The 72,089-nt window shown below is 36.0% G+C and overlaps 4 protein-coding genes and 1 pseudogene across 6 annotated transcripts in view; 4 read left to right on the top strand and 1 right to left on the bottom strand.

The window, feature by feature from the left end:
• The window catches only part of LOC104592518 (putative sucrose-phosphate synthase 1), a 16,978-nt gene extending 1,884 nt beyond the window's left edge, over positions 1–15,094 (top strand). Inside the window, exons 3-13 of the mRNA XM_010251934.3 lie at positions 747–988; positions 5,334–5,397; positions 5,516–6,214; positions 6,340–6,456; positions 6,667–6,798; positions 7,307–7,483; positions 10,579–10,632; positions 10,724–10,786; positions 10,900–11,856; positions 12,108–12,235; positions 14,281–15,094. Of these exons, the coding sequence (XP_010250236.1) occupies positions 747–988; positions 5,334–5,397; positions 5,516–6,214; positions 6,340–6,456; positions 6,667–6,798; positions 7,307–7,483; positions 10,579–10,632; positions 10,724–10,786; positions 10,900–11,856; positions 12,108–12,235; positions 14,281–14,560 (2,913 nt within the window). The 3' untranslated portion in view covers positions 14,561–15,094. The remainder of the gene's footprint in view (positions 1–746; positions 989–5,333; positions 5,398–5,515; positions 6,215–6,339; positions 6,457–6,666; positions 6,799–7,306; positions 7,484–10,578; positions 10,633–10,723; positions 10,787–10,899; positions 11,857–12,107; positions 12,236–14,280) is intronic.
• A 19,044-nt stretch (positions 15,095–34,138) lies between these two features.
• Positions 34,139–39,129, top strand: LOC104592638 (heptahelical transmembrane protein 1-like). Its single transcript, XM_010252075.3, has 4 exons — positions 34,139–34,700; positions 34,825–34,917; positions 37,439–37,496; positions 38,167–39,129. The coding sequence occupies exons 1-4, from the start codon at positions 34,399–34,401 to the stop codon at positions 38,884–38,886; spliced, it is 1,173 nt and encodes a 390-aa protein (XP_010250377.1). The 5' UTR covers positions 34,139–34,398; the 3' UTR covers positions 38,887–39,129.
• A 7,217-nt stretch (positions 39,130–46,346) lies between these two features.
• LOC104592517 (putative glycosyltransferase At5g20260) lies at positions 46,347–50,246 on the top strand. Of its 2 annotated transcripts, none has more exons than XM_010251931.2 (4): positions 46,347–46,872; positions 46,983–47,134; positions 47,901–48,255; positions 49,416–50,246. In XM_010251931.2, the coding sequence occupies exons 1-4, from the start codon at positions 46,597–46,599 to the stop codon at positions 50,085–50,087; spliced, it is 1,455 nt and encodes a 484-aa protein (XP_010250233.1). In that variant the 5' UTR covers positions 46,347–46,596; the 3' UTR covers positions 50,088–50,246. The 2 variants fall into 2 exon arrangements, with proteins under 2 accessions (XP_010250233.1, XP_010250234.1); XM_010251932.2 differs by having other exon boundaries at positions 46,475–46,872; positions 46,986–47,134.
• An 8,104-nt stretch (positions 50,247–58,350) lies between these two features.
• LOC104592516 (putative glycosyltransferase At5g25310) lies at positions 58,351–60,875 on the top strand. The gene is made up of 4 exons (XM_010251929.3): positions 58,351–59,047; positions 59,124–59,287; positions 59,591–59,942; positions 60,026–60,875. The coding sequence occupies exons 1-4, from the start codon at positions 58,802–58,804 to the stop codon at positions 60,710–60,712; spliced, it is 1,449 nt and encodes a 482-aa protein (XP_010250231.1). The 5' UTR covers positions 58,351–58,801; the 3' UTR covers positions 60,713–60,875.
• A 5,110-nt stretch (positions 60,876–65,985) lies between these two features.
• On the bottom strand, positions 65,986–67,960 carry LOC104592637 (peroxidase N1-like; annotated as a pseudogene). The gene is made up of 3 exons (XR_016079657.1): positions 66,935–67,960; positions 66,689–66,851; positions 65,986–66,591 (listed from the first exon to the last, which is right to left on the bottom strand). The product of XR_016079657.1 is annotated as a peroxidase N1-like (transcript).
• Positions 67,961–72,089: the final 4,129 nt, after the last annotated feature.

The following is a 72,089-nucleotide window of genomic DNA, read 5'->3' as shown; positions in this document are numbered from 1 at the left end:
ACTAAAGCGCTCTTCTTATAGATTGGCATCTTTCTTGCTAATATCTTGTAATAATTTAGGATGACTTAAAAGAATTCAACTATGAAAAACCATTTAATAGGATCTATCTGTAAAAGGCATAATAATCTTCTGATCACATTTGGAACTTTGTTTGACATTAGTAACAATGTTTTGTGATCCTATTCATCATTGCAGTGGGGGGGGGGGGGGAGATTCATTGAAGATCTAGATTATGTGAGGAATGCTTGCAGAAAAACAGAGAGCGTAGGGAAATGTATGAAGACAATAGAATGCAGACTTGCAGAGGGATCCTTATAAATTCTTCAAAACAGAAACCACTTAAAGAGAACAAGACAAAATTCCTCTAGCAAAACTAAGCACAGATATACCCATCCTGCAGTAGATGTATGACATGTATGATTTACCCATGACAACTATATATTTCTATGTTGTAACCTTTTTGCTCCTATTTAATTTTTTGCCAATTATAATGTGTTCTTCAAAATTTCTTCTTTGGAGATCTAAATATAGTCTTCTTCTTCAGAAATCAGCTATGGTTTACTTCTGATGTCCTAAATGAAAGTTAAATGCTGTGGGACCTTTTATTTACATTTACAACTTCATTAGTGTCTGCAAAGGACTAGTGCATGACATAGTACAACCCTGTTTTCTGGTTCATATTCCAGAATAGAAAACTAGTTCTATTATTATCTTTCAGTGGCAAACAATTCCATTGCCCACTGCAGATTGAAGGAGAGGAGGCTCAACGTATGGCTAAACGTCGTCTTGAGCGGGAAAGAGGACGCAGAGAAGCAACTGCAGATATGTCAGAGGATTTATCAGAAGGAGAGAAAGGAGATGTTGTTGGTGACATTTCAGCTCATGGTGATAGTAACAGAGGCAGACTGCCTAGAATCAGTTCTGTTGATGCAATGGAGAGCTGGGTTAGTCAGCAAAAGGATAAAAAGCTGTATATTGTGTTAATAAGGTATTACCTTAACTTTTTGCTCTAAACTTTTCAATGTGTTTAGGTACGGGCGTATAAGGTGTTCTTGATGTCATATGTTAGGCAGTAAAGAATGTGATGGAAATATAACACCTATTTTAAACTTTCATGTAGTATTGTCAAAATCTTACGAGATACGATTCACGATTTGAATCATGAATCCCAAGGGTTTCGATTTGAATCTTATGTCTTTTTTTTTTTTTGCAAAAATATTATGTTTTTTGTTTGAATCCTACAATTTGATTCATACATCTTACAATTTATACGATTCTTGCAATTTACTATGATTCAAATAAATTCAATTAAGAATTTTTGTCTTTTTTGCTTATATTCAATTTTGTCAAGAGAAACTCATTTTAAAGCCCTTACTAGAAAATGATTTATTTATGTCAAGAGAAACTCGTTTTAAGGAAAGAGGAGATCAACTGGAGACAAAAATCTAGATGCAAGTGGCTCAAGGAAGGGGATAGCAACACCAATTTCTTTCATTTGTTGGCCAATGGTGGAAGAAGGAAGAATGCTGTCTTGAAGTTGGAATGGAATGGGCAGATTTTAACAAGGTATGAGGAGATAGCACAAGCTTTTGTAAACCACATTAAGACACTTTATGATTGTCCAAGAAGTTCAAGAGAAAGTTTAGAGGACTTGGAGTGGAGGTTAGGAAATGGAGAGTTGTTGGACAATTTGGAAAGAAATTTTGAGGAAGTAGAAGTGAAACATGCAATTTTCTCAATGGGTCAATCTAAAGCCCTAGGGCCTGATGGTTGTACGATGACATTCTATCAAGATTGTTGGGAGATTATAAGAGTTGATTTAATGGAGGTTTTGGAAGAATTCTTTGAGAGTGGCAAATTCAATTCGAGAGCAAATGCAACTTTCATTGCCTTAATACCAAAAAAAGTGGTAGTACAACCAAAGGATTTCAGACCTATAAGCTTGGTGGGTAGCATGTACAAGATTATCTCCAAGGTATTGGCCTTAAGAATAAAAAACATCCTTCACTAGTTTTTCCAAATCAAGGGGCTTTTATATTTGGGAGACAAATAATGGATCAAATTCTCATTGCAAACGAATGTGTGGAGTTTAGGAAAAGGAAGAAGGAAAAGGGGTTGGTGTGCAAGTTGGACTTAGAAAAGGCTTATGATCTGGTTGATTGGGATTTCCTCCTAGAGGTCCTCACTTGTAGGGGTTTTGGCGAAAGATGGTGTAGATGGGTAAAGGGATGTATTTCTTCATGTCCCTTCTTCATTTTGGTGAATGGAGTAGCTAGGGATTTTTTCCAGCTAAAAGGGGTCTTAAACAAGGAGATCCTTTCTCCCCTTTCCTCTTTACTTTAGTGGCTGATGTACCAAGTGAGATGATTTTAAGGGCAGATGCTAACTTGATTAAAGGTTGGAGAATTGGGAAGGAGGAAGTGCTGGTTACACATCTACAGTTTGCAAATGATATCATATTGTTTTGTGAAGGGGAAGAAGAAGAGCTTTTGAACCTAAAGAGGCTAGTGAACCGGTTCGAAAGAGTTTTTAATCTCTTAAAGTAAATTGGGGAAGAAGCTGTGTTGCAGGAGTACATGTAGAGAGAGAAGAGATGGAATTGTTAGCTAGGCTCTTGGGGTGAGAAGTAGGAGAGTGGCCGCTACACTATTTGGGAGTATTGTTGAGAGGAAACCCAAACACAAAGTTTTTAGTACCCAATGATTGAAAGATTCACTAAGAGAGTTGCAAATCGGAAGAGAAATTACATTTCATTGGGCGGTAGGATAACCCTAATTAAGTCAACTTTGGTCAACCTACCAGTGTACTTTATGTCCACCTTCAAAGTACCAGGAGATACCAAGAAGTGAATGAGAGATAGGAGATACCAAGAAGGATCACGTAGAGAAGTGGGAGGTGGTTTCTAGAAGTAAGGATGATGGCGGCCTAGGAATAGGAAACATTAGATTTAAGGAATAAAGTGCTATTGGGGAAATGGGTGTGGAGGTTGCTGCTGGAACAAGATAGACTTTGGCATAGAGTGGTTGTCAGCATACATGGAATGGCAAACAATGGTTAGGATGCAGTACCCTAGGGCCTCTCGATGTTCTCCTTGGAAAGCTGTTCATGAACTCCTGCCTTCTATCCTTCCTTTCTTCAAATTTGATGCTTGTGCAAGGAATAAAGTGCTGTTTTGGGAAGACACTTGGGTCAATGAGTTTTCACTTAGAGATAGGTTCCCTACCCTTTACTCCCTTTTAGGCAACAAAGAAAAAGTAATCTCTTCCATTTTCATTAATAATTTGTGGGATTTGGGATTGAGGAGAGGGTTAGCATAGTTGTCAAGGCGACACCTAGGCGACAAGGCGCCCTTTGAAGCTCACCAAGCATTTTTCTACTTCCTACTATAAAATATTTTTTTATTCATTCTTTTTTGAGATTATAATTATAAAATACTTCCTACTACTACTACTACTACTACTTCTACTACCAATACTTTTTATTTTCTTCTTTTCCTATAACAAAAATAAGGGTTCAGCCCCTATATTTTTTGAATTTTATTTTTCTTCTTCCTTTTCTTCTCATGAATATGTTGATTTTCTATACTTTAATATGAAATTTATACTTTTCTTATGAAAATCATGAATAATTATTAAAGAAATATGGTTATGGTACCTAGGGAACTACCCTAGGATCTATGTTTTTAACATAAAAAAAAACCATCGCCTAAGCGATTAGGCAACAAGGCGCCCCCTAGATGCCTAGTCTCGCCTTGGCGCCTTGAAAACTATGGAGAGTCAGAAATGGAGATGGTGGATGGACTTGTTGCTCTCAAACCCTCCTCCTCTGGTGTCTTCACTTGTGCTTCGTTTTATAATGTCCTTCTTTAGTCCTCTAACCTTGCTGGGAATTTTCCAACAAAGGAAGTTTGGTGTAGTCCTGTACCTCCAAAAATCCGGGCTTTTTGTTGGGAGGTTGCACTCCAAAAAATCAATACACTGGAGTTGTTGCAAAGAAGAGGCCATACTTTTGCCTTTCACCCCATGTTTGTATCCTCTGCTTGGGTTTTGGTGAGACAACCACTCACCTTTTAATATCTTGTCCATTTATGTCTTTTATTTGGTCTTGCTTCTCTTCTCTCTTTGGTTGCAGGTAGAGCCCTCCCCCAGATGTGGTAAGCCTTTTTGACCCAAACTTTTATAGGCAACCAAAGAAGAGGGGTAGAATCATGTGGAGAGCTACAAGAACAGCTGTTCTTTGGTCATTTTGGGAAGAAGAAGTAATAGGATCCTTAAGAATACTAAAAGACACAAGGAGGAAATTGTAGAGGGAATAACTATTAAGGTTATTCACTGGTTGAAAACAAGTGAGCTGTTTAAGGAATTTTCAGCTGATGACATTTACAAAAGATGGGGTGAGGTGGCAGGTACTAAATCCCTAAAGCCTATGGTACAAGAAATGTGGGCCCCACCAACTTCCCAAAGCACAAAGTTGAATTGGGGAAGGCAGAATTATTGCCATGTATTTGGGGCCAATAGGAGGAGATTCGTTAAGAGCAAAGGTGATGGCTTTACTTCAAGGTGTAAGATATGCCAAACATTTGGGACTACATCAAATGGAGATTGAAGGGGACTCTAAGCTCTTAATGTGGTGGATGCAGTCAGGTTGTCTGGGAGCATGGAAATATAGACATATGATAAGGGAAATAATGAATATAACGAGGGAGATAGGTGTGTGCTTTAAGTGGACAAGAAGGTTAGCTAACGGACTAGCAAACACCTTAGAAAAACAAGGGACTGTAAGAGAGAATGTGTTTTGGGCAGTTCTGTAATGAGTATGTAACTTGGGTCAACTTCTTCTTAGGAGTTGACAGATGTACCTTGTCATGGTTTTAAATTTTAATGAAATTACCGTTTCCAATAAAAAATAAATAAATAAATAAAAATAATTTTATGATTTACAATGTGATTCACGATTCGGTTCTATTCAACCTTCTCTACGATTTATGATATGATTACGATTTTCAAAACATTGCTTTCATGGACATTTGACATTATTTTTCAATTCCAATGATTCTAAAATTAATGGTTTTCCAAGACTGGATCAATTTGAACTGTATATTATACAATACAAGATCTATTGGTCTAGTCTAAACAAAGTTCTGAAACTCAGGAATTTAGTTTCAATTTTAACCAGGACAAAAAATTGATGTTGAAATTGGGATTTAAAATAATCTTTATTTACATTGAATTCAATGGTTACCCGATATACTCCAAGGGAACTATATTTTTTCCTGTTATACGTTCTAGTAGTTTTTTATGTTCTAATTTCACTAATAATAAATTGTCGTGCAGCCTTCATGGCCTGATACGGGGTGAAAATATGGAGCTTGGGCGTGATTCTGATACTGGTGGTCAGGTGGCTTTTGGTCATAAAATGCATTCTTCTTTTAAGTCCTCTATGTGTTTTTCTATGAGTAATTCTTCTATACTTCCATTGCTTAGTGGGATGGCTAAATACTCTTCTACTTTATTAGGTTAAATATGTTGTGGAACTTGCAAGGGCCTTAGGCTCAATGCCAGGAGTGTACCGGGTTGATTTGCTGACCAGACAAGTGTCAGCACCAGAAGTAGATTGGAGTTATGGTGAACCAACTGAAATGCTGACTCCAACAAACTCTGATAGTTTCATGAATGAGATGGGAGAAAGCAGCGGTGCTTATATTATTCGCATACCATTTGGGCCAAGAAATAAGTATATCTCAAAGGAACTCCTGTGGCCTCACATACCTGAATTTGTTGACGGTGCACTAAACCATATAATACAGATGTCCAAAGTTCTTGGGGAGCAAATTGGTGGTGGACAGCCAGTATGGCCAGTTTCCATCCATGGACATTATGCAGATGCAGGTGATTCTGCTGCTTTACTATCTGGGGCTTTGAATGTACCAATGCTTTTTACTGGCCATTCACTTGGGCGAGATAAGTTAGAGCAACTTTTGAAACAAGGGCGCCAATCAAGAGAAGAAATAAACGCAACTTATAAAATAATGCGTCGTATAGAGGCTGAAGAGCTATCACTCGATGCCTCTGAAATAGTTATCACTAGCACTAGACAGGAGATAGAGGAGCAATGGCGTTTGTATGATGGTTTTGATCCAGTACTTGAGCGCAAATTGCGAGCAAGGATCAAGCGAAATGTGAGCTGTTATGGCAGGTTCATGCCTCGCATGGTTGTAAGTAATCAGACCCATGTCCTCTTAAATTCTTTATGTTCAGAGGCTGCTTATACAGTCTCATGAACTTCTTGTTAATTTAAGATATTTTTTTTTCATTTAAGCATTTTTAATATTATTTACAGATAATTCCTCCTGGGATGGAGTTCCATCACATTATTCCACATGATGGTGAAATAGATGGTGAAGTGGAAGGAAATGAAGACAATCCAGCTTCTCCAGATCCGCCAATTTGGTCTGAGGTTCAATTATTCCTTATTAAACTTATATTCCATTACTTATGACCTGTAATAATTTTTGGACTAAAATTAATATGTGAAGCTGCTGCTTCAGAATAGCTGTTCCAATTTGTTTTCTGCTGTAGAATGTGCCTGAAAAACTTCATTTTCCATTTAATTTTGCTGGTGTGCTTTTGCTGTTATTTGTGACTTCCATGTTCTTATATTTGGCAGATAATGCGCTTCTTTACCAACCCACGCAAACCTATGATACTTGCCCTTGCTAGGCCAGATCCCAAGAAGAACATTACAACTTTGGTCAAAGCATTTGGAGAATGTCGCCCATTAAGGGAGCTTGCTAACCTTGTATGTTTTAATTTTTTTTTTGGTAGAAAGTATGTCTTTAATCTTTCCCCATTCTTTTAACTTTGTTAGTAGGTCATATTCCACTTCCTTAAAGCTGTTTGAACTTTGAAGGCTGTATGAGATGAAATAGTTTCATTTCACATTTTCTTTTGTATTTCAGAGAAATCATCTAAAATGGAGAAATTCTTGGATTTTAAATAAAATATTAGAACGGGAATGTTTCAGGTTTCCTGAAAACGAACTCATTTCTCAAATTTTCCTAATAAGTAGATGTGGATTAATTTTAAGTGATGAGGGATGTAAGTTCAAATTGATATTGCTATAGCATCCAAAACAGAGTACTTGTGAATGGATCTTGATGACTTACAATGAGCTAAAATGTCAGGCACAAATGCATCTGTTCTTTCGATACTTAAACTGATTGACTTAAAATGGATCTTGATGACTTCAATTCATCTCAGTTCCTTATCTTGCTTGTAAAATGTTCTCATATTTTCTGTTTTTGCAGACACTGATAATGGGTAATAGAGATGCAATTGATGAAATGTCAGGCACAAATGCATCTGTTCTTCTTTCGATACTTAAACTGATTGACAAATACGATCTCTATGGTCAAGTGGCATATCCTAAACACCACAAACAATCTGATGTTCCTGACATTTACCGTTTGGCAGCAAAGACAAAGGTATTCCATATGGTTTCTACAATAGTTGAAGTTACACTTGACCAGGATTTATCTTTGTAGTTGAAGTAGGAAAAGGAGTAAATTTTGCCACATTTTTTGATACATTGCAATGTTGCATATGAAGTTTGGACATATTTTATCTGCAGCTTAGTTTGTCTTGGGCCACACCAGGAAGCATTTATTACTTAACTAAAGCCTGGCCATGATGTGCAAAATTGATTTGGACACAGACTTTTTACTATCAATTATTTTTATAGCTTACATACAGTCAATACTCTCTCAAAGCTTATATTTATCAATACCTTATATTTCTTTGGCTTTCATATATATATATATATATATATATTGCTTCAACAAGGTAGGAAAAAGAATTAAGGCATAGCCATATAATTTGTTGGTTCATTTTCATCATTTCTACTTATTATATTGATTGAGCCTTTCAGGTAAATATTTTGCACAAAGCTCGTGCAAATGTGGTCTGTGTAGAATACTTCTGATCCCATTCTGTGCCACATTTTATATTATGTACAGAGATCATGTATTTCCAGTGTCATAGTCAAACTCTTAATTTATATATTTCCTTTTTATCACATAATTTTTAATATGAATCTTATGTTTTGAAAATTTGTTTTATATTTATTTTATGTTTATAACTTTTTCTACCCAAATGAAATTATCTGTTCACTTAACTTACATATATCTTAGTTTATTTATACATGCATAAACTAATTTATTTGTAATTTCTCTATGTATTTTTTGATATATATATATGTATATATATAAGCATATTCTTTTTTAATATGATTCCCATGTTTTTGAAGATTTATTTAGTATTCTTTTACATTTATAACCTTCTCTACCTAAATCAAACAGGTTGTTTATTTAATTTATATATTCTAGTTTGTTATTAATATAAACTAACTTAAAATATTTTTAAATTAATTTTTCATTGTATGCAAATTCTTTGTTGATGCAAATGTCTTGCGAGTGTGGTAAGAAAGTGATTGTTAAATTTGTCTAATTCTTAATTGTATTGATAATTTCTATTTATTTATTTATTTTTTTATTGATACAAGAATAAATTATCATTTTTTTTATTTTAAGATTGGTGGTTTCTATTACCATGTCTTATGGTTGAATATACGAGTAGAGATGCCATCATTACACGTGGTAGAGTGAGATGTGGAGTAGCACATCAAAACTCTTTTATTTGGTAATTACCAATTAGGAAAGAAGTAAAGAGATATTTTTGGATTAAAAAAAGATATTAAGAGAGATTCTTAGGTGTACATTGCTTATTTTATTGGTGACTAACTTAATAATCAAATATCTTTCAGTTTGAAACTTATTATATAATTTATTCTTTTCTTTTTTCATTTTAATAGACTAGTTACATGAGTTTGTGCCTCACCAATTTTGAGGAATAAGGCAGTGAGGCACATAGCTCACTAAACTTGAGGCTCAAGCCTTCGACTTACTATACAAGGTGGTTGAGGCTAGGCATTTTGTGTCAGGGCCTTTTGAAATCATGCTTGAAACAATTTTCCTGCCAGGTGGTTATCAAGTGATTTCATCTCTCTCTCTCTCTCTTTCTCTCTCTTATATATGTGTGCAAAATAATTTTCTTTTTCATGAGGATCCAAATACTCTATTCATTTATCTTACGCTCATATGTTTACCAATCTGTTACTTGTATATTAGTAGTTCTGTTCAAATTTTTTCTCAAAAATAAGTTTTCTATTAGGTCCATATTGTTTTGTTCATCAGCATCAAATCCTTGTTTCCATCATCAGAAAGTTATTCAGAAGTTTTAATAATACTAATATAGAGAGGATCTTATTCATGAGGGTGGGCCTTGGTGCAACAGTTGTGTTGCTCCATTGTGAGCTGGGTGACTAGGGTTCAAATCAATGTTTCGAACTACCGTTGACCTGGACGGACCGTTAGGCTCAGGAACTGTCCAGGCAACCAGTTCCGTTTTACCCCAAAACCGGTCCCTGGCCAAAAACCGTTGAATTGGTCAATGACCCATTGACCCGGGTGGTCGAACCATTGACCCATTCAAGGGTTTTTGGCCTTTTTTATTTAAATTATTTTATTTTTTGTCAGAACAGGCCGTCCATTTGAACTGTCGACCCAGAAACCAGTGCCCAGAACGGTTCCGGTTCCAGGTCGGTTTTTAAAACCTTGGTTCAAATCTTGGAAATGGTCTCTCTGCATGTCCAGGGGTAAAGCTGTGTAAATCTGTCCCTCCCTAGACCCTGCATTAGCAGGAGCCTCATGCACTGGGCTGCCCTTTTACTACCTTATTCATAAAATATTTTTGAATGATTTATATCTTCAATTTTTAGTGGCTATAATAGAGAAGGAAATAGTCTACTAAAAAATTGAGCTTGGGTTTGGTTCAAAGCTTCTTTCTTATCCATGCTTGTTTTTTTCTAGGAAGTCAACAGCATGAATGAGCTGGCCTAGCTCATTTTTTTCCCCTTTTTGCCCAGTCTGTTAGAATTTATCTTTTTTGCCACATTAAAGAGAAGACTTTGCAACGAGTAATGAGCTATATGATTTCTATACCAAATATTTCAGTGGCAGAGAACAACTAATATTGACAACAAATATTAAGCTAGGACAACATAGTAGCTTAATGGCTATATTATCTTATTATCTGAGAAAATAAAGTTTAATGAGCTGAAAAAGGTAATGAAACTGCGAGTAGACTAAACTCTGGAAAATGAAAGAGTTAAGAGAAACATTTGCAAAAAAAAAGACCTTTCTGGGAATTGGTAATTGTTTTCTCTCACTGTAGAACTTTTTGCGAACTTCCAAGAATTTTGTCAATGCAAAGAGGCCTGAGATCATGGTTTACCTTTTATGCTTCAATTCTTGTCATGCTTTGTTATTTGCCAAAAAAATTTACCAAAAAAAATTACAGTTGGTTATTTGCCAAAAAAGTTTACCTTCCAAGCATTTTGTCAATCCAAGGTAACCTATGTTATTTGCCAAAAAAATTTACAGTTGGATGTGGTATTCCCTTTTGCATCTTGTTCCTTTTCCCATTATTGTTAGAGCTTGAACTATGACTTGTACTTCTGCAGGGTGTTTTCATCAATCCAGCATTTATTGAGCCCTTTGGTCTAACTTTAATAGAGGTACTGGGCTTTGAATTTCCCACAAAGAACTGAACTTTCACAAATTAGTTACTATAGAAACTAATATATGCTCTACTTCGTCACTGAGCAGGCTGCAGCTCATGGTTTGCCCATTGTAGCCACAAAAAATGGAGGTCCTGTTGATATACATCGTGTATGGTTTGCCATTGTTTCTGTCCTATTATTTTAGAAGATCTTTTTTGCCCATTTGTTATACCCAGATTGAGATATTATAGTTTCTCAAAACTAATAATTAAATTGTTGCAGGTTCTTGACAATGGCCTCCTTGTTGATCCCCATGATCAGCAGTCTATTGCTAGTGCTCTTCTGAAGCTTGTAGCAGATAAACAGCTTTGGGCAAGATGTCGACAGAATGGTTTAAAAAATATTCACCTTTTCTCATGGCCAGAGCATTGTAAGACTTACTTAACTAGGATAGCTGGTTGCAGGCCAAGGCATCCACAATTTCAAAGAAGTGATGGTTGGTTGGAAGAATCAGAATCAGATTCACCTAGTGACTCCTTGAAGGATATACAGGATATATCTTTAAATTTAAAGCTATCTCTGGATGGTGAAAAAAACGAAGAGAGTGGTACCGTTGATAATGCTTTAGATTCTGAAGAAAATGCTGCTGATAGAAAGAGTAAGTTAGAGAATGCTTTGTTGGCATGGTCAAAGGGTGTTCTAAGAGACACACACAAAGGGACCGCTGAGAAAGCAGACCAGCATACAGGTGCTGGTAAATTTCCAGCATTGAGGAGGAGGAAACATGTTTTTGTCATTGCTGTGGATGTTGCTACATCTGAAAATCTTCATGAAAGCATTCAGATGGTTTTTGAGGCTGCAGGAAAAGAAAAGAGTTCAGGGTCTATAGGGTTTATATTGTCAACAGCATTAACCATATCTGAGATACACTCCCTTCTGGTTAATGGAGGCCTAAATACTTCTGATTTTGATGCTTTTATATGTAATAGCGGTAGTGACATCTACTATCCATCTTTGAACACTGAGGATAGTTATTCAGAGCTACCCTTTTTGAGTGACTCAGATTATCATTCACACATTGAATACCGTTGGGGAGGAGAAGGATTGAGAAAAACTTTGGTTCGTTGGGCTGCTTCCATTGTTGATAAAAAGGGAGGAAGTGAAGAACAAATAGTTATTCAAGATGAAGAACGTTCAACTGCATACTGCTATGCATTTAAAGTGAAAAACCCTGCACTGGTAGATTTACTTTACCTTCTAACATGAAATTTCTTTTTTCTATGAAGAAATTGTGAAATTTTTGTCAATTTTCAAAAATATGGTCATTTTATAAAAATATTTGGAGTAGTTTTCGAAATGTTTTCTTCACATATATTTACTGTATATTCTAGTGTACAACCCTCTAAAACCACCAAAAAGTTTTCATCAAGAGGATGATATTCATTAATGAAAAACAATAAATTACTTAATGTTTTAACTTGTCTTTACAGGTTCCTCCTGTTAAGGAGCTAAGGAAGTTTATGAGAATTCAGGCTCTCCGTTGTCATGTCATATATTGCCAAAATGGTAATAACCTGCATGTAATTCCTCTACTGGCCTCTCGGGCCCAAGCCCTTAGGTATATATATTTTTTATCCTTATTTCCAGTCATAAAATTCTTTTTTTTTTCTTTTTGCATCTTCCTTTTGTGTTAAGGATAAAAATTTGTTGATAAATGTAACTATATAAACTTCAGTTATTTTTGTGCCTTGTGGGTCCCTAGATTGGAAGAAACTCCACCTAATCACTTTGACTTGTGCAAAGGCTGAGAATCCTTGTTCAATCTTGAATTTGGTGGATAGAAACTACAATTTTGTGCTGGTCCATCACCTTAGATAATTCTGGTTTGTTAAACCTTTTATAGAGATCCTTGTGTTCCCATTGTTTTTGGTAGGTGCATGGCCAAATACTATTTAATTTTGTCTTCAGATGGATATGGTTACTTGACCATAAGAAATCTCAACTTTCAGTTGTTGAATGTGGTTTTGGCCCCATAGAGGCAAGGTGCCACTTGCTAGACCTGAAGTTAGCAGGTTAGTGGGGTTAGAGTATCAGGGATGCACGTGGGGTCCACTGTCTTGCACAGAGAGCCTGCCTTTCTGTGGGTTTTAAAATGCCTTCTCCAACAGAGGGATGCCAACTTACCGTGTAAGAGTGAGATGGAAATTACTACCCGACTCAAGATTGGGTCAGAGTAAAAGGTTTATATCATGAACAAGCTCCATCCAAGCCTGACTGAACCATAAAGAAGTTGAACCTGGCTTTCTGTTAAGTAATTTGGGTATGGGTTGAGTATTTATTAATTGGTTTTTCAATGTTAAGTTATTAGAGTTGAGCTTGGTTTGATGCAATGTCTTAAGGCAAGAAATGCAACTGAAGCACCAGGGGTTCCCAGAGCCTGAGGAATGAGGCACAAACCTAAAAGAAGTGAGCTGTCACTTTTGAAGAAATTAAAAGAAACTTGATTTATAAGAATATGAAAATCTAAATTTTGAAAGAAATAAAATATTTCAAAGGCCTTTTAGCTCAATTGGTTAGAATACTATTAAGAAGGTTGTAGCCTTGTGTTTTCAAATCCTATGTAGGTTATAACTGTTTAAATTCTAAACATCACCACTACAACATATAATATACTAAATCATTTATTCAAACATTAAATTCAAGGTTAACTCATTAAAATATAATAAGCGAGGTGAGGTGCACTTGGATTCTAGTTAGGCACGAGACCGGATTTGCTCCTCACACGCACATCCTACCATGCATTGGGAACATCTCCCGTACTTATTAGTCATTATTCACGGGAGATGTTCCCAATGCACGGTGGATCTGCGTGTGAGGCGCCCATTTGTAAGGAGCAGATCCCGTCTCGTTAGTCACACCATATAAAATACGCCTCACTTGTGAGCTATAGCAGTGTTGCATGGACTCTTCTAAGTGGATGAAGAGTTTTTGTTGGACATGCATCAGATTCTAGCACTCCAGGGACTCTGGATGGACACTCCAGCATAACATTTTCCTTTATCTACTCATTTATTTGACATAACTGAATATCTAATATACAGTATTCACAATTAATGCATTTTTTTTTTCTAGAAATCATCAAGTAACAAAGATAAAGTCCTAGACCTTTTTTAGAGGTAAGCTATGTTAGAATTCAAAAAAATATGGACTGCTTTAATAGTTTATACTTTCCTATAGAATTGTTTGTTGGTCCTTATTTTCTTTCTTGCCAAATCAAACTCATGGACACGCATCAGATTCTGATTCTCATGCCTGTGTCATGTTAGCCTGGAGCCTAGCCATACCTTAGGTACACCTTTAAAACACATTGGTGCCATAGCCCATATAAGCCGGCTTCTCATGGGTTGCACTGTTGTTGTTGAGGTATAGATCAATCCTCCCAACTACAGTTGTCTTTGATACTTGATACATGGTTTTGATACCTATTCTAGTTAGGTTGGGTTTAGTTGCAGAGATCAATCCTCCCAACTACAGTTGTCTTTGATACTTGATACATGGTTTTGATACCTATTCTAGTTAGGTTGGGTTTAGTTGCAGATTTTAAAATCTTCTCATTACGCATTTTATGGTATTTCATGGCCTAATCACCTCCTTTTTTTCAAGGTACCTGTATGTTCGGTGGGGTATTGAGTTATCAAATATGGTGGTCTTTACTGGAGAATACGGGGATACGGATTATGAAGGAATGCTAGGCGGAGTCCACAAGACAGTAATATTGAAGGGGATTTGCAGCAATGCCCGTGACCAGCTGCACGCAAACAGAAGCTACCCACTAGAACATGTCTTGCCATTTGACAGCCCTAATATTGTTCAAGTTACCGAAGGGTGCAGCAGCAATGACTTGCGAATGTCTCTGGTGAAATTAGGGGTTCTCAAAGGCTAGAATTGTAGATAATCCTCCATTGGCTTTTCTGTATTTAGGGTGAACAAGCTCCAGCACTCCTCTTAGCTTCCGTTTGTCTTATATCTACTTTTGCTCCCTGATAGCCTTAAAACCCAACAGCTCTGTAAAAACTCAAAAGTACCATTTCCTTCCTACCCTGGGATATGTGCTCCCAAGCTTGAACTTGTGGGTTTCCTTATGAAACACTAAATAAGGTTTTTCCCCCCTTTTTTTGTTGTTTTTATTTTTACCAGAAGCCTTTCAGAATGTCCACCTACTGGGTTGCTTTTGCGAATTAAAGCAGACTGAGCAATTGCAATCTGTTGTGCTTTTGGCTCATCCCTTCTCATAAGCGATCTCATGGTAGAAGCTGATGGAAGCCAATGATATCTCAATTTATTACTATTAGATGCTTGGCTCTTTTTGTAATCAAAGAAAATTGTGCTAATGGTGTATAAAGGTGGCTTGAATCCACTACTCTGTATTCAACTTGTGTTTATTATCTGTTCAGTTGTACAAAGTGGAATTTGAATATAGGTAAAGCGCGAAATTCCTAAGCATCACTGTAGCCTCTAGGAATGTTTCTATTCATTTGTCTTGTGTTAATAAAGCCGCCCGGCTAATGCACATGCATACATGATTTCTTAGAAAAGCTGCATGGGCACTGCAGATGCAGAAGAGTCCGGCTTCCGTCCAGGCAGCTTCTGTCAGAGCATTATTTGTGCAAAAGGAGGACGTGCCACGCGTTCACGACTTTGTGTAAAATGTTTGAAGCATGCGGGGGAGTTTAACGAGTTTAACACCGTTAGCATGCAAACAAAATCCACTTTTTCGAATATGATCCTCCCCCTCTTCTCTCCTCTCCTTTCGTGCGAGTGTCGCAGGTTTTCTTCTCCCTCTCTACAACTATCATCACCGGATATCGGCAACCGGCAATCATTTTACACGTGTCCTCCACTCTGTTCAATTTGTAAACAAGAGATTCTCTCTCTCTCTCTCTCAGTTTCCTTGTTAAAATTACAAACTGCTTCTCTTCTTACTACTCTGTTCTAGTTGTCCGATTAAATCCTGGTTTTCTTCTGTGTTTCTGTTATCTCAAATGGATCTAGTTCCATGTCTTCTCGATGAGATTGCCCGTGAATTTCATCGCACCGCTCGGTCGATGGGACCCGACGCACTGCAGCATAATCTCACTTGGCATTTCCAAGTCGATTTAGGATTTCCATACCTATTTAGGCTCCATTTCTGCGAGTTGGTGCCTGAGATAACAAGGGTGTATCATAGGGTTTTTAACATCTTTATTGGTAATCAGACGGCTGGCAAAATGTTTGATGTTGTTGGCTCGAGTGGAGGAAATGGGATCCCGATGTTCAGAGATTACACTTACCTTTTGACGCTTCTAGATCCAAAACAAATTGAGGGCAAGCAAGATCTTTGGCTAACCATACACCCGAACGTCGAAGCAAAGCTAGAGTTTTATAATGCAATCTTAAACAGGCTTGAGATCTTCAAATTGATGAAAGATACCAGGGGCAATTTCGTAGGGCCAAATTTAGAGAGCGCGTCCACGCGACCTGATCACCACCACTTGAAGAAATGGATTTGGTTCATTGTCGCTGGAGGCGTTGTGGTGCGGTCTCGCTTTGTTTTCCCACGCTACCTCTTCCATCTGATATCGGCTGTGGCCGCTTCTCGTTAGCTGAGATAAAGGCAGCTACGGACAACTTCAACGAGACACGACTGACCGGCGTCGGTGGCTTCGGTAGCGTCTACAGAGGCTACATCATTGACAATGCCAATGGAGTCGCCAGCACTACCATTGCAATCAAACGTGGGAATCCAAAGTCTCAACAGGGTGCGGTCTAAAGCGGTGTTCGTTTTCGATTTCATGTCCGGCAGATGGCACCGTGGGGCCGATATGCCAGGGGGTCTCGATTGTTCTTCGCCTGTGCGTCAGATTCTGATAGGAAGGTTTTCGTAGTTAGCAGGCATGATGATGAGAAGAACGCACTGAAGTCTGCAATGTCTTTTACGATCAGACAAAGGACGAGTGGGCCCCGCTTCTCGATATGGAGAGGCTCCGCCGCCGGTGACGGTTGTTTGTCATCACTGGGTGAATGGGGAAGAGAGAGGGAGAAGTGAAGACACTCGAACGAAAGGAGAGGAGAGAAGAGGTGCTGCCCATGGGCTAGCATGACCCGACATGACATGGGCCCATAGGCCCCATACCACACAACATGACATGAAAATGTGGGTTGTGCTGGGAAGACCCACGACCCATTGGGGATGCCCCTCGTCTATTACTCTTTTTATTATTTTTTTTTGTGGGGTTGGGGATGCGCATGATAATTAGTTTGGAGAGTATCTTGCTAAAGTGATAAATAACTTTTTAAAAGACCAGCATACCTCCCTCAATAATTAGAAATAATTAATTTTTAAGGATATTTGGTTAATTGAATTAATTATAATTCATATAAATACCTCCTTCTTTGTTCTCATCACACTAATTCTCTTATCTCTAGTTGCTAATTCTCAATTTTATTCAAGTTTCAATAAGAAGGCTTACCCAAGTGTCTCAAATTAGTAATTTGGGAGGCTTAGTAGGGCTGCAAATAACTCGATCAGATGCGATTTGAATATGATATTGATCTGTTAAGAGGCGGATTTGTATATCCCTCTTGATCCTAACAAATCGGATCGGATCAGAAAAGTCAATCCATTAACTTAACAGATCGAATTTGGATATTGGTTGATCTGATCCATTGTGACCCGATCTGATATGTTAATTATGAAATATTATATATTATATAGTATTTAGATATTATATATGTATATTCTATATATTATTATATATTATATATTTTATATGTTAATATATTATTATATTATATACATAATATAAATATAATTCTAATCAAATCAGATATCCAATAATACATTCGAATTCGAATTCAAATCATGTTTTTGAAAATCCGACGGATCCTTATCGGATTCAAATCAATCGGATTTTCTTAACATATCAGATCGGATATGCTCTTACCAAATTCAATCCGATCCGTTTGCAGCCCTAAGGTTTAGAAGCTTCATCAGTTGAAATCAAGTTTAAATTCCAAAACAATGGACCAGGTAAGTTGTAATTAATTTTTTTTAGTGTTTTAATATTTCAAAATTTTTAAAATGATTGATTCCTTTCAAAATCCCTTTCTCTACAACTTCGGGTTTGATCATGTTCAATCATAGTATGATAGCACCACTCTTAAGGTTTTCAAAATATAATTTTTTTCTATTAAATTTGATAATGCTAGTAATAATTATTCAACTGTAAATATTTTAAAATCTCAATTAAGAACATGCTTAAATGATAAATTATTTCATGTTAGATGTGCATACCACATTTTAAATTTATTTGTACAAGATGCTTTAAATTTTACTTTGTATCATGTTTCTAAAATTAAAAATTGTATTATGTATACTAGAAGTTTTGGAACAAAAAAAATGAGAAATTAATTTAAATATTTATGTCAACAAAATAGGCTAAAATATAAAAAATTGTATTAGATGTTCAACAAAGGTGGAAGTTACAATTTGTATAAAATATTTTTACAATTTGTATAAAATATTTTTATAATAAGAAAATGCGCCATGATTTTATGCTTGATGATGATTGGGAAGTTACAATTTGTATAAAATATTTTTACAACCTTTTTGTGATACAACTAATGCATTTTCAAGTATTTATTACTCAACATCTTGTATTTTAGCTAACTAATTGTTTATAATTAGTGAATGCTTTTAATAATATAGAAATTATTTAAAATTTAAAAATATTATTGATACAAAGGAAATTAAATTTAAAAGATATTGAAAAAATATTTCTCCTTTATATTGATTAATTGAAATATTAGATCCTAGGATTAGAAAAGATGGTGTAGATGTTTTATTTGAATATTATTATTGAAAATGTGGGAATTGATATTAGAACAAAAAATGAAGTTAAAAATTTATTATTTGAAATGTATAATATATGAATCACAAATATCAGGACATAGGAGAACTTGTACAACTTCCACTAATGGAATCACTAGTTATAGTAGTGAAAGGGATAGAGTTTGCACATTAATAAATAAAATGCAACAATCGATTGCCCCTTCATCATCAAGTTCATTTACTGAACTTTATTTTTATTTAAAAGCTAATTTTAGTAATTTAACAAATTCCCTCAACCCCGAGGAATTAAATAACTTTGATATTTTAGCTTTGTGGAAAAGTATGAAAAAAAAATTATCTAGCATTTTGCCACTATAACACACCATTTACTAACCCCTCTGGTGTCCATAATTCCATCCAAGTCTGGATGACAAGAGAAGTTGCATAAATGAAGAATGCTTGGAGATGTACATATGTTTTAAAGGATTGGTTTCATGCTTAAGACATACTACGAGATTAATTAGAGAGGGCATGGTACTTCAATTGATGGTTCACTAGATGTTGATGATGCAAATCAAGATTAGGGAGATGGAGGAGGTGGAACTTGAAGTTGAAGAAGTCAATCTTTTTTGTATACTCAATAATTGTATAATATTATATATTTTTTAATTTTATTTAAAAGTAATTTGTGATTTTTTCAATGCCCGTTTAAATTTTTATTTTCAATTTTATTATATTATTTATTCCAATTCCATTATATTTTTTCAATTTATTTTTTACTTCATATACGATCAATCGTATGCATGAAATTCAAATGAATTAAAATTTTTGGGATGTTCTTTTAAATTTGATGTTTATTTTGTATTTTGTTAAGTCAAATAAGTGTTTTTTTTTTGTTAATTTTTTATGCCACACTTCCCCTTTGAGGGGTTCCAGGCTAAGTAGGCATAGCCCCCGCCTAGGCCTGCGAGGAGGCATGGGTTTTTTTTGGTATCGTTTGAAAGGGATATACAACGGGAGGTAACCCATCCCCAACCCATAATCCCCCAACCCAGGTGTAGGCGGGATTTGATCCCAAGTCTCCACTACGACCAGCAGGAAACGATACCAACCAACTGGCTGGCACATTGTGAGGAGGCGTGGGTTTAGCCTATAATCAATGTGATTGTGTTTGTTTTCAAATTTTTCCATTGATTTCTGAAAGTGACACATCAAGAACATGAAAATTTGCTTTAGCCAGAAAAAAATCCCGAAGTTGCCATGTGATCAGGTCTGCCGACGAAAGAAAGGCAATTTATATATCTTATACTTTGGGCACAATGACATTTGAGGGCCTAAACTTTCAACTATTATAGTTTAGTATCCTAAACTTTCAGAAATATACATTTATGTCCAATTTTGTTAAAACTGACGTTGAATGAAATTATAAAAATGCCTGTATTCAAACTCTCTTTTCATTTTCATCTACCTTCAAATTCAAATGGTGGCAGCAAAAAATTATGATGGGCAATGCATCTGTATTGGTACAAAAACCAACATGTAAGAATTACTAAATATCCATCTATCCTCATTGTTTGGAGGCTTCACTAGAGAACTCAAATGTTCTCGCTTGTTTTCAGATGCTTCTATTTAGGCTCAATTTGGAAGGAGTATAAATGCAAATATGTATAGTATAAATACATATAAAATATAAGGTTTTGCACTCTACTACATATTTACATTTGTACTCCTTCCAAACTGAGCCTTAGGTGTAAACTTAAGCTACTTTGTTATTCTATGAATTGGTGTTTCTTTTGTGCCACCACAGGATTGCATCCCAAGGTAGCAGAAGAAGAACAATAAAAAAAAATGAGAATCTAAACATGAACATTTTAGTAATTTTAACTCTCATTGTAATATGAACTTAATGGGGTTAGACTTAAGTGTATACTTTGGAGAGTTCAGGATACTAAAATGTTACACTTAAAAGTTAAAACCCTTAAATGTCACTACCCCAAAAGTACAAGGTAACAATCTGTTTTATCCAAAATAGAATGAATAATGTAATAATGAAAAAAAAGTTCTTTATGTTATTATTATTATTATTATTATTATTATTATTATTATTATTATTATTATTATTATTATCCTCAGGCCCTCAAAACCCCAAAGAAGGGGTGCTTCTGATTTTGACAAGTTTCAGGGGTAGGTAAGCCTAAAACCAATCCCTTAAAAGCAATTATGAAAACATAAAAATAAAAAAAAGCTTAGTATGCATGGTAACACCTAATATTCCTGATATTAAATAACTATTAAGGTGACAGATGAAAGATTAAAAATGACGACAGGGAATTGTCGAGGTTTTGAAAAGTTGGAGAAAGTTTAAGAGAAACCGATAAAAGTGAAGGGGAGGTTAAGATAACCAAAGATTTTATAAAGGAGAATTTGATTTAATAGTTAAAAGCGCAGAGTAGGTTCATAGTTCATTAGTTTAGTAGGGTTGCAAATGGAATCAGATAGGTACATCCAAATTTGATCGTTTATATTTGGATTTGAATTAAATCATATGCATCAGATATCTAAAGGATTTGAATCAAATTCGAATTATAATCGTATATGAACAGTATAAATAAATTAGACTAAAAATGGCCAAAATATTGTATATTACTAATATAATGAACTAAAGATGACTAATATTTTATGAACATAATGAATTGAAAATTATTTGTATGAAATTTAAACCTATGATAATTTATTAAAATTGCAACATTCAGGCCAACTTCACTAATAGATATAATATGAATTTTAAGTATATATATATATTTATTTATATTTAAGGATAAAATTTACCCTTCTATATTTAAATTAATTGATAAAAAATAAGGGCAAATAGGGTAATCGGTTCTTGATATTAAATGAGTTGAAAAGAGGTAATTTAAAGATATTCAATGCATTCAATTCTCTCATTAAATCAACATTTAAGTTATTAACTTGCATTCATGTTCATTGAATCATATATTAAGTCATTTTTGTTTCTTCTCATCATTAAGTTCTATTAATTAAATCCATATTTAAATAAATTAATAATTCCAATAACCAAAAGCTTATACTTTTAAAATCTACCTAACAAAAATAGTGTTTTCATCTAGGTGGTGGTAAGAAATTAAATTATTTTGGGTCAACTAATCCATGTTACCACAATTAAATAATAAAATTAAAAAATAGAAATAAAAAAATTGGCAACATTTTTAACATACATATTAAACAATAATAATTATGATAAATAAGAAACATTCTTATTAATGATGGAAATAGAAATGGAATTTAAAACCAATAGGAAATAAAAATATTTTCCTACTCTCTCATTAAATCCTATATTTAAGATATATTTTTTTTCATCATTAAATTATTATAATTAAATCAACAAAATTAATTTTAATAGTATAAAAATAATATTTTGAAAAGTAATTTGAAAACAAAACCATTTTCTTCCCTCCTGGTGGTGGGTAAGCAATTCAACCATTTGGGGTCAAATGGATTAATAAATAATTCCATAATTAAATAATAAAAATTTAAAATAAATAACTATGAAATGTAAGAAGTATTTTTATTAATGATGAAAATGGAATGATAAATTCAAAATATACCTAGAAATAAAATGATGTCATAGCCAAATAATAAAAATACATAGAATCACAAAAATAAAAAAGTTAGAGAAAATTTTGGGCACATATCTAATGTTATATATATATATATAATAAAATGTTGGGTACATCTCTAATATTGTGCATTCACTATATTGAACAAAAATAAGTTTTATACATAAGAAATAATTTTAATAATGATTGAAATGTAATACAAAATTTAATGTCAACCTAGAAATCAAACAATTTTTTATTTTTAAATGGTGGGTTAGTGGTTTGAGTCAAATGATACCATAGACAAACAAAAATTAAGTGTGGTAAGTAAAAAATATTTTATATAATTTAAAGGGAAAATTATAGTCAAAGTCAGTTGTACATTTAAAATTAGGTTGCAAGTTGGTCCAAAAACCAACAAAACTCTTACAACCAGTTCTACATTTCAAATTATAAAAACCCCCACCATGTCACCGGAGGCTTATGTGGTTGTTGCCAACATGAGACTCTTAGTCTATGTTGGACACAGCAAAAAACCTATATCGAAAATAGGTTTTCAGTTTCTCTCTCACTCCCTCTGTCTCTCAATCTCCCTCCCTTTTCTCTCTCTCTCTCTCTCTCTCTCTCTCTCTCTCTCATAGTCATCTCTCGATCTCTCACTCCGTCTGTCTCTCCAACTTCTCTCAACTTCGATTTATAGCCAAATCAAAACCTCTCTCTCTCTCTCTCTCTTGTTCCCCTTTAATCTTTCTCACTCTTCTCCCTCACTCTCCCTCTCAGTCAATATCTCTTTCTCCCTCAATCTCTATCATTTGGTGTAAATTTTATAGCCAAGAACTTCTTATGAATTTCTATCAAATTGGTGTAATGATTTTTGAACCATACCAAGTTGGTATCATGTTCTTTTATACAATCTAATTAATACCATATAAGTGTGTAAGAAAATTAAAAAAAAAATGAAAGAGGAAGCGGGAGAGAAACTGAGGGAGAACAATAGAAATTAAGGGAGAATGAGAGAGATCGAGGGAAAACGATAAGTAGAGAGAGAATGAGAGAAATCGATATATAGAACGTAAATACAAAAACAAAAAACTATTTTTATTTATTTTCAAATCACATAATCGTTGAGTAGATAAAGATGCATAAGAGAGTGTGAGGGAGATTGAGAGAGAGAGAGAGAGAGAAACTAAAAACATTTTTTTTTCAGTCACCCAACATTAAAGGGAAATTTCAGTATAAGCTTTTTGTTGTGTCCAACATGGTAAGAGTCCCATGTTGGCAATATCCACATAAGCCTTTGATGACATGGCGAGGGTTTTTATAATTTGAAATGCAGAGCCGGTTGTCAAAGTTTTTTTGGTTTACGGACCAACTTGTAGTCTAATTTTAAATGTACAGCTAGCTCCGACTATAATTTTTCATAATTCAAAACTAATCTAAAAGCAAAGCTATTTGCTTATCTAGATAGTGGGTCAATGGTCCAACTTTTCAAAGAAACCCATGATATCGTAATTGAATAATAAATATTTAAGTTTATTTTTAATCATATTGTTACTTTTGCTAATTTTCAATTTCTACCTTAACTATGATATATCTAAAATTCAAGTAATTAATATGAAGAAAAATTTCTCACGTGCAATGCATGTGGAAGTGGAAGTAGATTGTATATATATATATATATATATATATATATAAACAGATTATATCCGTTGGGGTAGTGGTGGATCCATATTCCATCCAATTATAAATGGATCGAATTCATATAAGAATAATATAATTTGAATTCGAATTCCCAAAATTGGATACCATTTGCATCCCTATTCATTAGCCAAAAAAAAAAAGGTACAGATTAGGTTTTGTCATAACAGGCAGAGTTCATTCTGAGATTTGTTATATTTGTTCCAACCTCTGAGAGAAAATTTGAAGTGACATATATGATGTTTGATTATCCTGAACGACAGTTGCTGTCCTCCCAATTTCGTTAGGAAAACAAAGGGAGTTTGGCAGAAGGAAGCACCCCAACAGAAATAGGGGTGCAACTTTGAGTGGGTTTGAGTTGAGCAGTTGTTAAAATTTAAAATGGCCAAGCCCAACATAAATAGGGCTGTGTTTGGTAAGTAATGGTTTTCATGGTCCGGTTTGATGAGGTTTGGAGAAAATCTCAGACCAAACCGATAAATTACAGTTTGAGACATTTTTAAATCAAATCAAACCATTTTGGTATGGAAATTAAATCATTTTATTATGGTTTGGTGCGGTTTTTAATACGATTTGGGGACTTTGGACCATTCTATGATTCTTTTGAGCTTAACCTAATTAGAAAGCCCAAATAGTTCTCCTAAAAATTAAAACTTAAAATTTTTATTTATTATTTTATTATAAAATAAAATGTTCATTATATATTTATACTTTTATGCATTCCAATTAGATATATTATATATAATAGTTATATATATGTATGTATATAAAATTTTGGTTTATGATTTATGGTTTGGTTCGGTTCAGTTTTGCAGTTTGAACCATATAATGAACATCCCTATTGGTAAGAGTGCAAAAAACATATATGGATTAATATAAATGCAAATTTGGCCGAAAAGTGAGAATGCAAACTTGCTTCACAAAATTTCAAGACTGGAATGTGATTGTTTTTTACATTGATCAACTTTGAGATCAAAATTTTGAATGCAAAAATATTAGGAAAAAAATTAATTTACTTTTATTTTCAAGACAAAGACAAGACATATTCTTATTAAGGCTCAATTTGATAGGAGTACAAATGCAAATATATACAGTACAAATAAATACAAAATACATAGTTTTGCACTCTACATATTTATATTTGTACTCCTTGAGCCTTAATAAGAATTTTAAATACAAAAATATTAGGAAAAGAAAACAAATTTACTTTCATTTTCAATACAAAGACAAGACCTTTTCTTATTAAATTGGATAACTGAATATGAAAATCTTGAATACAAAAATATTAAGAAAAAACAAATTTACTTTCGTTTTCAATACAAAGACAAGTCATATTCATATTAATTGCAAAATCAAACCAGAACACAAATTCTCCTCAGTTTTGCATTTACAGTTTTACACTCTCATCAAATGTTCTTGCACCAATGTTTTAAAAGCCGGTCTGGAGGCTGAACCGTTTTAGCCTCCAGGTCCCAGGTTACCAGATCAATTGTTCGGGTTAGATGGGTCAGATTTTTATTTTTTATAAATAAAAAGTTAAAATTGGAATTTGAGGCTAAAACGGGATTTCTTTGCCAAAAATAGAGGGGGTGCCTTAGAATACATAGATATCGAAAAATTACCCCTAATTGATATAAAGATCACCCCAATCAAACAATCAAGTCCAAAGCTATGGACTCCAAAAATCTGTATATACACATAATCTATAATCCATAACCTAGTGACTGAATCAAACGGGTCAATGATTCAACCGCTCCGGTCAAATGGGTTTTAATCAAATCATCATTTTTTTTTTCCGTCAAATTCTTGGTTTTAGGAAAATCAAACCCAGAAAGAAGACTTATTCAAATGGTTCAACTGTTGGATCAATGACGGGTTGAAAACACTGCTTACACCACTACAAACAAATTCTGGAGAAGCATATAATGAAAAAGATTTGCTACCAACCATTCAATACTTCTGATTTAAAGAGGATCATTAGGTTGATTGTTAGTGTATGAAAGCAGGGCTCAGTCTGAGAATTGCCCGTGTTTCGTTCTTTCTTGATTGTAGTAATAATAGCAAACAACACTCTACAACAAAGGCGGTTGCCTCATAATGTAAATGGGTCCTCTCTTCTCTTCTCCTTAACCACAATTGGTGGAAGAAAAAGCTAACACTTCACATCGTAGCAAAAAATGTGGTATATTATAATGTTTAGGTGGAGCTGAGTTCCTGCATTCAATAATTCAACCAAAATTTACTGAATTGGACAGGAATTCATTGATTAATACGCTCTGCATTGAAGGCTTGAAAGTGTGTTGAGCCGTTGGCTGACCCAGTGATTTTTTCGGGTCCTGGTTATTTGCGGTTCGATCATTCAAGTCAACTGGTCAGCCTGTGATGTCATCATTATAAAAAATTTTAACAAATTAAAATAACACAAAACCAGTAACCCGTTTAATGCGTGATCACTGACTGAGTCAACGGTTTTTTATGTAATATAATGGGTTAGAGATTGACATGAATCGGATTGTAACTGGGTCACTGGTTCAATCGGCCGGATAATAATGGGTCGAAGACACTGCTTACGGATTGAATTATTTCACAAAAGAAACTCTTATGGTTATGTTGTAACCATTTAAAAAATATGTGAATTGTCAAGTAATGTAAGGATAACTTTATCAAGCACATTGGAAGTATCATCTAGAGAACCCAGATTTTCTATTCACTTTTCTTATCCACTCTCTATCTGTGGTGAATTGCAGTCACACATCTCTCAATTATGTGAGTAGGAAATCCCGTTTGTCTTCTAGATGGTGTTTGGTCCATGTCAACACCATCTAACTGAATGCTTTGATGTGAATAACTTTTGGAAAAAAAAAAAAGACATCATCTTGATGTTTCTTGCACTGAAAATAATGTTTTCATCTTTTTGTCTATATAGCATATATGACATATAACGGTGCCTAATTGGCATCAAATAACAATATAAAATATGCATAAAACATTGAGTGACTTCACCGAATTTCAAGACATGGCCATGGGTAATCGAATCAAATATGAATTCACTTCTATCAAACTCAGAATTATCTGATCTGATCTGACTTGATTTTCTTATGTATTGAGAAAATTGGTTTGAATGCTACATCTTTACTAAAGAGTCAAAGGTTTGACTTCCATACAAATTATTTTCAGTTGATTTTGGTCATGAGCTAATATCAAAGTCATTTTTAATTCTCTCCATTAATAATATAACTCTTTTCATATAAAGTTGGGAGTATTAAGAAAAAACTATGATGCTAGAAAGATACAATATTGGAAAGGCTTTGACCAATCACCCCCTGATGAATTTTGATGAAAATCCACTTGATTGATTAACACTTTTATGATGTGGGTTGATTGATTATAGGTTTTTCCGATATCATGTCTTTCCAGCATCATAATCAAACTACTTTATAATCCAAACAAACTTTTCTTTCTCCTGCCATCATTTTCTTTCATACAAAAAAGGAAACCCATTTAATTCCTCACAAACAAAGAAAAAATAAAATCAATTTTGAAGAAAAAGTAAACCAACATTTACTTTGTTGTAATTTGGCCATTTGGGTCAAGTTGGGTTAAGAATTTGTTAAAATTTTATTTAGACCTGAACCTAATCCAAGTCCAATATAATTGAAATTCTTCAAATTAGACAACCCAACTTGTAGCCCTATCATTAAATTCTTTCCATTTGCACTTTAATGCATTTACACCAGTGCAAATATGAACATGAAGTGTGAAATATAATTGGAAAACAAGCAACACTAACTGCACAGGGGTTTATGTCCTGTGCAAACTAGTGGTGCACATGGATTAGGTTGGCTAAGTGGGCCCCATGGTAGACGAGAAATGTATATAATTTGTTTATATAAAAAATGTATTATGGATTTTTTTACAATAAATATTATTTCCATTAATGGGCCTCATATGATCTTTAATGGACTAAGCCCGACCTTAAATTACTTTGAAGCCGCCTTACTTATATTGTATTACAAGGCCTGATCTTACCAACCTCCAGCAGAAAAGAATGACAGGACATCAACTGTAAACCATTTGATTGGAATCTATACTAAGAGCTGTAAAATAAGCTTTGTTCAGCAGATCAAGCTACGATGATGACAAATTATAACAAAGCAACCGCTTTTGTGTGGCAAGTGGGGATGGCGTTTTTTTTTTTTTTTTCTGATTCTCTTTGGGATTTATGTTGATTATTTATGTTTTTTTTTTTACAAACTGCTTAATGAAATTGTATTAATATTTTTTAAAATATGATTGAATATATTTGATGCACTTAGGTCTATTTTAATAAAATTATAAAAATTGCAATTATTTTATTTTTAATTTCTAAAATGAAATAAAAATAAAAAATAAAATAAATTTTCGGCGACACAGATGGATTTTTTCTTGTAAACCGAGATTCCGTCCCACGCCATTGCCATTCCTAAGCAAGATAAATCATTTAATTTCTTGGGCCCATGATAACATTTTTTTTTCTTTTCTTTTATTTCTTTTATGGGTAGGAGATGTGGCAGAAGAAAAAACTTGTCTGATATATCACTATCACGAGAAAGTAGAATCATCGGTCAATAAATCATATTCAATCAAAATCAACCACTGTTGTTCAACACTAAACTACCCACATTACAGAATTTATAAGGCAAATGCTAGAGTGCAGAAACAAATTTGATTATATGATAAAGCGAAAGCCATACAACCAATACCACCCATGAATTTGGTAAGTCAGTTGCTTGTGGTATGCAATAGCTCATCATAATACAGCCGTGACCCAACCTTCTCAAAGATGATTGGCTTCATTTTGTTTTTTATGATATCACAAAAGTTTTTTTTTTTTAATTTTTCTTTAGTATAGTAGAACTCTATCAATGTTTCACGTTGAAATTTTGAAATTTAACATTGTTGAATTTCTTTTTTGTATTTTTATTCATTCTTGTCGATGTATCAGGGTATATCAATACTTTAAACCAACTAGTAAACGGTGTATGTGCATTTGTATGTGGCAGTATCTCTAAGATAAAATTATTTATAATTTATGGTCACTTTTTATAATTCATTTATCCAAAAACTAATTAAGATATATTTTAGAAGTTCATGGATAGAATTCTCTAAACCCTGATAGTTTTTGAACGGTTATAAGTGAGCAGTTTCTGAAATGAGAGTAAAGGATATGTATGCCCTCTTTATACCCGCTATATGCTTAGACAAAAAAAGTAGAAAACATCTAATGAAAATTTCAGAAAGAAGGGGTGTTCGTTCTATAAATACAATAAATCTACATTTTCCTATGGTCTTAAGGCTCAGTTTGGAAGGAGTACAAATACAATTATGTACTGTGCAAAACTGCAAATACAATAATACAAAATACAATGTTTGTGTCCTTTACAAATTTGTATTTGTACTCCTTTGAAATTGAGCCTAAGAAACAATAGCATGAAAGTCCAATCCAAAGTCCTTTCCCAATATATATAACCCTTGCGACCCCTTTTCTATTGATTGAGATGTGAAGCATGTCTTTCATATATCAAAATCTATATTTTAAGCATTGGTGGGCCAAATTACTAGGACCATATAACTATCAATGTTTATTAATTATAACTCACATCCTCCTAACCGTTTATTTAGTTTAGGCGCGCTATAGAATAAGGTGGTTGGGCTCCATAACCAATTATGTTAGGGGCTGTTTAACCAATAATAAGAGACCAGATCAGTCCCCCACCATGTCCCACAGTACATCCCTATCGTGTATTGGGAACATCTTCCAATAATAATCTCAGAAATGATTATGTCATCATCGGAAGATGTTCTCAATCGGGCTGATTTGAACTCCAATAATAACAATCCACTCATGGATATGAAATGACAGATGGAATGGTTATGGGATATATACTCTTGGGCCCTATTTGTTTTTACTTAGATACGTGAATTTACCCGATCAAGTGTTTTCTAGGTTAAATTTGTCTGAATAAATATAGTTCCAGCATTATTTTGTTGTACAAGCTATTTGGGTGAAGAGAGAAGCGGGAGGGAGGTAACTAATACTCAAACATTTCCGCTTACCGTAAAATCCAATATAACAGCAAATGAACGTTGGGATCATGATCAATTATTAGGTTGACTAATTTACCCCCTCTGGCAAACAAACATGGCCTTGATGGCTGTTGTGAGCATTATTATTGAGTCCACATAAACCAAGAACAAAGACAACATGTACAATAGGCTATGGAACCAATTAAGAGTGCATAAATATTAGGGGTGCGGTTCAGATTGCTTCAAAGTAAGCATTATACATTTGTTCAAAAGAAAAAGTTAGCATTATACATTATTATACATTTTCTCAAAAAAAAAAAGCATTATACACTAAGGTTTTAAAACTCGGACTGGACATGGAACCATTTTGGAGACTGTTCCTGGGCCAGACAGTCCGATCATCCGGTTCAAACGGATGGCCCATTTTGATTTAAAAAAATTAAAATAAAAATAATAAATAATAAAAAACTGTTGTCTGTATGGATGGATCAACGTTTCAACTGCCCAAATCAATTGATTTCTGACCAAATCAATGATTTTTGCCCCAAGAACAATTTTAAGATGAAACGGAGCCGATTGCCTAACAGGTTCCAGAGTTAATTGGCCCAACCGTCCTGTCCAATCCTGTTTTCAAAACCATGTTTATACACAGTTTCGGACTCGGGCTCTCGGACCATGTCCATTCAATTTTTGGTAAAAGACCAATCCGAACATTCTCAATCGAACCCATAATACATTTTTGTGCTGGATACATAATGTATAGGCCTCATGGGTCAAACAGCTCCTAACACAGGAATCAAGTGCAGCCAACCGGACTCACTGTGGCTTGTGGGATCCAACAAATCAGGCTACTCAGCTTCCATCTCTTCGAATAGACAGGCCAAAAACAATCTCCTCGAATGGACAGAAGTTAAGATTTAGGGTTAACCTAACTCAACACGTCACCATGATTTTCCTAAAACGATCTTGATGTCATGTCTCCTACTTTAATTAATAATAAAAAGGGTAAATTACAAAGACCCCCTTAGACCCCATTGTACTATGACTATGAGTCAAAGACTTCATTTCCGTTAACTTTTCGTTAAAATCCACTATTATAATATTTTTTAATTCCCATACTACCCTTATCATAAGAAAAATAATGTTCATCTTCTCTGACCTCACGATACACGAACAAGATAAAAAAGGCAGCGACGAGGATGGAGTGCTGGTTTGGTATGTGAAAAACTCCTCCAATCCAAACCAACCAACATTTGGTTGACGGAATTGGCCTCAGAGTTGCTATTAATTACTATTGTTTCTTCCAGGAATACCTTTGTGAATTCGGTAGTTACACTCTGCAAATTACAACAAGAAATTAGGAGTCTAATGAAGGGCTTTTTCTGTAAATCAACTTTTTAGCTCAATAGTTAATTGCAAATCCAAGTTATTGTTTGTTTGACATCCACGAGTCAAGATCAAGATTGCTTTGATCTTTTCTAGTTCTTTTATAGATTAATGTTCCTTACTTGTTTCTCTTCTCTACTCCTCTCTCTCTCTCTCTCTCTCTCTCCGTTTTTATCTTTTGTTGGTTTTGGTACGAAATTCGGATTACCGTGATTGAGTTCTTTCTTGATCTGAAAGTTATGGTTTTATCGGAGTCGTAAGAACCAAGGTAGCTGGATTTAGAGTCATTATTGGCAAGGGAAGAACCATTGCTTTTGGATAAAATTAGGGTAGTATTGATTAACGAGAGGAGACATGAAGGGCGTCAATAACACCATGGACACTATAAGTGCTGCTGCATCTGCGATCGTCACCGTTGATGCTCGACTCCAGCCAGCTACAATTCAGGTAAAATTTCTTGACTGATTCGTTAGCTTTGAAGTTTCTTTCTTAATTATAAAATTATGTGCTTGTATCGGTTTCTAGTTAACATTATTTTTGGTTGAGTTCTTTGAATTTGAATTCTTAGACTTTGTGATTTGCTTCCAAGGCTCAAGATCTGTTGAATTACTTAAGCTTGCTTTCTTTATTTGATTATCCTTTTGCCTTTTCCTCTACGTTTTCATTTGAGAATTTGGGTTCTGATTTGGAGGTGAAATGGAGAATTCTCTTGAATTGAATTTGATAATTAATTTGAAATCTTCCTTTACTAGTTTATGTGTTTTCGTTGCATTTTCACTCTCAATTTCTTTAATTCTTTGTAAGACTTAAAACTTGCCTTGGTTTCAGAAATTACAAAACTAGTTTTACTAGATTTCTTTAGTTCTTTGTAAGACTTAAAACTTGCCTTTAGAAAAACAAAGCCCATGCCTCTTTTTATCAAAATCCCACCGTAGTTGAGGTTTCCGGGGTTCTCTTTATCGTCACTGATCTGATGAAATGCTTAAAGTTCAACCTCTGCTTCCTCGTCGTTCTCATTCTGGTTGCTCAATTTCTCTATGAAAGGTCTCCGATCACCAGCAAAATCTCGACGATTGGTACCAAAACCACTTTCGGTGTTTTTTCTGCGTGGAAATGGACCAGTTCGAACAGTGATAAAAGTTCTGGATTCCTTGCCATCGTCTGCAGATGTCACATGCCTCGTCATTTTGGAAAAAAGTTGCTGCCTTTTTAGGGACATTCCATCAACAAACTCCAAGAAGTGAATTAACAACAACCCTGAGGCCAATTCCATCAACCAAATGTTGGTTGGTTTGGATTGGAGGAGTTTTCCACCTACTAAACCAGCACTCCATCCTCGTTGCTGCCATTTCCATCCTATTCGTGTATTGTGAGGTCAGGGAAGATGAACAGTGTTTTTCTTATTATAAAGGTAGTATGGGGATTAAAAAATATTATAACTGTGGATTTTAACAAAAAGCTAACAAAATGGGGTCTTTGTAATTTACCCTAATAAAAAACCAATTTCCTTTGCCACTGGTTCCCAACCAAGAGGTCTGCAACTCTGCATTCCATGACCCAAACCCATTAATTTATTTACCGGGTGAGAGTTGGCATGGCTCAAGTTAGGGCTGTTCATAAGAAGACCCAACCCAACCAAACCAACCAACCCAGACCGACCCAACCCGAGTCGGCCCGGTTTTCTTCAGCACCAGTTGGTTTCGGGTTGTAAAAAATCATAAACCGATGGTTCGGGTCGGTTTCGGTTTTCATGTGTGAAAATCGAAACCGAACCGAACCGAACCGACTTAGTAGTTAGTTCCTAGTTAGTTGTTACAACCTACTTAGTTCCTACTTAACTAAGTTGTCTCTATCCTAATTACAACCTAACTTAATTTCTAATCTTCTAGTTAGGAATGACATTAATGGCAAGTATTGTAAGACAACTAGACATGGAATTTTTTTGGAATTATGTGTCATTTTTTACTTAGATTAGAAGGTTTCTTGAAATATACAAATTTCAGTTTTATTTCTCTAATACAGTTTGACTTTCTATTTTCTTGATAACTTCTATTCTAACTTGGTCCGCCCCTCAACTCAAGCACAATCTCTAATACAATTTAACTCTCAAGAATCAAAAATTTGAAATTTCAAGTTCTCAAGTCTCAACTTCAAGACATCACTCGAACTTGGCTCTCCCAACTCCCATCTTCTTATTCTCTCAACTCAAGCTCAAGCATGGTTGAACTTAGAGCCGAAACCGACCCAAACTGACCCAACCCGACTCAAACCGACCATATTGGTTTTTCTTAACACAGGATCGGTTTTGATTTCAATTTCAAGTAACCCAACCAGGTCGGGTCGGTTGAAAAAATCTCAATAAACCGACCCAACCCGACCCATGAACAGCCCTAGCTCAAGTCGATAAAGATTTTCCACTTTGAACCGGATAGGGCTGCCAATGGGTAGGTCAGGATCGACCCAGTCTCGAACCGATAAGAAACCACTCAGACCGAGATGCAATTAATCCATACCGGCCCCTATAGAAAGACTATGACAAATACATACAATCTTGTTAGGATCGGTTTAGTTCGGGTCTGTTGGGCTAACCCGGACCATTGACAACTATGGGAGTAGCTTGGAGAGATGAAACACGATTTTGTTTGACTTGGCAAAACCCATTAATGGGTAGTTGCTACCATCCAACAAAACCCGATTAGACTGACAAACCCATATGGCTTTGGCTGGTATCTTACTAACACACTCAAAACGATTTATATTTTATATGGAAATTTGCAATAAACAGCTAAGGCAAATTACACATTAATATCAATTGACCAAATTACACATTAATATCAATATCCAGCATCTGCAGAGACTCAAATTGATCTTAGAATCCATGTAAGAAGTAGTTCATCAATTCAAAGATAGTAAGGGTGATGAATATTGTTGGGGATATAAGATGTAAAAGAAATGAATTAAGCATATTCTTGGTTGATTGGTCCTATGGAGAGAGAGAGAGAGAATTTAAATGCTGCAGTTGGGCTGGGTAGTTGGCTAACTTTGATGTCGAAATTGCAATAGATAAGCAGAGAGAGAGAGCCTTCTCCCTCCCTCTGAAAAATATAGTTTATTTAATTTGAGGTGGTGTTCAGAGTTCAGACGATGGATTTCAGTGAGGGAGTGGTGTGGAAGAGAAAAGGAGGGATGGAGATGGAGATACACGGTTTGATTTCGTCGGAAGACACGACCCAGAAGAACAAGAAGAAGAACAAGCTGAAGAACAAGAAAAAGAAAAACAATAAGAGAAGCGAAGCAAATGGATACCGGTTGGTATCGTTCAAGGATTTACCAGACTACATGAAGGATAACGAGTACATATTGGATTATTACAGAGCTAATTGGCCCCTCAAGGAGGCTGCCGCTAGCGTCTTTCGTTGGCACAACGAAACGCTCAATGTCTGGACGTACGTACTAAATTTCTTCTTCACAAATTCTGATTCATTCCATATGCAGTGGGTTCATTTCATCCATTATCAGCGTTCTTTGTAAGATTAATCTTTTCTTGTGTTCATTCTTCTTTTGGTATAGGCATCTACTAGGGTTTCTCCTATTCTTGGGGTTGACGATGGTGAATCTGATGCAACTCCCACAAGTAGCGGATCTCCTCGGCCAATTTACCAGGTTTGTTTAACTAAAACGTTCTCTTTCTTAATTTTCTTTTTATTATTTTTCATTTTTTTTTTGTTTTAAAAAGTGAAAATATTTGTATAAATTGTTGTTTGATTTGATTGCTTCCTTGGTGTCTTTGGCTTCAATGCAAAGATGGGTTGGAATTTTTTCAGATTCTTATATTTTCTCATTTTTCAATGAAAATTTGGTTTTCCTCACCGTTAAAATAAAAACAAATCAGAAAGGGTTGTATTTGAGCTTATAACAACTTGGAATTTTTTATAAATCCATTTTACCAAGAAAAATAAAACAAAATTTTCCTTCCATTTTCTGTCCATTTTAGAAATGGTCAGCTTCCAAAGCCCAGATCTGCTGCCAAAAAAAAATTTAATATGCTGAGAGCATGGCATCCAGCCACACATTTTCATTTTCTCGTGTAGTACTTATATGTTATATTCATGGGAAGATATTCTTGATATACGGCTGGATATCATGATGTCAGCTTTAGTCAATTGCAAGGCCCATTTGAACAGTTGAACATCCTTTTTGGCCTTACAGGGAATATCTCCCCATGAAATAAGGTACATAGGTACGGAGATATTCCTAGTGGAAGGCTAAAAAATCTGTTCGAACGGAGATTGGCTTCAGTCAGTGCAAGTCCATACTTATGTGCTTTATTTCATGGGGAGATATTCACAATACAAGGTTATAATGGTTGTTCGAATGGGTATTGCAATGACTGAATCCGGTTTCTAAATTCAAACGGACCTTGTACTGACTAAAGCCGATCTCAAAACTGCTGGCCACCACTCACACCAAAGGCAGGTAGCCTAACTAGCTAGCCTGCCAAGGGATGTGGACTTGTGGTGCAGTAGCGTTTCTCTCTTGACCCATATGGTCTAATTCGAGGTGAAATCCGCTATGCCCATGGCATAGGAGATCACACTGGTGCCCCACAGAAGGCATCTCACAAGCGCCCCCACATACATATCTCGGTCTGCATCGGAAGGGTAAAATACAGATATATCCTGTACTTTGAGGGTAGTGATAGATAAATAATTTAGACTTTCAATTGTAACACTTGAGCATCCTAAACTTTCAAAAATAGACTAATAAATTCATCCATTAGTATTTCATTAGCTAAACATTATATAATGTCAAAAATATCCTTATTGTGTATTTTTTAGAACCTTCTAAGGTAACCAAACGTCTCATGATGACGTTCTCACATAGACAGCAAATAACATATTCATATTTTCCAACGATGGCATTCTCTAGTGATGATTTTACTCCATAGAATGATCTCAAAAATATACAAGAAGGGTATTTTTTACATTATGCAATATTTAATTGATGGAATACTAACAGATGGACCCTCGTGTCTATTTCTAAGAGGTTAAGGTACTCAATTCTTGCAATTGAAAGTTCAGGATACCTCTGTCACTACCCCCAAAGTACAGGGTACTTATCTGTAATTTACCCTATTTATTATGGGGGTATGGGAGATGTTCCCAATACACGAGTGAGAGATTCTGTGGGGCGCTGATCTGATCTCATGACATAGCTTTGAGTTTTTTTTTTTTATAAGTAAAAAGAAGAAAATACTACTAACAGAAAGAAGAAACAAATTGTTTTATACAAGGAGGGCTGTTCCAGCGAACAAACTCCGAATCCAAACCTTTAGCTACCGGAGCAAGCTTATGGGCATCCCTATTATAACTCCTAGGCACAAAAGTAAACTTAACAAAAGAAAAGGAGGCAATCAGAGACTTAATACAGTCAATCAGACAAAAAGCTTCCCAAGAAAGGGAAACTGGTTCTCTTCGAGTAAGAACCTGAAATATCAGTCTTGGATGTATTTTGTGGTCTTACTTAGGCTATGTTTGGTCTGTAGGAAAAATTAGGGAAAGGAAGGGAAACATAGGTAAACCTATACAAGGTTTGTAAAGGTTTCCCTATATTTCCTTTCCTTTCTCTACTTTTTCCTTCAAACCAAACACAGCCTTAACGTTATCTCATCCAACTCAAAGTAGGACCACATCAATACATGAAAGGCTGTGATGCATGATTTTTAGCCCAGCCCAAGACTATGTCTACGGGTGTAGCAGATATTTCTTGGTCCAGTTCCACCCGGTTGGTGTTTGGTGGAAGTTGGGCGTGGAAATGGGCTATAGCCCGTAAGCACTACTGTACTAGGCCCAAATCCAGATACAGAACGGGCATCAGCCCAGTCTTGGACGAATTCAAATCAGCCCCCACAACGTCCTACAGTACAATCCTACTGTGTATTAGGAACATCTCCCGATGATGATATCATCACTTCTGGTATTATCATCCAGACATATTCTCAATACAGGGCGGGGATGTGCTGTGTGACATTGTGGGGGCTGATTTGATCTCTCGTCTGGGACCAGTAGTGGTATTAATCTTCTTTTCCCTGAAATCACTTTAGTCAAATCTGACAGTCCAGGTTAGAGAGTTCTGGTGAAAAAAAAAAAAAAACTCTTATGGATCTATCATATGTTTGTGGCAGGTCTTTCCCTGTGGCTGCAGCAACAAATGCTTTTAATGATTCCAAAGATTTCATCCTGGTAAGCCAGTCCATTTTCTGGTTCAAATTAGTCACGGGAGTGGTCTATGTAGGTGTAGGTCCACAATACGATAAAAGTAGGGCTGTCAATGGATTGAATATTGGTTCAACTTGATCCGGTTTAATATGAGTCCATTACTGATGAATCAGGTCCAATGCATTTCAATAATAAATATTTTGAATTGAATGGGTCCAATTCAATGTCTTATTGGACCATCCAACTTATTCAAAATGGTTTTAATTCAGATTGTGTCCAATTCAAACCTGGTTCATTAACACCTCACTTTTATCTTCTGTAAATGGACCAGATATATTAATTCAACCCGGTCCAATTCAATATAAATCCATTATAAATGGAATAGGTATAATCCAATCCAATAAATACTTTGGACTATTAAATCTGGACTGGTTTAATTCAATGTCTTATTGGACTGTCCAACCTTTTCAAATTGATTTTGATTCAGATGGATCCAACCTAAACCCGGTCCATGACATCCCTATTCAAAAGTCAAGCTCAAGCCCTCTAGGGAGTTAATTTTCAGCCCAAGCCCAACCATATAACTGGGCTTAGGCCGCTTGGCTGGTTATGTATTGGGCTAGACTGATCCATTAAGTGAGAAGGCCGAGTAGCCATGCCCGGAAGAAGCATTAACACTCTGAAACTGTTATAGGAAGCAACAAGACTGGTTGAATTGGAGATGGTAGAAGCTGAGATAACACCAACATCATCAGTAACCACAGCAGCCCGATGGCCGTTCTTCGTCTACTTAGCAGGCTCAATGTTCTGCCTCCTCTGTAGCGGCATTTGCCACCTCTTCAGTTGCCATTCACACAGCTTGACTGTCCAAATGCTGAGAATGGACTACTTGGGGATTGCAGTCATGATCGTCACCTCCTTCTTCCCTCCCGTCTACTACATTTTCCAGTGTGCCCCCCTCTGGCAATTCGTCTACCTCGCTGGGATCACAATGCTGGGCATATTCACTGTCATAACACTGTTTTCTCCGTCGCTATCGTCCGGTAAATTCCGCTCATTTCGAGCATTGCTCTTCATCGCCATGGGCTTCTTCGCCATCATTCCGGCAACCCATGCTACGGTTGTCAACTGGTCTGAGCCTCGACGGACCATAACACTAGTTTATGAATCAGTCATGGCATTATCTTACCTCACTGGGGCCTTTTTTTATGTTAGTCGGATTCCTGAGAGGTGGCGACCAGGGTGGTTCGACTTGGCCGGCCACAGCCACCAGATATTCCATGTTTTTGTGATCATGGGCGCCCTAGCCCACTACGGAGCTGCACTCATATTTGTCGAATGGCGCAACGCTGTAGGGTGTAGTAAGCTGTCTAAGGAAACCTTTACAAACCTTTCATTCACTGTATCCGTGTAGTGTCATAAAGGACTAGCTATTAAAACTGATGCAGTGAATAAACTAGTTGTTGCATCAGTTCTTAGAGATGGTTATTGAAGGTGTGAATATGGATGATTTGAGAGAAAGAAATTTATTGTATCATAATTAAACAGCCAAATCAAATTCACAATGAATTTGAAATTGATTATGAAGTTAGTTTTGTGTACAAGGAAGATTACCTATTGCATCAATTCTCACCACTAAGGAATGAAAATGTTTAGATAGCCTCTTTGTCATTCCAATGTTTCAGGGTTCAAAATTTAGATATGATACGCCTTCATATCGAGTGTATTGTACTGTATCGTGGACTGATCAAAACACCTTTTTTTAAAGCTTTTCCTTAAAGTTTAATTTTTAACGTTAATTACCTTTAAAATTGACACCCCCCCTGAAAAATCTCTAAGTAAAAAATATAAAAACTGGTATTTTATAATATTGAAACATCTAGCGAATACGCATGCTTGTGCATTTGAACCTTGGTTCTTCTGTATAATTCTCACATGCATTTAGGGGTTAATAATTTTTATTATGTGACAGTTGATTTTATTTTCAAAAATAAAACAAACTATGTTGCCAAACACCACCTTAAGCAACACATGGGATTAATTTAACTCAAGGTTCAAAGTATCGACACGTATAGGCCGATACGTGTCATTCCGGGACCCCTCCAACACGCCCCTACAATGGGTGTATCGGGGGTCTGACTGGTTCAAGGGGTAGAGGAGCCCTAAACCGTCCCCCTGAACCGGTTGCAAAAAAAATAAAAAACACACCAAAAAACAATATCGATTCACCCGATATGCCCCTACCAGTGTATCGGGCATATCGATATTTTGAACCTTGGTTTAACCTTTTTTTTGCAGCAAAACATGTATAACAAATTGATGGCTAATGCTTTGCTTGTAAGTCAAGCTGGACCAGTGTTTCCAAAACCGGACCAGGAGCAAACGGTCGGATCGAAAAAACTGGGAATCAATCATCTGACCAGTTCCATTTTACCGCAGAGCTGTCTTTTGGCCAAAAACCGTTGATTTGATCAGCAAATTGCTAACCCGAGCTATCGAACCGTCCAACAGTTTTTGGTCATTTTTTTATCTTTTTGCCAGAATGGGCCGTATGTTCGGTTCGAACGGTCAAGAAATAGACCCCTAAACTGTTCGTTGTCCAGTTCGGTTTTAAAAACCTTGGGCTGTCCAATTTTAAATATGGGACTTCAAAATGAGGCCCAAGCTCAGATGAGGTGACCATTTTCCATTCAGAGTTTTATTCATGGTTTTCAAAATCGGACCAAACCGGACAATTGGACCGGAAAAACCGATAATCGGTTAGCCACCCGGGTCCAGTTTTACTAGAAACTGGATATTTGAAAAAAAAAAACGTTGAAAAGTCAAAAAACCGCTGACCCGGGCAGTCGGACCGCTAAACCGTTCGACCCGGGCAGCGGTTTGCGGGTTAATACCAATTATATCCCAACCAGTTCAATTTTCGAATCCTAGTCCCTTATTCGGTTTAGCCTTTAGGGTTATTTCCCGAGTTCCCTCCTCACTCCTCAGTCCTCTCAAGTCTTAACCCTCACACCCTACCACCTGCAATGGCCATCAACTCCGGCATCCGATGGCATCACACACCGACAGCGACCGACGAACTTACAGTAGCGAAAAGAGTCACCCTCACCCAAGCACTTGCAGTGGCGTCCGACGGCGAAAAGATTCACCAGACACCAGCACTTGCAACAGCGGATGACGAGCTTGCTGACTCAATACACAAGATGTATGCAGTCTTGTACCCTCGAAGGCTTCAAAACATGAACTGGTAAGCAAGGAATATCTTAAATTTTATAAAATCAACACATTCTTCTTCTTCTATCCTTCTTATTCTTCATTTCCTATGAAAAAAAGGTCTCATCATATATTTTTCTGAATTTTCTTTATTTTTTTCTTCTCAAAATATGTTCAGATAATTTTTTCTGAACTGATATGCTTTTTTCTTCTCAAAAAAGCAGGTGCTCATTACATATTCTTGCTTACATATTTTTTCTATATTTTTTGGAAAATTTTCTATATTGTTTGGAATTTTTTCTGTACTTTTTTGTATTTTCTGTATTTTATTATTTTTATTTTTTTCATATATTGTTCTTTTTTCTGTACTTTTTGTATTTTATTAAAATTTCTATGGTATCTTTTATTATACATAAGTATTTTTTGTTTTTTATTTATTTATGATGTCATGGGTCGAACCGCTCGAGCCGGACGATTGAACCGCCAAACCGAAAAACGGTGCCCTGACCAGTTCGGTTTTAAAAACTATGGTTTTATTTACGCATCCCCATATGATGTTGAGTAGAGATGGCAATTTGACCCATCCTGTGAGGCCCCATCCTGCCTCACCTTGGTCGAAGTGGTTTACTTGACCTTTAGTTGGGATCCGGGGTGGGTTTCAGGGAAATCTGAAACTCTAGGGACCAAGGACAGAGCGGCCCAGAATTAGCTTAACTAAGCACTCTCAGACTCAAGCATTGCAACTTAATTTGCAGGCTGTAATTTAATGTGCCCATGGTTTCTAATTTTAAATCTCAAGTGTTATAGTTGAGTAAAAGATTTCTGAAGTTTTTGACTTGTAATTGACCAGCTTAATCACTCATGAACTGATTCTCATTCGACTAAACTAATATTCCAGAAGCGGTCATCACAACAATTTACTGATTAACTAAACAGAATCGTTTCTGAAGTTATCATTATCAAAGTAACGTTTCTCCTTAGCGGTTGAATCTTCCATTTGACGTTTCTCAGATTAAGGCCACTATGCCAGACATTAAATGGCAGTTATTACTTAAAACAATGTGTCCAATCTAAGCAAAGGTATTGCACATGGTTCCGATTCCACAGTTGAGATAAAAGCTACTATAATGGCAAATGACAAACCTCCATTCTTGCCACTTCATCTCACTAGCGTATTGAGTTCATGCCCGGAATTGCTACCATGAAACTGAATGTCAAAGAAAAGATCCATTTACAATTTGGGGGTAGTGCTGCATATATACCCGAATTCGAATTTTATCTTGTTAATTATAGGTCATCCAAACTCGACCCATTTACAATTGGGTTGAACATGGATCCACCTCTATCTAATCCAATTCAATTCAGGATTGATTTGGTTAGCAGTTGGAATCGGAATAAGCCATTCTTCCCACTTGTTTGGTTCAGATGGGGATCGAAAGAATGGACTCTCATTCCCAACAGGGAGGGAATGATCATTCCCTTATATGGGAGAATTTCATTCAACTAGGAATAAGGATGGGAATCATAATGGTCCATTCTAATTTCAACTCCAAACCCCTATTCCTATAACCCAAACAATTTTTCTTTCAATGTATTTTGTTCATAATACATGTTATTTTTAATTCATTTATTAATAATATGCAATATTTTTATCATTTTTAGTTAAATATATTAACGCTATACTATATATTCAATCTGAATTTAATTAGAATCCAAATAAAAACAAATCAATTTTGAATCTAAAACATATTCGATTCAATCCGATCCATACAGCCCTAATGTCGGGTCATGCCCATTAACAGAGGTGATATAGTTGGATTAACAACTTAGCGTGCATTGACCAAACACATTCTAGTTGTTTGGCACTGTGGGGTGCCAATGGGTCTCATGTGCACCCTGTTATCTCCCTACTGAGTACTGACCTAACTATTCAGATACTAATAGAAGTAAACAAGCATTAAGAGAAGAGAAAATCACTTATAGTAGGTGGTTAACACCTGACATTTCTTGGATTCCAATGCATTTTTATTTTCATATATATTGGAAGCTGGAGTACAAAGATACAGTCCACAGGAGCAAGAAAAAAAAAATAAAAACTGTGGAGAGGTTATGCTTGGCTGGCCATGAACAAGCGTAAATTTGAATACTTAAAGGCCTGTTTGGTTCACGGGATTAAGGGTCTGGAATCGGAATTAGAATGAGCCATTTTAATTCCAACTGTTTGGTTGGATGGAATCAGAATTTCATTCTCATTTTTAGTAGAATGACATTCCTCCATTTGAGAAATGGTCACTCCTCCCTCCCTTGGGAATAAAATCTCATTTCAATTAATTTCAATTTTCATTCCGGTTCCTATCTAAACCAAATAAGTTACAGGAATAGACTATTTCAATTCAGATTCAGATTCTAATAAATTTTAATTCTGATTCTGACTATAAACCAAACGTACCCTTAATTGGGTTGAGATGGTCCAGATTCAATTGAGCTGGGTTTGTGCCTTGGGTTTTCTAGGTCATCAAAGTCTGAATGGGAGTAGGAAACTAGTAAGCTCACTAATGCCCCCAAACCCAGAATTGGGTCGACCCAATTCTTTTTGTTCTTTGATTTGGACTGTTAATGGTCGAAATGGTTCAGTTGCCCAAATCAACTGCAGATTAAAATACAGAGCCCAAGTCAGACAAAACCTAATTGAGTCTGCAAGGCTGCTACTCACCCAAAAGTCATTTCATTCATCTCTCTCTCACATTTAATTTAACACAAATCCCCTCTTATTTAGTTCAAAATCACATTCTCATTTCCTTTTAGAGTATTCAGTTTCACAGACCAAATCAGACTTGTAGAGTCACCATTTCACAAGGCCTGCCGCCTGCTCCATGTGACACAGCCGTCAAATTGGAATCAATGCTTGGACCCACCAGGCCCACCACTACAGTTCTTCCAATCTGAGATCTAAACACGTGGGACCCATATCTCCCCAGGCCCCACCCAAGTTTCACATTTTCCTTGCTCAGTGCATGCATCATACCGTTCACCCACTGATTAGAGATCACATGATCCATACTAACAATCATATCAAAGTCCTCAAGAATCATGATTTATTAGTACTGTGAGAGCAAGCAAAGAGTTACATGTGATTCCGGCCTCAGTTTTGTCATTTGTGATGAAAGTAGGCTTGCTTATCTTCTACTCTGTGCTTAAAAAGTGAAACAAGCTCATGGAATAAACTGTTTCGGGGGCCCACGACCAGGATTTATAATGGGCTTTTCTAGACCTCTTATTGTGGGCCATTAAGCAATGCCTAATATTGAAATAATCCATACACCTTGGTTTTGCTACTTATTCTAAATTTCTAATCCCCAAGCCCAAAACCCAATCCCCATGTAAATAAAATGAGAAAATACCCCCAATTTCAAAAGCATCACTCAAGAGTCAAGATTCACTAACCCTTAGATTTGGGTTTAGAAAATGGCCAATCAGTCTCCACTTTTGAAGCAATGTGTTTATATTGTAGACTTTCAATTGATGTTTGTTTTCTAACTATTTTTAATTAATAAATCAGAAGAGAATGAAGAGGAAGCGTGCGGGCTAGTCTTCTTTGATTCAGAAAATCCCTCAAGCAATTTTTTTAGTTATCCATCACATCACAGGAGTTCAATTGCAATTGTTCTGCGATAAGTGATGGGTCGGGTTAAATGGTAAACCCTCATTGACCCGACCCTATTGGGTAGGGGCAGATCATCCGTAATCGGGTTTTAGGTTGAGGTGAACCATTCTAATTCCCATTGATTAACAAATCAGGATGTGCTCCTCGCACCAACTTCACAACCCTAACCTACTGTGTATTGGAAAGATCTTATAAATAACAACATAAAGCACGGGAGATGTTTCTGATGTACGGCTGGGAGGCATTGTAGGTTGGTGTAAGGAGTGTTCTATTAGAAGTAGATCCACACTTTCCATTGACATTGCAGCATTGAAATATTAATACATATAAGTTTGTTTAGTATAGATGCATTTATATATTAGATGAATCGGACATGATAGACCCTGTTTTAGTCGGGTTGAGTTGAACAGACCCATTCCAAACCCGATCCATTGACATCCCTATTTACATCCTTGTTTAGAGCACAAACCCAATAAGAAAAAAAATATTCCCAAACTTACTGGCTGCCAAGCAAGAGGCCAAAGGTCAATTTGTAGGTCTCTAGACTCAACTCTCAATGTTTTACTCTAGGATCCTAATCTTGAATTAATTTAATCAACCTGCAATCCTCCTCTACATTCGCCTACGGAAAGGCTTCAATGTTTTAATATAATCTGACTTTGAAAAAGAGAGAAACTCATCAAATCACATGTAACAGAATTCCACCACACGTGAAACAGCTCTAGCTTTCAATGGTGTTAACAGAAGCAAATCAGCCGACCCATCTGCAACCCAATTTCTATATGTTGATATTTGATTACACAACTCCTACAGAGATTCTCTAATTCCAGGAGAGCAAAATTAATTATTCTATTAATATTATCTTGCACTTGTACTTAATGGGTGGCAATACTTAGCCCCCCAACTTTGCGACAAAGACCCACTAAATTTCAAGATTTCAGTATTTTGCCCCTTATACGCTAATGGGGTTGACAGCCAAACTAAAATTACTAAATTGTTTAATCGAGATTCTATGAACTACTAGCAACAAATATCAAAGTGATTATGTATGTGTTTGGTTCTGTGGGCCTTTATGGATAGAGTGTTTATTTGCATTTTTTCACTTTAAACGTTTATTTATATTTTTTCATTTCAAACAATGTTTACTTCAAAAGTTTTCTATTTTTGTTGTTTGGTTGAACTTTACTTTAAATGTTTTTCTCTTTACCTCAGATTAATACCCATTATAGTATGACACATCAGTATTTAGTTTCAAGAACCGTTGGGGCGTTGGGAGAAACAAGAATTCGATGTTTCCTCAAATGCCCCATGCACAAAAATCAAAACGTTTCAGTTTTTTACCTAAAACCAAACAATTGTTTCACTTTGCTTTATTTACAATAAACGCCAACACCTATGTAATGCTGATATAGCGACATTTTTTCAATAAATGCCAACAGAACCAAACATTCCCTATAATAACTAGGAGTATAAATTGGACGGACTCGGATTGAACTTTTATCAAAATTTGAATAGGCCCGGCCTGAAGACCTAAGCCCAAAATAGTGTAAAATGCTAGCTTGGATTGGCCCGTTTAGCACCCCCTATTAATAACCTTTTCTAAAGCACAGATCGTTCTCAAGGTATTGATGAACCAATTGTTCTCAAGGTATTGAGAGAAACATGTGAAAGTTAGGATATTAGAAGAATTAAATCAAAGGGTAATTTGGGGTTTTAGAAATGTTTAACAAAATATTCCATTGAATTAACGGACGGAATACTAACAGCCGGGGGGAAAGTGCTGGAACCCAGAAGTTTAGGGGTCATTGTTGAAGAAAAAAGTTCGTGGTCCATTGATTAAGACACAAGTTCACTAGTCATTAATCCCAAACCGTTGGATCAATTAACCCGGTTTCCATTTTTATCCTAATTAGCCTTGATTATTACTTTTTCTGTTACTTATAACGTACTGAAATCTGGAGTCCACAAAATCCGTTCTAATGCCTGAGCTGAGGTTCAGATTGACTAACCATTGACATCATCTTTGAAGACCAAGCTTTCTATATTCAGAAAGGGAAGGAGTTGGCAATACGTGTGCTTAATACTCTGAGACTTCATCTACGGTCTGTACACCAACCCAATAATCAGTCCTCAGAGAATCCCATGTTTCTGATCTTTCAATTAATATAAGCTATATAAGGAACGCCGTGAATAGAGGGAGGAAGAACAAGGAAGGAACCAAACAAAGCAACAACATAGCAGAAAGCCATGGCAGCCTGCAGCTGTCCTACGCCTTTCTTGTTCTTCCCTGCTCTCCTTCTTCTCCTTCTCTACTTTTCTCCGCTTAATCAGCAGAACCTCACCACCCTTTTCAGTTCATCCATTAACCCTTTTAATCACAGCAAGATCAACCCTCATGTGCAGCAAGTATCTCCAGCGCCGGTGCCAGCTCTGGCCATGAATCTGATGCAAGAATCCTCTACTGGGTCTCCCGTGCCATCCTTCGAATTTAGTCCTACTACTGTGACTGACACTCGCATTAAAGTGAGTCAGTTCAAGCTTGTTTAATTCAAAATCTTTTCTTTCTTATTTTTTCTTTTTCAATCTTGGTTTTTATTCAATTTGCTTTTCTTGTTCCTTTCAATTATGTGCAGAAGAAGGGTAGCTTGGACAAGATTGAAGAAGGCCTCGCAAGAGCTCGGGCGGCAATTCTCCAGGCAGTCCGTTCACATAACTGCACAACTCTCACAGAAGATGAATTCATCCCCAGAGGATCCATATACAGAAACCCATTTGCGTTTCACCAGTTAAGATGAAGAAAACTGTGCTTAGTTATTTATTTCCATTTGAAATCTTCACTTTCTCTCTGCAAATCAGAAAGTAGAATGTAGATCATTCTGGATTACAGATTATCTTGCTCGTTGCATGTTTCCCCACTGAATACAACCGATTGACAAAAAGGGTTTACAGGAATTAGCTTGCCAATCAATGCCATGATCCAGGAATTGGATGGTTCCGATTGACTGGAATTATCATTGATTTAAACAACTGTTACAAATCAGGAAATCACATTGATGGAACAGTGAACCGGCCAATATTAACGAGCCTTACTTTTTTTATATGCTTCCACTCCTACTAAATAAGCTATTACTCTCTCTCTCTCTTCACATTAAATTTCTTCTGTGTATAGAAACTTGTTCTCTGTACTTTTGGTGTCACAGTCTTGCACTGTTACTGCACATAGCCTTAATTAGGGTTCACATAAACTATTATATCTTTACCATTTTTGAATTACTGAGAAGACCTTAGAATGGTCCCCATTAGGGTTCATAAGGACATAAGGAGGTGAAGTCAATGATCTAGTTCACACAAACCATTGGTCTACTAGACTACAATCCTCCTAGTGTCATGGGGATTACAATTTACAGTAGGCAAGATCCAGTATTGCTGGGTCAAGCTTGTAACAAAACCCACTTGAAATAGCCCCATTCCATGGCCCATTAAGAAGACCCAGATCCAAATCCAGTATATTTGGTCTACTAATTGTGAGTTTGTCTCTTCAATTTGTGCAGGAGCCACATTGAGATGGAGAAGAGATTCAAGGTGTGGGTGTACAAGGAAGGAGAGCCTCCACTTGTCCACGATGGGCCTTTAAACAACATCTACTCCACTGAGGGGCAATTTATTGATGAAATGGACAATGGCCATAGCCCATTTCTGGCCCGCCACCCTGACGAGGCCCACGCATTCTTCCTCCCGCTCAGTGTGGTTAACGTCGTCCGGTTCATCTACAAGCCCGTCACCTCCTACGCCAGGGACCGGCTGCAACACGTGGTCGAAGACTACATCGGAGTTATATCCAGCAAGTACCCATACTGGAACATAAGCCAAGGGGCTGACCATTTCATGGTCTCCTGTCACGATTGGGTACGTTTAATTTGCATATCTTCATCCACCCATCAACATTTTTCAACCCATCGGACGGTTATGATGCCTTCACCATCCATCAATTAATGGGTCCAATTTGTTTATGCTTAGGCAGTGTTTGGCTTGATAGCAAATAAGAGATGAAAAGAAAGTTGAAGGAATTTTGTTAAGTTTACAAAATTTTGTCAAACTAATTTCCCTCAACTTTTTTGTTTCTCTCTTATTTTAGGGTTTAACTATGATATCATAAAAATGGTAGCCTATTTATCAAAATTCACATGGTGATTGGATTGGTCAAAACTCTCTACTGATATCATATCTTTTCGGCACCATAGATTCCCTTATTTTTTTATTCAAACTAAACATACCCTTGAAAGTTGTCTTAATTAAGAGTAATAAACAATTATTTTATAATCAAATATTAAATTGTGGCTGATAAAAGATAAGTGTGACTTGGTAGTGGGATTATCTTCCCTAAAAGAATCTTTAGATCTTGAGGTTTATATTAATTAAGTAGGTGTTTCAAGAAAAAACTATATATTATATATATTTTTTTAGTTTTATTTTGTCTAAGATCAAGACAATTATTTTATTGGTTGTCTCACCAAAGACAACAACTTTAAGACTAGAGAGAGTTCACAGTAAAATAACAATTTCTACATTCCGGGAAGGACATTATACAGAAAAGTTCAAAGCATGCTCAATGTGAATCCATATTATACACATAAATGTATGGATGTCTCAGTGCATGTGCATGCATGTAATATGGATGTATGTATCTGCATATGGATGCCAAATTGCATGTATGTGTATATTTATGGGTTCTAGTGCCAGCCAGCTTAAGCGTAGAAAAGAGACAACAGGTTTAATTCAGCCACATGAAGAGTTGACAATGCAGCTATCTTTCCATTAATCAAGGCTATAGCCTATGCCATACATATGAATTGAGTTAATAGAAAGATTAGATTAGATTAGATATTAATATAATTCCCAATTAGTTCAGATCTCAAGTTCACGATCTGAACCCATGAACCAGTTTTTCTTGGTAATCGTAACAAATATTAGAATACTTTTTCTTTACATTTTCTTTATGCTAGCTAACAGCAGTACCTATTGTCTTGATTAACTCATAAACACTCTTCCTCCATGTGTGGTTTCAGGCACCAGACGTCTCCGACGCCAACCCTGAGCTCTTCAAACACTTCATCAGAGTTCTCTGCAACGCCAACATCACAGAAGGATTCCGGCCGGGCATCGACGCCTCCTTGCCGGAGATAAACACACCTTTCGGAACCCTTGGCCAACCCAACTTCGGCCAGGCCCCCCACAAGCGGACGCTGCTCGCCTTCTTCGCCGGAGGGGCACATGGCTACATAAGGAGGGTGCTGCTGCAGCAATGGAAGGACAAGGATAAAGATGTCCAGGTCCATGAGTATCTCCCAAAGGGCATGAACTATACCAGACTAATGGGCCAGAGCAAGTTTTGCTTGTGCCCCAGCGGGTACGAGGTGGCAAGTCCCAGAATTGTCGAGGCCATCTATGCAGGATGCGTCCCAGCCATAATTTCCGACAACTACTGGCTGCCGTTCAGCGACGTACTGGACTGGAGTCAGTTTTCGGTGCAGATTCCGGTGGAGAAGATACCGGAGATAAAGACGATATTGCAGGGGATTTCTCAAGACAAGTATCTGAAAATGCAGAAGAAGGTCAGGAGAGTTCAAAGGCATTTCGTGCTTAATCGGCCAGCCCAGCGGTTCGACGTTATCCACATGATTCTTCACTCGGTGTGGCTCAGAAGGCTAAACCTCAGGCTGCCATTGATGGTTTCTTGATTACCAGGTGTACGAAAACCTCTATAGATGAGAATATAATTTGTATAAAAACACTATTTACGTGTCTAACGAAGCGCGAAAGAGAGAGAGAGAGAGAATTCTCTGTAATCGGGTTGATTCAAATTAAAAGTAATGTAATGCAATGATTAATGACTAGAAGCCAGCATTAGGTGTGTCAATTGGATCGGATTTTGTCCAATCCGGTCCGCTTAAATATGAATCCATTACAGATAGATTAGGTCCAATTCAATCCGATGAATACTCTTTTTTAGATTATTTTAGACATGTTTGAATCATCCAATCTGTTTAAATTGATTTTAAATTATGTTTATTTTAACTTAATCCTGTTTCATTCACATCTGTATTCTTACTTTTTATGAACCAGATATTGGTTCAGTTTAATCCAATCTAATATTCAATATAAATCCATTGCGGATTAAGTCTGAACAGATCCACTTCAATATGTCTTATTGATCCACTCAATCCATCCAAATTGATGCAAACATTCTGGTCCATTGACACCCCTAATTTTAGGGCATTGATTTCGGAAGCATCTAACATTATGGTGGGCCCATTTCTTTAACAAAATCTTATGGCCCGGCCCACCTGCACACCCTTGTGTGCATATCCAAGCATTCAAAGTTCAAAGGGATTTAAATGCAAACCACATAGATCTTCCATGTAGCAGCAAATTTGCAATAGAGTTGAGGCCCAAAAGGACCCCACATGCTCTGTCAGTGGGGCCTTAATACGAGTTGATATGGTTGATATCAGTTGCGACCACTGTCGCAGGATCCAATGAAGCATGAATAAATGAAATTATCCGGTCTCAAAGGACCAAAACTGTGTAGGTAGGCAGGTAGGTGGCCTTTTATACGGGTTAAGATTCGAGTTCGACCATGATATGAAAAAGATATGATATTTAAAAAATAATTGACCAATAAATTAAAATTATAAATATAATAATGAATCAGGTGTTTTTATCAAAATTCATGAATGGGTTTTGATTGGTCAAAACTTTTTTCATATCATATCTTTTTCGTGTCATACATTTTCCCCATTCTAAAATAAGGTGGGCCATACGTCTGCTGCTGTGGACTTAGGGCTGTAAAGAATGGAATTGAATTTAGTTAGATCTAAATTTGTTTTGTTTATATTCGAATTCAAATCGGGTTGCAAATAGATCAAGTGATTTATTTATATTCAAATTCGAATTGGATTGTATCAATGGGATATCTAGTGGATTCAAATTGAAATCAAATTATAATAAGGTTAACTTGTATGGATGAGTTAGATTAATAATAATTAAAATATTATACTTATTAATAAAATAAATTAAAGATGACTTTAATATTATATTTTATAAATAAAGTGAATTAAAAATTACAACACCGGATAGAGGTAAATACATATTTAATCTAATTATAAACAGATCAAATTCGTCCCATGCTTAATAGCATTGGGATCCAAATTTGAATTTGGACACCTTGATACCGTTTGCAGCCCTACCCATCTATGGAGCCTATGTCCTGAGGACCAAGACGCTCCTGAAGCGGAAATCCATGCACTCACAAGAGATATGGAAAATAGACATTGGAAGAAATTCAAACTCCCAAGACCAAGGTAAAGTTTCTTAGCCAATCCAGGGGTGGCTTAGTTGGTATGTTAGTTGGTTCGCTCCAGTATAGATACACTCAACTCCTACAACCACAGATTTTGGGGAGAGGGTTATTAGTGGTGTGTATCACCAAATATCAGAAAAAAAAAATGTAAAGTTCTTCGGGTATTCCCTGTAAGTCCGACTAGTCTTTCTCAAATTGTTTGAAAAAACAGGTGGATCTAGACCAAGATAGAGTGCAAGGCTTGATCGTATCATTCGGAACCCCCACCCCTTCATTATGCAAAATAAACGCCATTAGTCTCCATTTGGAAGGAGTACAAATGCAAATATGTAAAACGCAATACCTTATATTTTGTATAGATTTATACTGTATATATTTGCATTTATACCCCTTCCAAACTAAGCCTTAGGGTTTTGACCACTTTCAAGGTTAGGCAGGACTAAGATCAACCCCATGACCAACTTTGGAAAAAAGAAAATTATATAGTCTATTCAGGGGACATTTTTTCCCTCTATTTCTCCCAAGAAGTATCTGTTTCAGCGCAAAAAGCACATTGTTATTTTTTGCAGAAGGGAACACAGGAACCCTCACTATGGAAATATAAACTAGACACAAGGGCAACAAACAAGCCTGAGAAAATCAGTGATATTATATTTCAGAATCAAGATGATTCTTAGGGCCCATTTGTTATTTGGTGTAGCAGCAATAGGGGTTGGGAATCAGAATTGGAATAATAAGTAGGGTGTCAGAGTATTGGACACAATCCTGGAGTATGTATCAAGCCCAGCCCTAGGAGGAACAAAATGCAAAGCAACTGGATTTACTTGCTTCCCTTCTATTAATTTCAAGAGTCTCATATACTTGCATTTATAAGTTACCCACCATCAGGCCCATATTGAGGTCTAATTCTTAATTAGATCTTCAATCTTTGAGCCAAATCTGTTGGCTCGGATTTTTGGGCTCCATTATGGGCTTTCTCCAGTATAATTGGCCCTTAAGGGTATCCTCAAGTCTGAGACTGCCAGACCTTTTTTGGAGTCGGCTTGGTCTACCACGCAATATTCTGAAAATCAAGAATAGTTTGCATCTCTATAGGAATTGTAAACAAATCGGCTAAATTCAAGATTAAAATATTGATATAATATGCCAAGTATCGTATCGATATCCGTAGTGGATGATACAACTGACATTTTATCGTGCCAGTTGTATGCATCGATACACACAGATACGCACACAACTCTTATGTTAAAAAACGTGACTAACATGATACAAACCCTAGCTTAATTAAATAGACACTAAGCATTATGCGTCTTAAGCCACTAATCCATCCTTTAATTTGTGATAATAAGTGAAATAAAATAAATTTTATTAATTTGATCATAAACATACAATCTAAAGAAATTTCATATTAAATATTAATATGTTCAACAATTTCAACTTAAAATTAAATAGAATAATATTAAAAATTAATATTTATAATTATAAATATAATAAAAATTCTACTAATTTTATATTTATATCAAAAATTGATTTTCTACTCTCAATAAATTTATACAAATAAAAATATTAATAATAGAATAATTATTTTAGTACTTAAAATCCATACATTTGTACATGCATGCATGTACATACATACGTACATACATACATATATATATATATATATATATATATATATATATATATATATATATATATATATATATATATATATATATATATATTATCAATTAAATTTGTACATATTTATTGTTTATAAAAGTTAAAAATTTTTTACAAAATATTCAAGCATACAATATTATATTAGATCTATCAAATACACGAATTTAAATTTATATAAAAATGACTTTTTATTTCAGAAAATTTATTGAAATAAAAATCTTAATAATGGAATAACTATTTCAGTAATTAAAAATTATGAATTTGTGCGTGATATGTATTTTAAAAATTTTAATATATAGATATGAAAAATTTTAAGTTAAGATTATATATTTTATTAATAAAATTTATTATTTACAAAAAAGAAATATATTGTTTATAAAACATTTCAAAATATAATATTTAGTTGACTTTTTTTTTGTTATTGTTGAAAAGGTAAAAATAATAAAATATAAAATAATTGATATAGTAATTAAAATATAATAATTGCATATGTTTTGTTTCTTGGACTTAAATAGAATATAACATAATAATGGTTTTATGCATGTGTTAATTTGTAAAAATCTATATAGTATGAATCTTGGACTCTTGATTGATGGATTATCAACAAAATTGTATGATATCTATGCATCCCAATGTATTAATTGTAATATATTTCTTCATATATACCATTAAAATATGCATTTCGTATGCATTTATACCTTATTTGTGGTTATTTTGACCTTAAAGTTAGTGTAATTGATGTATTTATGAAATTTATATGTATTTTTCTAACGTATCCATGTATTTTCATATCTTTCATTCGTATTCATGCATTTTTTAAATGTATCTGTATCCGTATCCAAGTTGTCCAATTCGATACCCGATACCGATACTTTGATCCTTGTCTAAATCCGACCTTATAAAAAATCCACCAGGTTCTCTAACCCCAAATTTGAGTTAGGTTTGGATCATATTTTGGATATCCCATAAGGATCTGATTCAGATCGGATAGGGGTGATTTAAATTTAATCCAATTTTAAAACGATTCCTAATTGACGATCCAATCTAATTCAGAAATCCGGCATAGGGTAACTGAATTCAATAAAATCGGACAAATCATGATCTAGTCCATTTTCACCCCTAATCCTCTAGATGATGCGTATCACCTTCTTTCCCAGCATCCCGAAGAGCTTGAGTTTTCAATGATCCTACAAGATTACAAAGAGTAGGAAAAGAATTTCCCATTCCGTCATCCATTCTTAACAGATTACAAAGACGAGAGAAGGAATGGGTAAGAAAAGATGTTGATGGGAGAATGAAAGATTGAGAGAGAGAAAGAGAGATCAACTAAAACTGGTGTTTTACTTACAATCTTCCCAATGGTTTATGGTGTTTGAACAGTTGAGCCACCAACGAATCCAGCCAGTGGTTCAACCATCAGGGCGGTCTGATCATTTTATACAATCTCTAGATGATCCTACCCAATTTCATAAAATGTCGCATGTCAGCTAATCTAGATATCGTCTATTGATAGATAATATTCATGCCAAAACGACAAAAGATTCATATTGAGGAGACCTACTCTTACTAGATTCCACTTTGAAGATTAACTGGAAAGGAGATCACCTTAAATTCTTATATAAAAAATTAGTGCCCCCCGTAGAATGCACGGGAAAAAGATGTTAGGGCTTATAGGGCTTAAAACTTATTGCTCTCTGGGGTTATACAAATTAGGAATAAGGGTGGAAATTTTCCCATCCCCGTTAGTTACTTGACGTCCCCAACCAAACGGAGACAGGAGTGAAGTCCACACCCCACCCCAAGGTCCCCAACCCTAATTATATATATGTATGTATTATGTTAAATATATTATATTATTTATGATATATATCAAAATAGTATTTGTATTTTAACTTTTTCCTCTATTTTAAATAAATATTTTTTTTTTAAATCAAACTTTTAATTAAAAAATGCAAGGATTTGGGTCCCCGATGGGGAACCCATCTCCATTGGGGACCAAGGTGGAGGCTAAAATTTTTCCTCAACATTGTTCGGGCTTGGGGACAGGTATTAATTTAAAACTTGGGGTCAGGGACAAGGAGTATGATCCCCGCCTCGAACCCATTCAATTCAATTCCTATAGGGGGGTCATCCCCCGAACCCATAAATATAATTCCAATAATCATGGAAATTATAAATGTAGTATCCAATAATTATGGAAATTATTAAGTTTATGGTTTAAATTTCACTAAATTAAACTACCAAAATCAGTAATAGTTAGTAATTAATGTACCAAAATCACTCATTGTTGCTCAAAAATTATAGTAAATATCAAAATTACAGAAATTGTAAAAAATAAATTGATATTTATTTAAATTAATTCCACTAAAGCATTATTGAAAAATTTTAGTTATTATTTGATAATATTATTAAATATTAATAAATTGACCAAAATTATTGAAAATGTAAAACAAAATTTAAATTTATTTGAATAAATTTTCCAATAAAAATTACTCATAATTTTTAATTATTAATTTGGTATTTATTAATATTTTAATTAATTGTTCATTTTATCAGTAATTATTTATTTCAATAATTAATTTTCAAAAATTTCTGAAATTAAATTTCCAATATCAGTAACTTTCAGCAAATAATTATCAGTAATTAAATTATCAAATTACCAATATTACAAAAATTTATCAAATGAACTTAATTACCAAAATTAATTTAACTAATTATAAGATAAAATTTAACTAATTTAATAATTACCAAAATTAACTATTCTGATAATTACCAAAATTGTTATGTAAAAATTATCAAAACATTTAAAAATATTTAAATGTAGTGATTGTTAATAAATAATAATAGTTTAAAAATAAATAAATTTTTTTCTGAATTGGCAATTAATAATCAATAATAATTTATAGAAAGTTATACAGTAATTTTCAATAAATTACAATGACTCGCTTAATTATTTAATGCTAACAGTAATTTCCAATTCATTTTTAGTTAATTAATCTACCAAATTTTAATGAATAATAATCCGATTATTTAGTAATTTGTATAATAATTAATTATAGACGTTTTGGGAATCGGGTGTTAGATGGGCGAGGGTCGAATATGGTTTGGATCTGAGCCTCTACATCATCTTCTTAATCTGTCAATATTGTGCAACCGTCTCAGGAATTGAATCAAGATGATTGAAAACGATCCTCATACTAATGGGGTGACCCAAATCATGGGATCCCAGTTGCAAGTCATCGTCAGCACAAAATATTCATTAACCCGACCTAATAGCAATGTAATACGAAAATTTCAGTATTATAAATTTATAACTAATTTGATAGGCCCTTTCAAAAAGAGTAACAGATTGGATTTCGATAGGCCATTCAAAAAAAAAAACTGTTCGGGTTGCAACTTAACCCAACCCGATATAACCATTTACATCGTCTTCTCTACCCAACAAATAACCATCATAGAACAACTTCTAGCATTCATAGTAAAAAAGAAAAAAAAAACAATAAAGAGGATGAAAATATACCTCTTTCTAATGTTAAGAACTAACTCCGTAGATGTATTTTGAAGGATGAGAGAACTGCTAGTATGTTTCCCAAAAAAAAAAAATCATTGTCTATTGAGAAGTGAAAATAGAGCAAAAAAAGATGAATAGAGAAGTGGATAAAAGAATACATGTTTGAAACGTCGAAAGAAAGAAGAAATCCCCTGGAGGCTAGAAGTATTTTGAATGATCATAGAACTATTGGCACGCTTCCCAAAATTTAGAACCAAACCATGATTCGATATACATTGCCGTGACAAAAAAACAGAGCATTAGGAAGTGAAAACGGATCGAGAAAGATGAGCAATCTCCAATTTGTTTAGATGGTTAATCAGACAAAACTGATGTAGCACGATTTGGTCGCTCCCTGCTAGAAGGTAGTTCAGACGTTGGACTGCTACGTGGCCGAGTCGAATTGCAAGGAGAAAGATCAGAGGTAATCGGGGTACTTTACCCAGTGTGGGCACTCCGGTGCTTAAATTAGGGTAGGAGATTGTGGAGAATTAATTGCTTTGAAAGTAATAGCAAGTGAGAGTTAAATCCCGTGCTCCATTGGTGTGCAGTGTAATCCCAAGGAGATCGCAGATAACTAACTCACTTCTAGAAGGAGGGTACATGGCACCTCGGCAGGTCAATGATTGTGGTGAGCTGCTTGGGCCCTAGTCTTAGCTAAATGACTTGAGGTGCCCTAAGTGACTTACTGCTGAAGTGTCCGGAGATGCTGGGATGTCACCAAGTCAATGGGCCACTCCACGTGTCATGTCACTGGTCGGGACAAATTATCCCTCATCAAAAACCTTGGAAGATGAGCAACTTTGGGAGATGGTTCATCACTCTAAATGAAGTTTGCTCACTCCAATGACGCCAAAATACAGAAAAAAAAAATCACTGGTTTGAATAGATGGGCAATTTAGAATTAGCTCAAGATCTCCTTTCCACGTACACCTTGGCTAAATCCTACGGAACAAAATCAGTTGCTTGACTCTCTCTCTACATAGATGGAATACAAATGGAAAAATAGAGGGTTGATTTAGAATTAACTCCAAGATCTTCTTTCCATCTACTTGACCTCATTGCCTTTTACTTTAAATTTTGAAATTCAAAATTATCTTAAAAAAGAGAAAAGGAGAAAATTAAAGACAATGCAGGATGAAGATATTGGAGCAAACGACGATGAAGAAAAGTTAGTTCTATTTGAATCCCATCTTTTTTTAAACTAAGCTCTCACTAGTCTCTGATATGCTCAGATGGTTTGAAGAAAAACTGATCAATCAAGTTGATTTTTGGCCTTTACTCCTATCCTAGATGCATGCATGGGAGATAGTACATGGGGCCTTAGTCTTCTAAATGTCTGCCACGTGGTAAGTTATGTGGACCCCAGAACTAACGTATATATTATTCTAATGAGCAAAACAAACAACACCTCTAAAAGAAGCTAAACAAAACCAAACTTTTAACACCAAACTCTATATTCCTACAGTTTAGCTGAAGTGTAGGAACCCTAAACCCAACAACTCACCAACTATTTGTCACTAAAATGCTTCTAATCAAGCTCTACTTCTTTTAATAGGGCTAGTTTTGTAATTTCAACAACGGGTAAACCTTTTTCCCGCAATGAGCATTAAAGCACGCTGCCTGGTGCAGTGCAGTGCTGCCCTTTTCGTAGTTCTGAATTCTTCTCACTGTCTTCCTCTCGTACGCCGCCTGCCTTTCTCTCATCGCCCTGAACATTCTCTTTGTAAGAAGTCAACAGAAGTACAGAACCAGAGAGAAGAAGGATCGAATCACTGACACCAAAGGAAAGAATTTCTAGCTTTTTTCTTCCTTCTCTCTTCTTTTTTTTTTATTTCTACTGATACTGATACACAAAGGAGGAGGATAGACAATTAGACATGGAGGTCTCTCGTTGGGTGTTCCTTGTTCTCAGTCAGCTATTGATCCTCTCACTGGTGAAAGCTTTCAGGAGTCCCGGCCATGCCATCTCCTCCTTGTTCTTCTCCAATCCAAAATTGGAAGAACCAGTTTGGAAGGCAAATCTGCAGACCCATTTCCCAACTTCTTCGCAACTCCAAGCTGTTGTCTCTGCAGCCAACTCCGTTGCTCCATCCATGCAACATTCAAGAACCATACCAGTCATCGTAAGTTCTCTCTCTCTCTCTCTCTCTATAGTTGTTTTTCTTTATCTGTTTGTTGGTATGTATTTTTCTGCTATAGCTGAAAAAAGCCAAGACACCGAACAAGGCTGCACAGCTCGAAGAAGGACTTGCACGAGCTAGAGCTGCAATCCGAAAAGCCGCTTCAACCCGAAACGTTTCGCGTGCCATCGACGCCGATATCCCGAAAGGCGATATATATCGTAACCCTAGCGAGTTTTATCAGTAAGTGTAGACGTCAAAGGTTCAAAAGCAAGCAAGAAAGAAAGTAGTGATTCATTTAAAAGCTCTCAGAGCTTGTCTTCTAAGTCACCACCCCCACCACTCCACTATCACTTTTTCTATTTCTTAAAGGATTCTTCTCTCCAACGCTATCTAGGAGTGCTCTGTGCACTCAATTTACAGCACACTCATAGCTCCTTTTCCACAGCACAAAAGCTGCTTCTTATCATTCATGGCTACAGCTCTCCAAATGATGACAAGAATACCCACCTTTAACGAGAAACTCTCTGTGCTGATCTTGATCAGGAGCTATGTAGAGATGGAGAAGAGATTCAAGGTGTACGTATACCAAGATGGGGACCCACCCATGGTTCATGAGGGACCATGCAAGGACATCTACACCATTGAGGGCAGGTTCATAGAGGAGATGGAGTTTGGGATGAATGGGTTCAGGACCAGAGATGCGCAACGTGCGCACGTTTACTTCTTGCCCTTCAGTGTAACCAGGATGGTGGCTTACCTCTATCAGCCTCTTTCCTATGATATCTCTCCTCTCCAACGGTTTGTCTCTGGTTACGTAAGATCAATCTCGTCCAAATACCCTTTCTGGAATAGGACTCAAGGCGCTGATCACTTCATGCTCTCTTGCCATGATTGGGTAAGTTTCTTCTGCACCAGATTCTGCTAACGTGAGCAGGTGGGAGCATGCATGTTAACATTCATTAATGGCTTTCTGAACAGGGTCCTCATGCCACCAAAGGCAACCCATTCCTCTATAACACATCCATACGAGTCCTCTGCAATGCCAACACCTCCGAAGGTTTCGTCCCTCGAAAAGACGTCAGCCTCCCGGAGATCAACCTCTACGACGGCAACATCTCGCCCAAACTCCTCTCACCACCCTCGGACGATGCACCACGGCCATATCTGGCATTCTTCTCCGGCGGCCTCCACGGTCCAATTCGACCCATACTCCTCCAACACTGGAAGGGTCAAGACACAGACATCCGCGTCTACGAGTATCTACCAAAAGAGCTCGACTACTACTCTTTCATGCTCCAGTCTAAGTTCTGCTTGTGCCCGAGTGGATACGAAGTTGCCAGCCCAAGAATCGTCGAGGCCATCTACGCCGAGTGTGTGCCTGTAATTCTATCGAACAATTACGTCTTACCGTTCAGCGATGTTCTACGGTGGGAAGCTTTTTCGGTTAGTGTCCGAGTGTCGGATATCCCAAGGTTGAAGAAGGTGTTGAGAGGAGTTTCAGAGGATGAATACAGGAAGTTGAAGGCGGGAGTGAGGGCGGTCAGGAGGCATTTCGTGTTGAACCAGCCAGCGAAGAGGTTCGATGTGTTTCATATGATACTGCACTCTATATGGCTCAGGAGACTCGACATAAAGATTGCTGCAAATAGATCGATGCATGATTAATTGATATGTCTCTGTAAGCGTTTTGTAGCTGAGAAGATAGTGAAATTAGAGGAAATAAACAGCAATTCTTTAATTTTATATGTGAATGGTCTGTTCTTATCAATATTATTAGCAGCCTGAACTATAAAGTGAAGCCTGCAATGGGTTTATTATTATTCGTTGACATTGAAACTACACGGTTGGTGTTGGTCTAGATGGGTTCTGATTCCTGAGAGTGAGAGACCTAAGTTTCAGTCTTTCAGATATATATATATATATATGTTCATGTTCAACACAACACACCAACTCAAAAGGATTCAAGAGATTAAGGAAATTTTACATTAACTCTGGCCCAATCACAGTTGAAACTCTTAACTCATTGCCACCCCAGAATTCCAAATTTATGGGAATTGGATTCCAACCCAAGTTAGGTCCAGGCGTCCAGCTACAGATAGTAGTGGCCTAGTGGGCCAGGCCATCAGTTCGAGCGTGTGTTGGATAAATGCCCAACACGTGCCAGGTCATCATTTTGAGCATATGCTGGATAAATGCTCAACAGGTCCCCCCACTTGACTACTCAATTGGGTTGAGCTTTGGCAGCCCAACAGTGAGAGAGATGACATGACGCCCTTCATTTTCCATTTGTCCCCACTTTCATGAGACCATATCTCCGCCCCCACAACGTCCCACAGCACATCCCGCCGTGTATTAGGAATCTTCCGATATGATATCAGAACTGATGATGTCATTATTGAGAGATGCTCTCACTATACGGCGGGAATATGCTGTGGGGCGTTGTGGGACGGAGATGTGAACTCCACTGTTTTGCCACCTTTCTATCCCAACTTCTCTCTGTAAACCAATAAACACAATGTGTCAACCATGCATGCTCCCATCGATTCAATATGTTTTACCTATTTTTATTTTATTTTATTTCCTTACATTCTCCTGTAAAAATTCACACCAATACTACTTGAATGTGTTACCTTGTTTCTGCTGTCCAACTGAATGAATTCTAGAAACCATAGCCGCGACAAAATGATGAATATGAGCCGAAATAGTGAATTGATATGGTTCAAGCAGCAGCTGGGTTATAAAAGAAGACATTCTCAGTTGGTTAGACAAGGAAGATGAGATGGTTGACGTACTAAAGTTGCTTTGGATAGAATGATATGCTTTGAGACTTTTCTTCTTCAAACATTATTAAATGTCTTGATTTCTTGAACTGTGAAGATTTGATGATCTCAGATTCTCAGTTAATTATCTCAAGTTTATCAAACATACACCTTAAAATCTTATCTTCTTCCTTCTCCCTCACTCGATTCATTAAAATCTGGTTGCTGGTATATATCATAATCTGGACGTGAGGTCAGAAATTGGGGTAATCATGGGCCTGGCTGGGTTTACACTTATGATAAGGGTTGAAGCCTGCGACCAGGCCCAGCCCAGCCAAAACACTAGCCATGAAATGTATGCCCAGACCAAGTCTATACGGCCTCAGGTCGGGCCAGGTTGTGCTTTTAGGCCTAAGCCACTAATTCAATTTTATAAGATATATATAATATTTTATATTATATAATATAATACAAGATATAATTTATATTATAAAACATTATACATAATATATATATATATATATTAATGTGTTAGTTTTTAATATTTATATAAATAATGTAATAAATATAATACAAAACATTAATATAAGTATATATCAATATATAAATAATATATTACGGGGCCAGGTCGGATTTCCAACCTAGGCTAAGAATGACCACCCCTACTTTGAAGACTGTAAAATATCTAAATTCATTTGTCTTACATTCAAATATTTTTGGAACTGTATCCTTAGAAGTTAGTTATTATCCTATAACTAAAGAACGACCCATACTAAGTATAGCGCAACAATACCAATATATTATTTTGTGTTTAAGAATTATTATTTATATTATATTATATATAATTTGAGTTTTTTATTTCAAGATAAATTCAATCAGATTTAATTTGTAATTTAGAACCTATTTCATTTATAAAAATGGATTTTACATCTTTTTAAGTGGTATTTTTTTGATAGGTAGATACATGTTTGAAGAAGTTAATACTTTCTTTTGAATGTGGAGTTAACTATTCTCACATTCCCAATAAGAGTGGGTAGGAAAATGTCTAAATAAGAAAGTTTGAATTTGAGAGTGGGTAGACTTTGTTTGAAAGTAGGAGTAATCCACTTTTTAGATGTTCCTTCTTAAAAAAATAAAATGTCATTATGTAGTTCAATACTTGTTCTTATTTTTAAGGCCCCATTTGGTTCATTGGAATAAGGGTTTGGAATCAGAATCAGAATGGGCTATTCCAATTCCAACTGTTTGGTTGGGCAGAAAGGGAATCCCATTCCCATTATTGCTGGAATGGCCATTCCCTTCCCTGCCCCTCCTTTGGGAATAAAATCCCATTAACTGAATCAAACAGACTATAGGAATGAACCATTCCGATTCCAAATTTAAAAGGTTTTGATTCCGGTTCCAATTCCAACTGCGAACCAAACTCTAAATTTTGTTAAGCGATTGTTGTAACAACTGATGAAACCTTGATATAATTTTGATTACGCTTATAACTCACTGCAATGTTTTTTTTTTTCCCTATCTCTTCATTTGCATACTGCATATTCTCATTTTCCCTCACACTTGTAAATTTTTGGCAAAGAAGAGTCATTTTCATGTATAAGTTCATTCTCATGCTGTTGAGAATTTTGCATTGCAAATTGCCTCGTAAGTAGAGGATATAGGGGCGAAATTGGAAAAGAAAGAGCTGCCTCCCCTACTGGCACATAATAATTGTGTCCCTCTTGACAAGTTATGTTTAACTATGCTGCAACCTGTAAACATTTTATGACAAGTTTGCCCCATCACGAGTACCTGACTTTTCTAAAATAAATCATATCTATGTAGCTTGTTAATCACATTATATATCTAATTTAAGGTTGCATAGGGACCAGACTGTGGCTTTTTTAGAATGGTCCACTCCTGTCTGAGAACAAAACCGTGTAGTCAGCCTTAAAGCTGCCATCAATCGGGTTGTTTAGTGAATAGTCTGAAAAATCAATAAAATCATTCAAGAGGCAGTTTGGTTGGGGACCCCTTAAGATTGTTGGATTTTGACCAATTCAACTCTTCGTTTTTTGGATTTTATATTTATAATATATCATATTATAAATACTATAAATATATATTTATATATAATAAAAAATAATATATGCTATATATTAAAAATATATATAATATACATAAAAGTATATAGCTGTTGGTTAAATTAACCTTATTTTAGGTTTATTTTCTTGGTTAAGTTCAGTTTTTCGCTTTTTCCCCTCAAACCCCACTTTGCAAAGAGGTTTACTTTCTATGTGTTGAAAAGCCTTAAAAGATTAGAGTTAAAGAAATCTTGGGGTTGGGCTATGATAATTGGGCCCATTAAATTATTCGGACTTCTAAAATTGACATGTATCACATGCTTGGTGGATGATCATGGCCCATCATTGATGGGTGCTATCATAGAGATTCAACTGGGTCTAAATTTTAGAATCACTCTGAAGAATAGTTTTTTTTTTCATGATGTGACTATACAAGTGTACAACTCATATAAACAGTATGGAGAGTATTTTTCAGACAGTGCGCTTACCCATCAAAATACACACCTCTTTTTGAGATATTGCATCTTTATTTTTCAACTGTACATGATCAATTCAATGTGGTAATTGGTTAAATCATCTAATAAGAATCTTATTAGATAACTTCTGGCTCAGATTGGAAGGAGTACAAAAGTAAATATGTAGAGTGTAAAATCTTATATTTTGTATATTTTTATATTGTACATATTTGCATTTGTACAAATGATTTGTGTAAATTCCGATTATTTTTGTTTTAAATTTTATCTTATTTTGCTTGTTTGCAGTTTGGTTAAAGCAAAAACAAAACCTGAGACAAAGTAAGGTAAAAGTTGAAGCAAAAGCGGGCCAGAATTTGCATTCTCACGCATTTGTACTTGCTAAATGAAGTTGCATTCTTATCATAGGTGTTTAGCCCACCGGGCTAGATTGCCCCTAGCCTAATGTTTAGGATTTATACGATAGCAGTAAGTGTGGTGTATCCTAATTGGTAGAGGTGTCAATTGGATTGGATTTTATCCTATTCAATCCAGTCCAATGTGAGTACATTACAAATGACCAGGTCCAATCCAATGAATATTTTTTACCATTTTGGACTGGTCAAATTCATTGTCTAGACCGTCCAATCTGCTCAAATTTGTTTTAATTTAGATCAATTCTAACCTAAACCTGGTCCATTGACATCTATATTCTTATCTTCTACCGATGGACCAGATATTGGCTCAATCCAACCCAATCAAATGTAAATTCATTATGGATGGACCAAGTTCAATCCAAACCAATAAATATTTTGAATTGAACCATTAAGTCTGAACTAGTCCAATTCAATATATCTTATTGATTGGTCTGTCCATCTGCTCAAATTGATTTTGATTTGGACGGATCCAGTCCAAGGACACCCCTACTAATTGGCCCATCAAAGTCGGTACAGTGCAGATGTGGCAAAAAATTTGACTGTCTAAATTCATCAGCCTAGGCTGTCAAAAGGGCTCTTCCTATATAATCGTGATGCATTAATTCAGACTCCAAGTAGTATCGGTGCCATGGATGTATTGTATTGGGAAAAACTTTAGCCGTTGGGAGCCAACAGCCTATACTGTTGAGACAATTTCTGGGAATGCCACGTTACCATGAGAATGGATAAATTAGTAATTACATATTAGTTTATTTTTACTAAAAACCAAAACATGGACGTGAATAGATAAACTGCCCAGAACGTGCCCAACCCAGAAACTGTCTCAACGGCCTATGCTGTTGGGCCCCAACAGCCAAAGTTAACCCATTGTATTGTAAATAGAATTAACGCGCCACACAACAGAACAGCCCTGTTGACAGCCCAGGCTGCCGAACATGGACAGACAGTTTTTTATTGTCGCCTATCGTGCCTAACACAAGTCCAATACAATCAATCTATCCAAAAAACGATTCCAATACAATCAGTCTAGTATCACATGAATGAATGGTCTGGATCGGCAAGCATAAACTTTGTTTGGTTGAAGTGTAATTTTATTTGTATTAATACAAATGCATGGGAGTGCAAATAAAAAAAATGATTTAATTTTGTTTTGCATTTTACTTTATTCTACTCAGGAGTTAGGTGTTTTTTGACACAAAAATAAATCAGAATTTGCACCAAATCATTTGCACTACAATGGTTTTTTTTTTCAATTATTTAACAACAGTACATTTTAGCATCAAATAAAACAGTTCTTGTGGATTCCAATAAGGTTATATATCCTAAATCCTAACAGTAAACAGTCAATAGCTTCCTAATGAAACAATATTTCTCAAATCTTATGGACTCAGAGTTGAGAGTCCCAAAACTAAAATCTCCATTAGTTGACAGCAGAACACACTCGCCTAATCTCTCCCTCAGTGCCCGTCTTAACACCAATGTTACTCATCTTCACCATTGATCGCCCGAACTGCGTGTAAAATCCTCCGGCGTTCCCAACTGAGAAGCCCAGTACATAAGCTCTCGTCGAAGCATCCGTCCACAGCTTCTGGTCGGACTCAAGTATACCCCGACCATTCCTCAAGTTGGTAAAGTAGGAATTGTCAAACCTGTTGGGACTACCGGTATCCAATGTAATACGCCTGCTATTGTCACCATTTACGGGACAGAGAGCCTGCAACTGAGGAAGGAAGGTGGGATTGATAGTTGGGTCAGAGCCCCCAGTTGCAGTGAAGTTATTCAGTCTATATGAGAAGAACTGGCAAGCTGAAGTTCCGATGGTGTGTCCACCTGGCAATCAAGAACATCGCTTAGCTATATATATGTAATTAGAAAGGTGAACAGAACTAGAGAGTGATCGGCAGAATTATATTATCGTAATGCTTACCGACGAGGGCGACGAGATCTTGAGTGTTGAGCCCCTTGGCAGCGAACTTTCGTTTTTGTTCATCGACAGAGTCATTGAATCTCGGTAGATTACTTGTATCAGAACCCAAGGAAACCCGTCCATCTCTACGCCCAGTTAAAACCTGCCAATTGGGTCCATTCGTCTGCAACAGATGATCAAGAAATATCATCATCTCTCTTTCTCACTCTCAGGCAGATGAACATGGATTAAGTATTAAGTAATTACCAGAACGACTGAGTCTCGTGCAGCGAGTGCAAGAATATCAGCACAGGAGACAACGCCAGGGCAAGCGGCTTCGAGCTGTGTCTTAGCATCGTCAATGACTTCATATCCTCTTAATAAACGGTTGGGTCCTGCTGTTTTCTCTGTGGAAGACCCGTCGATGAGGATGGAAGCATCACAGCCTCAAACAAAGCAGTCATGGAAGTGCATTCTGAGCAACCCAGGAGCAATGGCAGGAGTAGAGCGAAAATGGGATTCAACTGTGGAACGCACAATGGATTCAGCTTGTGGGCATGAAGTAGAGTAGAATCCAACCTGGGTGCCCTGAGCAGATGTGGCCAAGGCAAGCAACAGTAGAAGAACTGTAAGAGTGTAGCTCTCCATTGAATGAAGTAATATTATATGGAATTATGGATGGATGAATACAAAAGAAAGAGCAAAAGTTAGAGAAGTAATGATAATTTGAGCAATTGGCTAACAGTTGGAAGGGTTGAGGGGTGTGGGCAGATGGATGCTGGAACACAGAGGGATGAAGTATATTTATAGGGACGGGTTGACATGGGAGCTAGATAAGGCTGAAAAAGTAAGCAAAGATGGCGCTGAGTTCTACTTCTACAGAGGATAGAAGAAATTAATGAGAACAGAGACTGACTGATGAGAGACACCTTCAACGAAGAAGACAATCCAATTGGGTGGAAGTGGATCGAGCAACTGAGCTGAAATGTATTGACTTGATTCTTGAATCTTGTTGATAGAATGAATAGATTTTGGTGCACTTAATCAGAGATCAGGCCTTTGAACTTGTCTACGCGTACGTCTCAGTCCTCCGACTGCATGTCCCATTTGCTTTATTTCAAACTTGTATTTTGTTGAAGACGAAGACCAGTTCTAGGCTTCTAGCTAACATAAGCGGCCATTAATGGAGGCATTAATGGTATATGACCAGTTCTAGGCTTCACAAATTGCTCTCGGGTTGGAAATTCGGGTTTCAACTCGGTTGACTCGTGGAGTGAAGATTTATGGCCAAAATGGTCCAAGTTTGGATGAGTTTTCACATGTATGTTCTTCTTGTTAACGATACTATTTATAATTAATATGTTGGAAACTTACACTTTTAGACAATTTGAACCCCACTACTTTCTAAGTATGCATAGATTGCTATGGTAAGCTATTTCCTATTAGGTTTTTTATCATTTAGCTGAAATTTTGCTATTTTTTTATCCAATAGCTAAAATGAAAATTTTTAAATATTGGGATTTTTGGGCAAATATTAATAAATTTTTTTTAACTTTATCATACTTTTATATTTATATTAGTTGTTTTTAGGGCTTTTTACAAAAAAAAAAATTAATAAAAATTGATAAATTGACAAAATCAGACTCAGATATGTTTAGAAAAAAAAATTGTAAAAACTGAAAAAATCCATCTTGGGACCAAATTGCCCCTGATTAAAAGCCGCATCCGTTACTTCTCTCCTACACTCTCCCTCATCATATCACTCCTCACACTGTTTCTCAGAGCACTTTCCAGTTTCTTCTCAAAGTTTTCAAACCTCCCTTCGTCAACGCCGATGATAGCCCTGTGGAAACATTAACAGTCTTGTGGCCCACCCTTCTTTATCCGTAGCTCTATATAGCTTCAGATCTACTAAGCTATGTGTTCCTTATCCGGTTTCTCATAATGGGGATTTCTCTCCATTTTTTTTTATTAATGCTTGCTAAAGAAATCTTCTCAGTAAGATTCCTGAGTAGTAGAATATTGAAGAATGAGAAGACGAAGAAAAGTAAAATAAGAGAGGGCAATTTAGTCCAAAAGGTGTATTTTTAATTTGTTCCGCTCACCGTTTTTGCTATTTATTTAATTAATTTGAATATATATAATATCTGAGTCTCGAGCAAAATAAATAACTGAGATCCCGAAACTTTAGAAAACATTCTGAAATTTTGACTGAAGCCAATACACTAAAGTTTTCCTCAACTGGTATAACCCAATCAAATTTTTATGAAAAATCACTAGATTTTGTAACAATGGATGCTACTCTCTCTATCCCTCTCTGCATATATAGATGCAACTTGAACTGGGCCAAGGCTGAATCCAACCTGAAAAATATGAACCCAATTTAAGTTAATTTGGGTTGGATTAGGGTCAGGTTGAGCATTCAACCCTATCGCTGATGGAAGAAGAATGTCACTTGATCATAGAAAAGAAGAAAAATAATAATAATTTACTAACTTTTGGATAATTTAAGAAAAGAAATTTTTCAGTAATAGATTTTAATTATTTGATATTTGGGAGTAATTGATTTGATAGGTTCATTTAACGGAGGAAAAAAAAAAAAGGTACCAAATGGGCTTAGGATTTCAAAGCAAAAGGGTCAAAGGAATCATAAAATTGCAGCCATCTGTTGATCTAAGTTTATTATGGTCGTTGAATGAAAAGGATGTGTAGAGTAAGCTCAAGTTGGAAAATGAATGGGAGTCAGTCAACAATTAATCAACGAAGATGCATGCATGGATAAATGCAATTATGCAAATAAGACATGGTCAATACATCATTTTGTGAAGAAAGGAAGAACATGATTTCTTTTTTTGGTTTCTAGAAGAAATTAAATGAATTGAACTTTTGTTATGAACCATCTCGGAGTTAACACGATGGAATATCCGCAAACATATGTTCATCTTGGCCGGGTTTCTCTAAAGTCTCGGTCCAGTTTGACTCTACGTGGGATGGGTTTCGGGATTCTACAATCGGTACTGGTATGGGTTGTTGGGGTGTTGATTGGACTGGATTTTGGTCCAGTCTTATTCAATCCAATGTGAGTCCATTACAAATGGATCAGGTCTAATTCAATTCAATGAATAATTTGGATCATTTTGGACCAGTCCAATTTAATGTTTGGATCGTTCAATTTGTTCAAATTCATTTTAATTTAGATTGGTTTCAACTCAAACCCAGTCCATTAACATCTATATTCTTATCTTATATCAATGGATTGGATATTGATTTAATCCAACCAAATCCAATATAAATTTATTACGGACAGACCAGGTCCAGTCCAATCTAATAAATATTTTGAACTGGATTGGTCCAATCCACTATGTCTTTTTGGTCTGTCCAACCCATCCAAATAAATTGGTCCATTGATACCCCTAATGGGTAGGGTATTGTATTAGGCTAAAATCAACCCTCCCCAACCCGCATATTATTGGAAAACATATAAATTTTGTGTATTAAGTGTTGAATTTGATAATATTTTGAATTTTATGTAAAGGATGATTGATAGTTTATCTATTTTTTACATGTTTTAATTAAATAGTTGAAATTTTTGTTGTTTGTTTGTGTTATATATATATATATAACACATGTTCTAAGCCCAACCCACCCTACCCTTTGAATGCGGTGAGGGTTTTGTATTTTCATGTGCAGGAGGGTTTGGATTCTCAAAACCCAAACCTGCTATGGGTTTTGAGACGGGTTATGGATTAACGTTGGGAGGTTTAGGGAGACAGATAGGGCTTAGAATTTACAAAACCCTCCCTGAACTCACCCCATTGTCATCCCTATATGTGGATCATCAACTTGAAAGGGATTAGAGACCTAGTTGATGTCCTTCTATTGCATTATGTGCATTGACTTTGGTCAACCAGTTGCACAATTTCGTGTATTTTTCAGTTTTGACAATAATGATTGGGGATGAGTTAGGATCTGCTCCTCACAGAGTGCTCCTCAAACTGACCTCACAATCACATCCCACCATGTAATAGGAACATCTCCCCATGAATGATAAATACAAGTACGGGAGATATACCCAATGTGTGGCCAAGACTTGCTGTGAGGTTGGTGTAAGGAGCATATTCGGATTCATTAGTGATCTGTTATATGCATTTTCTACTTATCATTGATGTCAGTCAAAAATGAGAAAGGCAAGGATGGAAGTGATGAAGCAACGCAAAGGCATTAGAAGTGAAGTACTAAACTCTCTCTTAAAGTGCCCTAATGTGAGACTCAGCTGAGGTGATTAGAGCACTTCACTGAGGTGCCCCACAAAATTGGCATTGAAGATGAATGAATAGGTGAGTTCAAATTGGGTTGCATACTTGCATGTTGTTGATGGTAGTGTTAGTTCTGATTTGAATTGTAGGTTGATTTTAATGGAACTTTTTGAATGTCATTAACGGTTATGTTCTTAGGTTATGGGTTGATTAGGAGTAGTTTCAGCCCTGAATAAGGGTTGTCTATGGTTTGGTTATGGCATATATTCATTGATGCAAGAACCTCAGTCCTTAGGCCATTGCTCTTGGGCACAATGCTTTGTGGGCGGTAGATCTTGAAATTTGGATACTCATGGTTTCCATGTATCTCTCTGTTACTTTGAGTGTTGCTCTGTTGTTTTATCTCATAGTTAACATGTTTCTCTTTGCTATGGTTACCATGTTCTACTTAGTGGTGTTGGTTTCTGATTTCATTAGGCTTCGGAAAAGTAAGGACAGATCTAATGCAGATTTTTGATTTCCACTGCAAATCTATAAGCATTCAAAAGGTCAAAAAACCACATTCTATGCATCCATACCCGCCTGTGAATTGGTCTCAATTCTGAGCTGGCAACTATCCCAACTGTACTTTGTGCCTATGAATTCTAACCCTGGGCTGAACCGTCATTCTCCCTAATTTCTTTTGGAGATATCGGTTATGATGGCTTTGACTATTTGTTGATGGTATTTTCAGTTTAGATTTTTGTGTATTTTTAGCCTTTTTAGATTTGATTTTGTTTTTTGACTTTTCCAATGGCTGTTAGGAAGGAAGATGCATTCCAATGATGAATGAAAAAAAATCAAGAAATTCCAAAAACAGTGGGAATTGAGGCATTCTAAAAACAGTTAAATAAAGTCCTAAAAGGAGGAGAAATTCATTGACCACTGAAAAATCAAGAAATCAATGTCTAAACTGTGGGGAAAGAAATACTAATTTTTTTCATACGTCCACAACAGTGAGAATGAACAAAAAACAAATCGTGGGTAGGGGTGCATATGGATGAATCATGATCCAATCCTATATAGTCGAATTTGGACCACCCGTGTTTGGATCTTCGAGTTGGATCAGATAATAGGATTCAAACACAAATTCAGAAATTGGATCGGATTTAGATCCCCCCTAATCC

The sequence above is a fragment of the Nelumbo nucifera genome, chromosome 8 (genome assembly GCF_055504915.1).
Source record: "Nelumbo nucifera cultivar China Antique chromosome 8, China Antique-T2T, whole genome shotgun sequence".
NCBI lineage: Eukaryota > Viridiplantae > Streptophyta > Magnoliopsida > Proteales > Nelumbonaceae > Nelumbo > Nelumbo nucifera.
The sequence above is the reverse complement of the archived record's forward strand: the minus strand, read 5'-3'. Positions and strand labels throughout refer to the sequence as shown.

Excerpts from the sequence above, each read along its gene's own strand:
- LOC104592638 (XM_010252075.3), top strand. The coding sequence starts at position 34,399 with ATGGATTTCAGTGAGGGAGTGGTGTGGAAGAGAAAAGGAGGGATGGAG. Across the intron at positions 34,701-34,824 it reads GAAACGCTCAATGTCTGGAC|GCATCTACTAGGGTTTCTCC; the intron begins GTACGTACTAAA and ends CTTTTGGTATAG. Across the intron at positions 37,497-38,166 it reads ATTCCAAAGATTTCATCCTG|GAAGCAACAAGACTGGTTGA; the intron begins GTAAGCCAGTCC and ends AAACTGTTATAG.
- LOC104592517 (XM_010251931.2), top strand. The coding sequence starts at position 46,597 with ATGGCAGCCTGCAGCTGTCCTACGCCTTTCTTGTTCTTCCCTGCTCTC. Across the intron at positions 46,873-46,982 it reads TGACTGACACTCGCATTAAA|AAGAAGGGTAGCTTGGACAA; the intron begins GTGAGTCAGTTC and ends AATTATGTGCAG. Across the intron at positions 47,135-47,900 it reads AACCCATTTGCGTTTCACCA|GAGCCACATTGAGATGGAGA; the intron begins GTTAAGATGAAG and ends CAATTTGTGCAG.
- LOC104592516 (XM_010251929.3), top strand. The coding sequence starts at position 58,802 with ATGGAGGTCTCTCGTTGGGTGTTCCTTGTTCTCAGTCAGCTATTGATC. Across the intron at positions 59,048-59,123 it reads CAAGAACCATACCAGTCATC|CTGAAAAAAGCCAAGACACC; the intron begins GTAAGTTCTCTC and ends TTTCTGCTATAG. Across the intron at positions 59,943-60,025 it reads TGCTCTCTTGCCATGATTGG|GGTCCTCATGCCACCAAAGG; the intron begins GTAAGTTTCTTC and ends CTTTCTGAACAG.